The sequence below is a fragment of the Ostrinia nubilalis genome, chromosome 1, assembly GCF_963855985.1.
Source record: "Ostrinia nubilalis chromosome 1, ilOstNubi1.1, whole genome shotgun sequence".
Classification (NCBI taxonomy): domain Eukaryota; kingdom Metazoa; phylum Arthropoda; class Insecta; order Lepidoptera; family Crambidae; genus Ostrinia; species Ostrinia nubilalis.
In genome coordinates this window covers 19109963-19182051 of record NC_087088.1, presented here as the reverse complement: position 1 = coordinate 19182051, position 72089 = coordinate 19109963, and the positions used below count along the sequence as shown (strand labels likewise).

At 42.3% G+C, this 72089-nt stretch overlaps 1 protein-coding gene and 1 long non-coding RNA gene across 2 annotated transcripts; both read left to right on the top strand.

The window, feature by feature from the left end:
* Positions 1-19826: 19826 nt before the first annotated feature.
* On the top strand, positions 19827-25223 carry LOC135073199 (uncharacterized). The gene is made up of 4 exons (XM_063967323.1): positions 19827-19852; positions 20308-20444; positions 21114-21249; positions 24470-25223. The coding sequence occupies exons 1-4, from the start codon at positions 19827-19829 to the stop codon at positions 25221-25223; spliced, it is 1053 nt and encodes a 350-aa protein (XP_063823393.1).
* A 7162-nt stretch (positions 25224-32385) lies between these two features.
* LOC135076631 (uncharacterized) lies at positions 32386-36028 on the top strand. The gene is made up of 3 exons (XR_010258327.1): positions 32386-32460; positions 33637-33751; positions 34811-36028. It is a non-coding gene; the product is annotated as an uncharacterized LOC135076631 (long non-coding RNA).
* Positions 36029-72089: the final 36061 nt, after the last annotated feature.

Sequence of the window (72089 nt, the reverse complement as noted above, 5' to 3'; positions counted from 1 at the left end):
GGTGTTATTTGATGGCACGTCTATGACTACATCAAACATTTTTTTCTGAAGAGTGGCACGTTGAGACATAAAGGTTCGCCATCCCTGATCTATGCAGTAGGCCTAAGATGCGCGCCGTGATAACTTTTATCGACGTCAAATTCAAAATGTATGGGCAAAATCGACAAAATGGCGTGATAATTTGCTGATTTCTGTCCTATTTTTTGTGTGATTGTTTGTCTGTATATCAAAATTGTTTGTTTCCCTAATATAAATAAATAAAATAACCGCTTATCGCTGCGCGCATCTTAGGCCTACAGGATAGCTTACTGGCCGTTCGGGCGTTCATGGCCTGAGCATATTCTCAGCTGGCTTCTAAGCCAGGCGGTAGACGGACTGTCCTGCAGATCAATTTTGACACCACTGTCCCGCCCTCGGCGCGGGACCCACCGGGTGAGACTACGTGGGTCGAGACCCAGTTAACGACTGATGAGCGGGTGGTTTGGATGCCAAAGAAGCGTGCAGGTAGTCAATCGTTTGGGTTATGATTGGGTTGAGGTTGCGTAGGGCTGGCACGATTCTGGCTGGCCTCAGTGTCATGACAGTCTGTCGTGGTGGTAGCGGGCTAAGTGGTGGAGGTATTCTCTGCTTCGGTCAGCAGGATTAGCAATTTATTGCAAATAAAGAATAAGCGCTTTTACCCACTAGCGGTTAACCGCGTGGCTAGCCGCTTTTCCCGTTTAATATGAAGTGAGTACAATCATAAGCGGTTGCATATTAAACTGGAAAAGCGGCTAGCCCGCGGTTAACCGCTAGTGCGTTTGTAACCTTAGATTACAATTACAACTAGGTTACATGTCGTTATAATATATCGCACGTTCATAATCAAACCGTCACTATACGAAATTGGGAGAAATTGAGTTAACAACGCCATCTATCAGCGCTCCGCGAAAAGTGCATGCTGTAAAAATCCCACGCTTAAAGCTCAAATAGTTCGGCAGATATCACTAGTGTCGTTATGGAGTTTAATGGGAAAACCGGCATTTGTTGTGAGTAACAGTGACACGTTTTTAGTAGTGACGGCATCTGAACGGGCACGCCGTGATAGTTATGTAAACTCTGTGTTGAAAAACGTCATTTTTAGCATAAAGACGCTTTTACTCCAAACCATAAGATAAGTCACAATAAAGTAATACGAAAAACGCCTTAAAACAAAAAGTGACAATATTTCTCTTACATTTTTAAAAAGATTTTTCATCACTTCGTAGAATATTGTGTTTATCCAAATAGTGAAATATTAAAACAACAAGAAAGATTTTTAAATGATTAAGTAGTTATAATTTTATCTAACAAAAATGCCACCAGTCAATCCAAACACTAGTAAAATCAAAGATATTATCAAGGTAATTACTACTTTATCTAGCGTTTGTGGACTATGAAAAAGCCTTGGATTCGATCGAAATCCGAGCAGTGCTACAGTCTCTCCAACGGTGCCAAATTGACTATAGATACATCGAAGTGTTGAAAGGCTTGTACGAAAACGCCACAATGTCGGTTCGTCTCCAGGATCAGGACTCGAAACTCATCCAGTTGCAGCAAGGGGTGAGACAGGGAGATGTCATATCTCCGATACTGTCCCTGGAAGATGTTTTCAAGCTTCTGAACTGGAGCGGATTCAGCATAAATATCAACGAGTACATAATCCACCTTCGATTTGCGGACGATGTCGTAATCATGGCTGAAACTGTGGAAGATCTAGGCATAATGCTCGATGGCCTAAGTAGAGCCTCTCAACAAGTGGGCCTGACGAATGAGTATGAAAATGAATATGGACAAGACAAAAAACATGTCAAATGTCCATGTAGTATCCACTTATCTGGAGACTCTACACTCGAAAGTTTACTGACCTGGGACAAACAGTCCAGTTACGTAGGTCCAACTTCGAGAAAGAGGTCAATCGTCAATCCAACTTGGCTGGGCAGCGTTCGGGAAGCTTCGTGATATTCTAACGTCCGAAATACCGCAGTGCCTCAAGACAAAAGTTTGATCAGTGTGTGTTGCCAGTGATATTTTATGAATCTGTGAGGTCACCCAAAAGGTGATGGAGCGTGCGATGCTTAGTTAGTTTCCCTACGTGATTGAATCAGAAATGAGGAGATCCACAGGAGAACCAAAGTGACCGACATAACCCGCAGAATCGCTAAAATCAAGTGGCAGTGGGCGGGGCACATAGCTCGCAGAGGTAATGGCCGCTGGATAATGATCCAGAATTTAAACCTACTTCTCTGAGCCTTTTTCCCATGAAAAATCACTATCTAGTTCGTCAAGTTCATCGAGGTCATCAAGTTCTTGTTGTTTAAAGGCTGCCTGAACAAGAGAGTACCTTATTTTCTAAGGAGTTGATTTATGTGATGTAATTTTATAGTAATTTCATGTGTGTAACGTATTTATTTCTGATCGAGAATTAACATTTATTACTGTTACCATTGGTACCACTTAATCCAAATTATTAAGTTTTAAGTTCATTAAAATTACTGATTTTTCTATGTTCGTTTTATTTAATAATAATCAATTTTTAATTTTTCATCGTCAAATTTATATGAAAATAGTGACATTTCTACCGGAATTAATAATACAACATTAACACGTTTTTAATTGAAAACTGTCACTGTTTCAATTTTAGTGTAAAAGTGACACTATTTTTAGAGAAAAAATTAAATATTAAATAAACCATTATGATAATTTGAAAGATAATTATATTTCCGTAAAAGCCAAATAAGCCACTACTGGTCTTTAACAAAAAACAAAACATTTAATAGCATTTTGCTCATTTTGCAAAGGTTTTAAAATTTGAGCATTTCAAATGCTTTTCCTGAAAAATCGACTTTTTTGTATAGTGACAGTTTGATTATGAACGTGCGATATGAGACCAACCAGTGTGCCCTTCTTCAAGCGCCCGCGACGATCTGGTCGTTCGGGCGGCGCGTGCGCGGCGCGGCGGGTCGCAGCGTGCGGCTGCGCTGCGGCGCCGCGGGCCCGGCTCCCGCGCGCGCGTGGGCCCGCCGCCGGCCCGCGCCGCCTCTGACTGCCGACCCCAGGTTCCACGTCGACGGGGAATACCTGGTCATATTCGGTGAGTTATTGTTGGCGGCTTTTACCCGTGGTCCCCCCAACATGTCCCCCTGGTGGGTCCACGGGTAATCTGGGGGCACGGCACACAGTGGTCCCGATTTAATAAAACATGGACATTGATGCTAGAAGCACGAAATTTTTTTTGATGGTTACTGCTATGATAACTAAGAAGGCAAAAAAATATTACAATCCTACGACGTCTATTTCGTAGTAAAAAAAAATATATACATATTTTTTGTATGGAAGAAATTACGTTTCTGTCAGTTTTTCGAAATTCTTAAACGATGTCAAGATGCCGATCACACATGTTATAAAACAAGTGATTCTGAGTATTTCATGCGAAGATACTTGTCACTTATCTCTGCGTACTTTTGAGTTATCGAGGGTTGAAAAATCGATTTTTTTATATTAAATATTTCCACGAAAAATTGCCAGAATTACAGTATGGTGTATAAGGGACACCTTTGATGACACATAACAACGACTCGCACTCGCGCGCGCTCGTATGCATCAACTTTTACTAAAATAAAATAAAAATTTAAGGGAAATACTTAATACAACGTTGTATGTATAGGTCCGCTGGCCGTCAAAAAGTAGCTTATACGAGAGGTTGCCCAATTTACAATATGTCCATCATTGATAACTCACACAAATATCGTCTCTCTCTGAAGGATAACAAGTTTTTGTTGTTTCCAGAAGCTCTTGATTGGATGGAAGCCCATAAATACTCTCTGAAGCGAGAATGAATCTCAAATTGCGATATTGCCATTTTGACAAATTACATGATGTAACTAGCGCTAACGTTTGTCTTCAGGTAGACACAGTTTCAAGTTAAAAGATTGTCTACTATTTCACACTGTTCTTCGTTTTGGAACAGTTCTTTGATTATAGGTAGTCGCTAATTTCATTTTGTTAGACTCTTTCAGTTTATCACATAAAGCGTAAACTAATTCCTACTCAGAATGATCTAAAAGTGTTAGAGAGCGCCTCTTCTTCTGCAGAAGAAGAATTTTGCATAAATCTTCAAAAGGTTTTTTATTTATACTAGAAGACGATGGTTGCACATCTACTTCCGCAGTCTCATCAACTGGAGCGTCTTCCTCGGTGTTAACGTTGTCTATGCGTTGTGTTAACTCGGTAAAAAACATTGTTTAAATCTATATTTTTACATTTCGGCCAGACCATTTCAGACTAAAATGACGAACGTACCTATTGGCATTGAATTGTCTTCCGAAGATTTGAGTAATTATCAGATCATTAAGTCGTAATTTTACAAGCAATATATCAAAGATATGGTCTGCTTCCAGCAGAGCCCAAAAGACATTTTTGCACCAGAATTCGCATTGGCTAGACTCTGAAATTGTCTGGCCGAATTGTAAAAATATAGATTTAAACAATGTTTTTTACCGAGTTAACACAACGCGTAGACAACGTTAATACCGAGGAAGACGCTCCAGTTGATGAGACTGCGGAAGTAGATGTGCAACCATCGACTTTTAGTATAAATAAAAAACCTTTTGAAGATTTATGCAAAATTCTTCTTCTGCAGAAGAAGCGGCGCTCTCTAACACTTTTAGATCATTCTGAGGAGGAATTAGTTTACGCTTTATGTGCTAAACTGAAAGAGTCTAACAAAACGAAATTAGCGACTACCTATAAATCAAAGAACTGTTCCAAAACGAAGAACAGTGTGAAATAGTAGACAATCTTTTAACTTAAAACTGTGTCTACCTGAAGATAAACGTTAGCGCTAGTTACATCATGTAATTTGTCAAAATGGCAATATCGCAATTTGAGATTCATTCTCGCTTCAGAGAGTATTTATGGGCTTCCATCCAATCAAGAGCTTCTGGAAACAACAAAAACTTGTTATCCTTCAGAGAGAGACGATATTTGTGTGAGTTATCAATGATGGACATATTGTAAATTGGGCAACCTCTCGTATAAGCTACTTTTTGACGGCCAGCGGACCTATACATACAACGTTGTATTAAGTATTTCCCTTAAATTTTTATTTTATTTTAGTAAAAGTTGATGCATACGAGCGAGTGCGAGTCGTTGTTATGTGTCATCAAAGGTGTCCCTTATACACCATATTGTAATTCTGGCAATTTTTCGTGGAAATATTTAATATAAAAAGATCGATTTTTCGACCCTCGATAACTCAAAAGTACGCAGAGATAAGTGACAAGTATCTTCGCATGAAATACTCAGAATCACTTGTTTTATAACATGTGTGATCGGCATCTTGACATCGTTTAAGAATTTCGAAAAATTGACAGAAACGTAATTTCTTCCATACAAAAAATATGTATATATTTTTTTTTACTACGAAATAGACGTCGTAGGATTGTAATATTTTTTTGCCTTATTAGTTATCATAGCAGTGACCATCAAAAAAATTTTCGTGCTTCTAGCATCAATGTCCATGTTTTATTAAATCGGGACCACTGTGCGGCAGTGCCCCCACCAAGTCGAGCAAAAAAGCGGCACGGCCGTACCATCCATTTCTCGAAGCAATTCAGGCCATTTTCGACCGCCTGTAACTTCGTTGTGGATAAAACTAGAAGGCTGAATTTTCATTAGCTATGCAGGCATTGTAAAGACACGGTATATTTAAAATTTCATTCAATTTGAACCAGTAGTTTAAGAATTATAACGGGTCAAAGTTACTTAATTTTGTCACTCACTGACTGACTCACTGACTCACTGACTCACCGATCATCAAAACTCTAAGGCACTTCTAGCAGACCTAGAAGCTTCAAATTTGGAATATAAGTAGTGTTTGGTGTATGAATCAAGGAAAAACTAAAATATTTGGGGGCACGGTAGTGCAACCGCCAAGTCGAGTAAAATTTTTCAATTTCGGTCCAGTTTTCTAGATACATAACTGCTGTCTACAAAATACAAAAAGAAATGATATTTGGGGGCACGGTAGTGCAACCGCCAAGTCGAGTAAAATTTTTCAATTTCGGTCCAGTTTTCTAGATACATAACTGCTGTCTACAAAATACAAAAAGAAATGAGATCCCATCAAAAACAATACTTGTCAAAAAAACCAAGTCTCGCAACTCAGTTGTTCTACGGTAAAAAGTTGTGAGATCCATGTAATACCAAGTCCAGGCCAGGAAATCTTTAACGTTTTACATAAATATATTGACTTGGCCATCGCATGAAAACACGTGTAAATTAAATTATTTAGTGCGATGGCCAAGTCAATAATTTATGTAAAACGTTAAAGATTTCCTGGCCTGGACTTGGTATTACATGGATCTCACAACTTTTTACCGTAGAACAACTGAGTTGCGAGACTTGGTTTTTTTGACAAGTATTGTTTTTGATGGGATTTTTTTTACCCGTTGTCCCACCGTTCTAGAACATTGTTTGCCAGTGGGTCTACGGGTAATTTATTTTAACCATGGTCCCACCGCACTAAGTGGCAAACATTGCATGTCTGCCACTTAGTGCGGTGCAGGTATCTATAATATTATAAAAAAATCTATAATTAATTTTAGAAATTTTATTCTCAAATAAATATTAACTTAGGAATTAAGTCTTATAAATCTATGGATTTTTTATAATATTATAAATACCTAGGTGACAAGCAATGTTTGCCACTTAGTGCGGTGGGACCATGGTTAAAATAAATTACCCGTAGACCCACTAGCAAACACTGTTCAGAACGGTGGGACAACGGGTAAAAAAAATTACCCGTGGACCCACCAGGGGGACATGTTGGGGGGACCACGGGTAAAAGCCGATTGTTGGTGGTCGGATGATTTTATTGTACTTGCCCCAGTTATCCTTTAACTTCGTGACCTCAAAGATCGCTGTTCTAAACCCATATTAGCGCCATCTATATTATTATAAAACAAATGTTTGTAAAGCGCCATCTTTAATACATCTTGCTTTATAAGAACTAACAGTACAGTGAACAGTTTACGAAATGGTTTATATAGGGAATCATAGATGGCGCTGCGCACGTCCGTCCGTGCTGTGCACGAGTACGACCATTTTTACAGTCTCTCAAACCAATGTACAAGCAACATCTTCAGCGTGTAACAATACAACTTTACCAAACCGGCTCCAAAATTTTTCTACTAAACAATCGCCATGACTCCATTTCTAAATTTATCCCCTGTTACATAATTTACTGTTCACTTTTGGATTTTGCAAACGTGACTGATTGTTTTCTAATGTACTTAAACATCGTTATTAACTTTTAGCGAGTAAAACCAACTAGTGAATCAACGTTTTCACTGAGCGATTTAGAAGAGATTGAGTGTTTATCACAACATTGGCGTATCAACGATAGCAGCGAGTTAAAGAACGATAGAACTCGTCGACGGGATCCTGACAGTGAGATAGCAGATAGCAGCAGCAGAACACATCCTGAGGCGGCCACCCATCCTCGACGGCCGACACCACATCGCCAGGCTGTACATCGAGTGCGTGCATCGCGTCGGGCGTAACCAAGGAATAAAGGCCACCATCAACCGGTGCCGACAGAGATTCCACATACTGGGACTTCGGACGACGGCGCGCAGTATCTTTCACAGACGTGCACCGCGTCGCAGAAGATGGCCGCCGCCTAATTCACCGACCAGTGACCATCCCGGCGGTCGACTCGCTCGCCAGCGCGCCTACACGAGATTACTTCGGGCTGTCGCTCACCAGAGGAGGGCAACCGAGATGACCAACGGTCAACGATCACCGGGGGTCACGGTATTGCTGAGTGGGGTCCCATTGCGATGGGCATCGCTGTGCGACAGGGTAGCACTGCTCAGTTTACTTTCTCTTTCATTGTATGTTTTATGTGTTACCTCTGTCTTGTTTGCTTTTTTTTATTTCTCTTTTGTCTTTTGTGATGTCCATGGCAATAAATGTTTATTTATTTCCTTTCATTCTTTCAACGTGGCGCCATTCACTTGTCTGACGGCGAGAGCGGTGCACCTCGAAACGGCAGCATCAGACAGGAGAGGAAGCGGCCAAGAGAAGAAAAACCTGGCGCTTCATTCCTCCAGGAGCTCCATTCATAAGCGTGACCTCGTGAGGCTCGTCAAAACGGCCCTGGCGGCCGTGATGGCCAGTCGATCGATATCGGAAGAGACCCTCGTCACCTTGCTCACCGAGGTGGAGATGACAGTCAACAGCTGATCGCTCACGCAAACAAATCAAATCAAATAAGTTTATTTGCAGAACAAAATGTCATGATAATACAGGTATACAGTATCTGAGTATTCTTCGTCGACCCTGAAGACCCCGAAACGCTGACCCCCAACCACTTCTTCCTGTTCCAGCCTTCGAACCATCTCGCCGCGAGCTGGCGGACGGAGCAGAGACTGTGGACATGTTCTCTGTGAGGATGCAGGAGTGCTCACCCGAGCTTCAGCACCGGCGAGAGCCCCACGGCAGCCTCTGGGAAGGACAGTGGCTCCGTACCCCGGCCCTGATGACGTCGTACGAGCAGAGGCCGTGCAGACCGGAGGCGGCGTTGCTGAGAACCGAGAAGCTGACCGAGGTGACCGCCGCTTGCAGCTCCACAAGGCGACGGCGGAACCTGCCGAACGGAGTGATGCGGCGCGGCTTCGAGACTTCACCACGAAACACCGAACGGTTGATAATGATGTAATAATTGTTAATAGTTAATCTGTTTTGTTTGTAAATATATTATGATATGATTGTAAATAATACCAGGATATTATAATTAATAAAGATTACTTACATAGAGAGAGATAAGGAAAATAAAATTGATAGGGTAATAGAATATTGTAAAATAATTGTATTCGCTCGTTGTTTATTTTTATGACTGTTATTATTTTATTGTTCGTTTGTATTACTCTGTTTTTTTGTAAATAAAATATTGTTGGTTGCTGGCTATTAATTATGGCGCATCCACACAATACCAACCCGGTGGCCAGGACGGCACACTGGCAAGGCATTTAGAAAGCCGGCGGCATGTGTGGACACGCCATTAGAAAGAGATAGTACACACAGCAGGGTACTCACCTGCCATGTAGCATGTATCGTATCCAACCTTGAAGTGAGTACGGTTCGTCCACGGTCATCGCGTATCTAGCTGCGAGATCCCGGACCCGCAGTGCTCGAGAATCTCTTCTTCGTGCTCGCAGTGATACCGCCACTCGGCGGGTCGTTGCGAACCATGCGCGAGCGGCTCGTGGTGGAGTCGTGCTGTAGGTACTCACTTGATACAGTATCTGATGCATTACATGCTACACGGCTAGATGACTACCCTGTTCTCCATACGGAGGACAAGGACTAGTTCCTGGTGGCAGGACTACGTGGCGTGGTACACTGCCATCTAGTGCCTGGTGGCAGGACTACGTGGCGTGGTACAGCGCCATCTAGTACCTGGTGGCAGGACTACGTGGCGAGGTACAGCGCCATCTAGTACCTGATGGCAGGACTACGTGGCGTAGTACAACGTCATCTGGTGGCAGGACTACATGGTACAGCGCAATCTAGTGCCTGGTGGCAGGACTACGTGGCGTGGTACAGCGCCATCTAGTACCTGGTGGCAGGACTACGTGGCGAGGTACAGCGCCATCTAGTACCTGATGGCAGGACTACGTGACGTGGTACAGCTCCACCTAGTGCCTGGTGGCAGTACTACGTGGCGTAGTACAGCGCCTGGTGACGTGGTACAGCGCCATCTAGTGGCAGGACTACGTGGCGTGGTACAACGTCATCTAGTGCCTAGTGGCAGGACTACGTGGTACAGCGCCATCTAGTGCCTGGTAGCAGGACTACTTGACGTGGTACTAGTGTCTGGTGGCAGGACTACTTGGCGTGGTACAACGTCATCTAGTGCCTGGTGGCAGGACTACGTGGCGTGGTACAGCGCCATCTAGTGCCTAGTGGCAGGACTACGTGAACGTAGCGTACCAGAATACGTAACTTATTACCATTACCAGGCAAGGTAGCGACCTTACCTTACCAAGTTATGTAGCGTACCAGACTACATAACTTATTACCATTACCTAGTAAGGTAGCGACCTTACCAAGTTATGTAGCGTAGTAGACTACATAACTTATTACCATTACCGGGTAAGGTAGCGACCTTACCTTACCATTACCAAGTTATGTAGCGTACCAGACTACATAACTTATTACCATTACCAGGCAAGGTAGCGACCTTACCTTACCAAGTTATGTAGCGTACCAGACTACATAACTTATTACCATTACCTAGTAAGGTAGCGACCTTACCAAGTTATGTAGCGTAGTAGACTACATAACTTATTACCATTACCGGGTAAGGTAGCGACCTTACCTTACCATTACCAAGTTATGTAGCGTACCAGACTACATAACTTATTACCATTACCAGGCAAGGTAGCGACCTTACCATTACCAAGTTATGTAGCGTAGCAGACTACATAACTTATTACCATTACCTAGTAAGGTAGCGACCTTACCTTACCAAGTTATGTAGCGTAGTAGACTACATAACTTATTACCATTACCGGGTAAGGTAGCGACCTTACCTTACCATTACCAAGTTATGTAGCGTACCAGACTACATAACTTATTACCATTACTGGGTAAGGTAGCGACCTTACCATTACCAAGTTATGTAGCGTACCAGACTACATAACTCCTTACCTTACTAAGTTATGTAGCTTACCAGACTACATAACTTATTACCAGGTAAGGTAGCGACCTTACCTTATCATTACCAAGTTATGTAGCGTACCAGACTACATAACTTATTACCATTACCAGGCAAGGATGCGACCTTACCTTACCAAGTTATGTAGCGTAGCAGACTACATAACTTATTACCATTACCAGGCAAGGTAGCGACCTTACCTTACCATTACCAAATTATGTAGCGTACCAGACTACATAACTTCTTACCTTACCATTACTAAGTTATGTAGCATAGCAGACTACATAACTTATTACCATTACCAAGTTATGTAGCTTACCAGACTACATAACTTATTACCATTACCAGGTAAGGTAGCGATCTTACCTCATCATTACCAGGTAAGGTGGCGACCTTACCTTACCATTACCAAGTTATGTAGCCTACCAAACTACATAACTTCTTACCATTACCGGGTAAGGTAGCGACCTTACCTTACCAAGTTATGTAGCGTACCAGACTACATAACTTATTACCATTACCAGGCAAGGTAGCGACCATACCTTACCATTACCAAGTTATGTAGCTAACCAAACCACACAACTTATTACCATTACCAAGTTATGTAGCGTACCAGACTACATAACTTATTACCATTACCAAGTTATGTAGCGAACCAAACTACATAACTTCTTACCTCACCATTACCAAGTTATGTAGCGTAGCAGACTACATAACTTATTACCATTACCGGGTAAGGTAGCGACCTTACCTTACCATTACCAAGTTATGTAGCGTACCAGACTACATAACTCCTTACCTTACCAAGTTATGTAGCTTACCAGACTACATAACTTATTACCAGGTAAGGTAGCGACCTTACCTTATCATTACCAAGTTATGTAGCGTAGCAGACTACATAACTTATTACCATTACCGGGTAAGGTAGCGACCTTACCTTACCATTACCAAGTTATGTAGCGTACCAGACTACATAACTCCTTACCTTACCAAGTTATGTAGCTTACCAGACTACATAACTTATTACCAGGTAAGGTAGCGACCTTACCTTATCATTACCAAGTTATGTAGCGTACCAGACTACATAACTTCTTACCTTACCATTACTAAGTTATGTAGCATAGCAGACTACATAACTTATTACCATTACCAAGTTATGTAGCTTACCAGACTACATAACTTATTACCATTACCAAGTAAGGTAGCGATCTTACCTCATCATTACCAGGTAAGGTGGCGACCTTACCTTACCATTACCAAGTTATGTAACCTACCAAACTACATAACTTCTTACCTTACCATTACTAAGTTATGTAGCATAGCAGACTACATAACTTATTACCATTACCAAGTTATGTAGCTTACCAGACTACATAACTTATTACCATTACCAGGTAAGGTAGCGATCTTACCTCATCATTACCAGGTAAGGTGGCGACCTTACCTTACCATTACCAAGTTATGTAGCGTAGCAGACTACATAACTTATTACCATTACCGGGTAAGGTAGCGACCTTACCTTACCATGTAGCGTACCAGACTACATAACTTATTACCATTACCAGGCAAGGTAGCGACCATACCTTACCATTACCAAGTTATGTATCTTACCAAACCACATAACTTATTACCATTACCAAGTTATGTAGCGTACCAGACTACATAACTTATTACCATTACCAAGTTATGTAGCGAACCAAACTACATAACTTCTTACCTCACCATTACCAAGTTATGTAGCGTAGCAGACTACATAACTTATTACCATTACCAGGTAAGGTAGTGACCTTACCTTACCATTACCAAATTATGTAGCGTACCAGACTACATAACTTCTTACCTTACCATTACTAAGTTATGTAGCATAGCAGACTACATAACTTATTACCATTACCAAGTTATGTAGCTTACCAGACTACATAACTTATTACCATTACCAGGTAAGGTAGCGATCTTACCTCATCATTACCAGGTAAGGTGGCGACCTTACCTTACCATTACCAAGTTATGTAGCCTACCAAACTACATAACTTCTTACCTTACCATTACCAAGTTATGTAGCGTAGCAGACTACATAACTTATTACCATTACCGGGTAAGGTAGCGACCTTACCTGGTAAATAAAACATAGAATAATAAACCATTTTTTATTTATTTAAACGATTACAAGCTTAGAAATAAAAAAAATAAAAAAATAAGTTATGATTAAAATACATGCACATCATTAATGTACAGAAACAACTGAACAATATAAACCAACTGACATTTATAAAGTTGTTCAGTATACAAAATGTCAAAGAAACAATACAAAGTCAATATTATTTAACAGGAATAACAATAATTAATTACTTATATTACATAAATGAGTGACCAGTAGGTAGCAACTTTACTATTAAAAATAATTATGTAGCTAATCAACTAATTACCTATTACCATTACCAAATAAGATACCAACCACGCTATTCAACTATAAGATTACTTTAAGATAACCTTCCAGACCCTTACACTGCCTCCCGTCCGTACAGACATGCTTAAACTTGACCAGTAGGTACCAACTTTACTATTAAAAATAATTATGTAGCTAATCAGCTAATTACCTATTACCATTACCAAATAAGGTACCAACCACGCTATTCAACTATAAGATTACTTTAAGATAACCTTCCAGACCCTTACACTGCATCCCGTCCGTACAGACATGCTTAAACTTGCTTTCACTTACGTCACCAGAACTCGACCGCACCGTGTCAGACAACTACACGTGCACCGTCCGCAACCCGTACGGCTCCGAGCGCGCCACGTGGGAGGTGCTGGCGCTCAGCCCGCCCGCGCGCCCGCTGCTGCGCCTCGCACACGCGGCGCCCGCGCGCCTGGCGCTCGCCTGGGACGCGCCGGGCGCCGCCGTCAGCGGTGAGTGTCAGTCCCCGGGACACACGCGCGCCCGCTGCTGCGCCTCGCACACGCGGCGCCCGCGCGCCTGGCGCTCGCCTGGGACGCGCCGGGCGCCGCCGTCAGCGGTGAGTGTCAGTCCCCGGGACACACGCGCGCCCGCTGCTGCGCCTCGCACACGCGGCGCCCGCGCGCCTGGCGCTCGCCTGGGACGCGCCGGGCGCCGCCGTCAGCGGTGAGTGTCAGTCCCCGGGACACACGCGCGCCCGCTGCTGCGCCTCGCACACGCGGCGCCCGCGCGCCTGGCGCTCGCCTGGGACGCGCCGGGCGCCGCCGTCAGCGGTGAGTGTCAGTCCCCGGGACACACGCGCGCCCGCTGCTGCGCCTCGCACACGCGGCGCCCGCGCGCCTGGCGCTCGCCTGGGACGCGCCGGGCGCCGCCGTCAGCGGTGAGTGTCAGTCCCCGGGACACACGCGCGCCCGCTGCTGCGCCTCGCACACGCGGCGCCCGCGCGCCTGGCGCTCGCCTGGGACGCGCCGGGCGCCGCCGTCAGCGGTGAGTGTCAGTCCCCGGGACACACGCGCGCCCGCTGCTGCGCCTCGCACACGCGGCGCCCGCGCGCCTGGCGCTCGCCTGGGACGCGCCGGGCGCCGCCGTCAGCGGTGAGTGTCAGTCCCCGGGACACACGCGCGCCCGCTGCTGCGCCTCGCACACGCGGCGCCCGCGCGCCTGGCGCTCGCCTGGGACGCGCCGGGCGCCGCCGTCAGCGGTGAGTGTCAGTCCCCGGGACACACGCGCGCCCGCTGCTGCGCCTCGCACACGCGGCGCCCGCGCGCCTGGCGCTCGCCTGGGACGCGCCGGGCGCCGCCGTCAGCGGTGAGTGTCAGTCCCCGGGACACACGCGCGCCCGCTGCTGCGCCTCGCACACGCGGCGCCCGCGCGCCTGGCGCTCGCCTGGGACGCGCCGGGCGCCGCCGTCAGCGGTGAGTGTCAGTCCCCGGGACACACGCGCGCCCGCTGCTGCGCCTCGCACACGCGGCGCCCGCGCGCCTGGCGCTCGCCTGGGACGCGCCGGGCGCCGCCGTCAGCGGTGAGTGTCAGTCCCCGGGACACACGCGCGCCCGCTGCTGCGCCTCGCACACGCGGCGCCCGCGCGCCTGGCGCTCGCCTGGGACGCGCCGGGCGCCGCCGTCAGCGGTGAGTGTCAGTCCCCGGGACACACGCGCGCCCGCTGCTGCGCCTCGCACACGCGGCGCCCGCGCGCCTGGCGCTCGCCTGGGACGCGCCGGGCGCCGCCGTCAGCGGTGAGTGTCAGTCCCCGGGACACACGCGCGCCCGCTGCTGCGCCTCGCACACGCGGCGCCCGCGCGCCTGGCGCTCGCCTGGGACGCGCCGGGCGCCGCCGTCAGCGGTGAGTGTCAGTCCCCGGGACACACGCGCGCCCGCTGCTGCGCCTCGCACACGCGGCGCCCGCGCGCCTGGCGCTCGCCTGGGACGCGCCGGGCGCCGCCGTCAGCGGTGAGTGTCAGTCCCCGGGACACACGCGCGCCCGCTGCTGCGAGGCGGCACGTAGGAGATGGTAAAGCCCGGTCTCTGAGCACGTAGAATTTTGTCCAATGACCCCAAGCTACCCATCATTATCGCTCGCGCGTAATTATGTTGCTGTCGCGCTCGCACACTCACTGCGGGCGCCCGTCGCACAGTCGCGACAGTAATATAATTATGCGCGAGCGATAAGGATGGGTAGCTTGGGGTCAATGGACAAAATTCTACGTGCTCAGCGACCAGACTATAGCACCCACTCAATTCGGCCTCGCTTGTTATGCGCCGCTGGGGAGCCCCACTGTCAGTAGTGTGGCTTAGGGGGCGCCGCCTACAGCAGGGAGTAGCTCAGTAGTATCGGAGCGTGCCACGTAAGGGGTGGTGGCACTAACACACCCACAGAGAAGGCGCTGCTGTCAAGTGAGTTTCCGAGCGTGCCACGTAGGTGAAAGGCGCTACGGTACTGTAAGAAAGAAAACAAGGCATTAACGAGTCTTCTGAAGGAAAATTTGTATCTCCTGCTGTAAAATAGATATTCTTGTTCACAGGCTTTATATTGTTCGGTGCTTATACCCTAACCTTGTAAAAAGAAATGCTGTGTATACCTGTAATAGGCTAGTTTCTTAAAAAAATTTTTTAGTCCGTAATGTTTAATATCAAAAAATATTGGACACATTTTTATTTGTCAATCTAACAAATAATTACATAGTTATGGTGCGTTGAAGTTCCGCACGACGTCACAACGTGCGGCACTTTTATGCACGCATTGACGTCACGGGCCTCTTCTTATGAACTTTGGCGCGCTTTATCTCTTTAAATTTTCATTAGTTTGAAAAAGTGAAAAATACGTGTAGAGTATTTTTTGATAAGTTAACTGACGGACTAATTAAAACTCTTGCTTTTTGACCCAGGAAACATCCCTATTGAGGTCATATACGCATTTTTTAACCATGTTATAATGTATAAACTTTATATGACTTTGTTGGTGTACCTAACAAATAAATAACCAGGCTACACACTGGAGCATTCGCGCGTGGACTCGGCCGCGTGGTCGCAGACGCGGCTGCCGGGTGACGCGCGCTCGCACGCGCTGGAGCGGCTGGCGTGCGGGTCGGTGTACCGCGTGCGCCTCACCGCCTACAACGCGGTGGGCGCCTCGCCGCCGAGTGACGAGCTGATCGTCTCCACCAAGGGAGGGCGTAAGTAGCTTGACCTTTTCCTGAAACTAATTGTAATTTGCGTTAACAATGTGTGTAAAGAAAGAAAGATACATTTATTACAATGGACATCACACAAACACAGGCAATGAGGGCTATCGTTTTAGCGCTCACCAGTTAGCGCCACTGTAGAGTAAGGTCCTGTGACTTGCTAGTAGCGAAGACAGTGGCACCAACTGGTGAGCGCTGAAGTGGTAGGAGGACTATCGCATTTGCACTCATCAAGATGGCGCCACTGTACAGTAAGGTCCTGTCAATCGCCAGGGGTGCCAACTCTTAAGTATGAAAACGATAGCCCTCATTACATAGACATGACAGTGGCACATAATAATGGAAGAAAAAATAAATAAAAACAAAAGTAAACTGAACAGTGCCACCCATTCACCAAAAAGATGCCCACTGCAACGGGACCCCACTCAGCATATGCCGTGGCCCACATAATAATGGAAGAAAAAATAAATAAAAACAAGAGTAAACTGAGCAGTGCCACCCATTCACCAACAAGATGCCTACTGCAACGGGACACCACTCAGCATATGCCGTGGCCCACATAATAATGGAAGAAAAAATAAATAAAAACAAGAGTAAACTGAGCAGTGCCACCCATTCACCAACAAGATGCCCACTGCAACGGGACCCCACTCAGCATATGCCGTGGCCCACATAATAATGGAAGAAAAAATAAATAAAAACAAGAGTAAACTGAGCAGTGCCACCCATTCACCAACAAGATGCCTACTGCAACGGGACACCACTCAGCATATGCCGTGGCCCACATAATAATGGAAGAAAAAATAAATAATAACAAGAATAAACTGAACAGTGCCACCCATTCACCAAAAAGATGCCCACTGCAACGGGACCCCACTCAGCATATGCCGTGGCCCACGGCGACGAAGGCCACGGCGCTAGTTTTCAGTGTGCCCCATGCCATGTTACCATTGATGACTTATGGTTCGGAAACGTGGCCTTTCACTATAGACCTTATACAGAAGCTCAAAGTTGCACAGCGTGCTATGGAGAGGGCTATGCTCGGTGTTTCTTTACGAGATCGAATCAGAAATGAGGAGATCCGTAAAAGAAACTTAAGTCGCTGACAGAGCCCAACGGATTAGCAAGCTGAAATGGCAACGGGCAGGGCACATTGTATGCAGAACTGACGGCCGATGGGGCAGCAAGGTTCTGGAGTGGAGGCCGCGTACCGGAAAACGCAGCGTGGGACGTCCACCCACAAGGTGGACCGACGACATCATAAAGGTGACAAGAAGGCGCTGGACGCAGGCCGCTACCAACCGGGCAACATGGAAAGCATTGGGGGAGGCCTATGTTCAGCCGTGGACGTCCTATGGCTGAGATGATGATGATAAATAGTTATTTGCGACATTAACAACGATTGACGACATTAAATAAATAAATAAACATTATTTACTCCTCCATCAATCTGTTCTTTAAAATTGAAATTTTTGGAAATAATTTTTTTTTTTATTTTTTATTTTTAGCACCAAGAGCGGCGTCAGAGAAGGTGCTGATAACGACGAACAGTTCATGCGTGCATCTAAACTTATTGACGTGGGACAGCAACGGCTGTCCTCTGGGCCCCTTTACGGTGTCTGTGCGGGGGTTCGACGACTCTACGTGGACCACGAGGTCGGTTTAGATATTGTAATTTGATTAAAGACAATATAAGCTATTATATAAACAATCAAAAGCAGCCCATTTGATTTGTTACATGCATTTTTCAATATTTTTATTTTCTTGTAAAAAAAAATTCTGATAGTTTTTTCAGTGTTAAAAAGTTTCCTGGAATAATTAATTATATTCTTGTATAAAAATTTCCGAACGCCTTTTTTCTCTGTATTTCTTTTTAACACACGCAAAATTTCGTAGTTCATTTTACTTGGGGCAAAACTTCTTATTAATTTGTTGTGACCTCAGATCATAGAAAGAGAATAGATATGAAGTCGCGCGTAACTACAACGAGAACCAGTGTCCCCACATTTTCCCCACCACAGCTCCCACACACACATTCAACTGTGTAAAAACAAAGCGACTGAGAGTATACGACAACATGTGCAACCGGCTTAAAAGTGCTGTGATTGGCCAGAAGGCGTGCCTTATGGCCAATCAATGGCCGCGTGACGTGACGCACACTTTGAAAAAAGCAATTAGAGAGAAGAAAGATAAAATGGAGTCGATAAGATATCGATACTTTAAATCCTGGGGGCAAGGCTCGAAATTGGTTTAAAAAATGCTTGTATGAAAACCTTTTTATTATTATACGTTATTATTATGTTCTTTAACGATTTTTGCATAAAGGAGTCAGTTCCATTTTGTATGGACGAAAAACTCAGAATCAATTATTGGGACTAAATGAAGTTACCTTATATTAATTTACCCCAACCAAAGCTCAATGTCGTTATCGATGGAGTATAGATAAGTTATAGACTGACAAAGTTTGTATGAAAAGTCATGGGTTAAGTAGGTACTTGCGATTTTTACCAGTATTTACAATATTGGTAATATATTATTATTTACTTTAATAATAATAACAGGATCACTGTAATTATTATTAACTACTATCGCGCATTAACTTTTTAATTATGGCGAAATTCGTACCGCCTATGTTTATCAAAAATAATGCCTATATTAGGCTTTCAACTAGCTCTTATAGTAATTACATAGTTGACAGTTACTAATCCCTTCTACTATTGTTATTGTTTTTGTAAAAACTTAAAAATCGCAAGCATTTCATTCAAAATTAGAAAATAATAATTTACTTCTATTTATCGATAATAGGAAACCGTATTAGAACACGAGCCCTGCACTATGTTACGACCGGCACATGCGGCCGTACTGTGTATTTTCACGCGTCAGTGGTTATCGGAAGAAATAAAATACATTGCGCAGTAGTTACGCATGACATAAAGTGGTTGCTAACTAAATCGTCAATGTACAACGTGTTTGAATTTTTATCACCACTAATTTCGATATCGCAGTAAATGTCACGGCACTGAATTCGTTCGTAAAAATGTTTAGTTTTTTTTATTTATAAGCAAAATACTAATGGATTTGCAATACTTACATGTGGTAAATGACTTCATTGTTCCTGTAGTTCTTCGTTTCACTTATGTTATTGCACGTTACGACGCATTATCCAACAATATCGGAGAACATTTCCTCAGTACGACTGAATCGCGACTAACCTGGCGTCGCGGGCGATGTTCGTTTCTGGGCATATCGCGGAGACACGCGCCACGCCCCCGTTTCACATCTATTCCCTTCTATGATCTGAGGTTGTGACCCTGTTTGTAATTTTGTATCAGCTCAGACGGTCAGTGAGCATTAGTGCGATTCTAAAAATAACCTTACTGATAGGTAAAATTTCGTATCGACAAAAATAAACATACGAATAAGAAGTTTTGCCCCAAGTAAAATGAACGACTACGAATTTTTGCATGCGTTAAAAAGAAATACAGAGAAAAAAGGCGTTCGGAAATTTTTATACAAGAAAAATAAACATTACAGAAAATTTTTCTACAGTGAAATAACTCGATCGGATTTTTTTATACAAGAAAATGAAAATATTGGAAAATGCATCTAACAAATCGCTAAGTCATTGGAACTGGAATCGAGTTAAATGAGGGCTATCGTTTTAGCGCTCACCAGTTGGCGCCACTGTAGAGTAAGGTCCTGTCACTTGCTAGTAGCGAAGACAGTGGCGCCGACTGGTGAGCGCTAAAGTGGTAGGAGGACTATCACATTTGCACTCATCAAGATGGCGCCACTGTAGAGTAAGGTCCTGTCAATCGCCAGGGGTGCCAACTGTTAAGTATAAAAACGATAGCCCTCATTAGCAACGATCAGATTGAATCACCCCAAAATATCTGATAGTACCCACTGTATCCTCCCCTCAGGACTGTGCCGGCCGCGCTGCCGACAGACGTGTGCGGGTTGGCGCCGGGCGCGTGGCACCACTTGAAGGTGCAAGCCGCCAGCGCCGCCGGCGCCACGCTCGCCAACTACTACTTCGCCACGCTCACTGAGGAAGGAGGTTAGAGCTTGATTAGTGAGATTCTACAAATGTTAACTGACACCAATAACTCTGGTTCTACGAAATTGATACAAATTGAAATAATAAATGATATTATTATTATAAGAATTGGTAATCAGTATAAACAAAGAAGATGTTGCATAAAAGTCTCACTTGGGACTGCAACGAGAAGTATCTCAAAAAATCGCTAAAATTTATTATGAAATAATGATATACTTTCGATGATCATTCTTAGTGGTTAACGTGTTAAAAAATTGCTCTAAATATTACACATTCAAAGGCAAATCACCTGTAAGTAGTAGGTGTTGAAGAAATTTTTAAGTATAATATAAATAATCTTTGGACAATTTTGCACAGCGCCAGCTAGCCCCAAAGTAAGCAACTTAATGCTTGTGTTATGGGTGCTAGCTTTAACGGATATACTACTTATATACTTTTTTTTTAATATATAAATATTATACATAGTCACACCCACCCATAATAACCGGTAAGTATGACATCTTATCTTTTGATAATGTTTTTCTCAGCTGTCCAGCGTGGGGTAATTTTGTATGGACGTAGCAACATCTTATTTAATGGTGATTAATATTTGAGACATCAAAAAATTACACATCCCTCAACCTTTGTCTCCAGTTTTACAAACAAAGTACACTTAACTCGTAATTCCAGAGCGTATCCCGGCGCCGGCGCAGTTCCCGCCGCGTGTGGGCGCGGGCCCGGGCGGCGCGCGGGCGCTGCTGGCAGCGGCCGGCGCGGCGTTGCTGGCGGCGCTGCTGCTGCTGGCCGGCCTCGCCTACAGGAGGAGGTAGCGTAGAAAGGGGCCATCCATAAAGTACGTCACACGAATTTCATGATTTTTTGACCCCCCCTCCGTCCTTGTCACAGGTGGTCACATTTCTGAGACCCCCCCCCTGCCTAGTGTGACGTCACATGTTTTGCAATTTCACATCGAAAAATGATTAAATTAACAGCAGTTCCGAAATTAGTTTTATTTCCATTTAAATTAAGTACTTTTTTTATGAAATCAACATTATATCAAATATTTGAAACAATTGAAATGTGATGTCACGAAACTTAGGACCCCTCCCACCCCTTGTCACACCATGTCACACTTTGTCAACCCCCTCCCCCCCTCTTTACGTGTGACGTACTTTATGGATGACCCCAAATCAGAAATATTTATTTGCTTTTACATGGTTTTACAAGATATTATTATTACAATTAGCATGTCCACATGTTGACTTAATTAATCATGCAAATATTGGAAAAAAAAAATCTACTATACAGTGTGAGTCACGTTAAAGTGTACATATGAAAATAGATGAAACTAGACCTATTTTTATCGACAAAAAAGAGGTCAAAAATTTTTTGAGATTTTTTTTTTATTTTTTATAGAATTTTTTTTCTTCCAATTACTTATTGTAAAGAAAACGTAATAACTTTTAAACTAAGCGGTATATCCTGATAAAATAAAAACAGTAATAATGCTAAATAACAGGCAATACTAAAAAAATACATAAAATACACAAAAAAGGCCAACAAATAATAAAAAATGATACTTTTTGAAAAAAATCTGCTTAAAAATTCGTGTTTTTTTGGTTATTTGATAAATTTCTCCAAAAAATGCCCCTATAACAGGTGGTTTTTATTACTTTGTATTATTCTCTATCGTATTATCTTTGTAAAACCAAAAATCGCATGTCTCTATCCCTATTACAACATTTGCTATGATCGTTTGAACAAAGGCCTGCCACAACATTTTTCTCCGCTACAGTTAGAGACAATTTTAATTTTAACTAAAATGCTTATTTTACTTTGAAATCTTTTGTTTTTATTTGAAATCTAACTTGTCTTTATCAAAATAACAAATCTAGAGCCATTTTCAGTTTCGTTGTTAACGAAGCGTTGAATGGCGCGCCCGGAGAGGCTTAGTTCAAACGATCATTGCAAACGTTGTGATAGGGATAGAGACATGCGATTTTTGGTTCTACGAAGGTAATACGATAGAAAATAATACAAAGTAATAAAAACCACCGGTTATAGGGGCATTTTTTGGAGAAATTTATCAAATAACGAAAAAAACACGAATTTAAAAGCAGATTTTTTTTAAAAAGTTTAATTTTTTATTATTTGTTGGCCTTTTTTATGTATTTTATGTATTTTTTTAGTATTGCCTGTTATTTAGCATTATTACTGTTTTTATTTTATCAGGATATACCGCTTAGTTTAATAGTTATTACGTTTTCTTTACAATAAGTAATTGGAAGAAAAAAAATTCTATAAAAAATTAAAAAAAAATCTCAAAAATTTTTTGACTTCTTTTTTGTCGATAAAAATAGGTCTAGTTTCATCTATTTTCATATGTACACTTTAACGTGACTCACACTGTATAAAAATAAGTCGGGTTTTCCTCCCTGACGCTATAACTCCAGAACGCACGAACCGATTTCCATGGTTTTGCATTCGTTGGAAAGGTCTCGGGCTCCGTGAGGTTTATAGCAAAGAAAATTCGGGAAAAGGGGGTAAAACGGGATCCACGCGTACGAAGTCGCGGGCGGCCGCTAGTGTAAGTATAAAAGAACAATAATAAATTACAGCGTTTGAATGTCAGGATTATTATTACAATGGATTATATTAACATGCTTCGTCTGTCTGTCTGTCAGTCTGGAACGAAAACAGGGTTTATGCAGGGTGTGGAAACCATCTCAGGTGTGGTAAAGCCTGGTCCGTGAGCACGTCGAATTTTGTCCAATGACCCCAAGCTACCCATCCTTATCGCTCGCTTGAGGTCATTGGACAAAATTCTACGACCAGGCTTTAGTAAACATGAAATTTATTACAAGAAAAATACCATTTTCTGATTTCATGGACTTTTCCATGACATTTTTTTAATTTTTTTTTTATCAGTGTCGTGTATACTACCACCCTTGATATGGGGGCTGTTTTACAAAACCACACCCTGTATAAACAACTGGAGAGGATCGGTGGACGAAGCTGTGGATGAACAAAACAATCTTTTTCATCAATAATCCAAATCTTCTTTTTAAATCCTTCCATCATCTCTTTCACTCAGTTTAATAATTCCACGACTCCCGGTTGATCAGGCCGCTCGTCGGTGTCATTATTAAACGTTACATTCTTTCTGCTCTCTTCCATTCTTCTTTTGTCCTCTAGTCGTCAGGGGCCGTTCAAGTATTACGTAAGCACCAAGGGGGGGTGGGGGGGTCTCTGTTTTGCTTATTTTGAATGACATGGGGGGTAGGGGGGTATAGATGATGATTACGTCATCGTTAGTTATTTACGTTTTTTCGGGGATTCCCGCAAATAATACATATGCGTAGGCACTCGCTTTGAGAACTGATTAGGGGAACTACCGCAACATTAGGGAAATTACCGTGCGCTATTCACTTGTCTAATAATTTACTCTCGTGCCGACACTGCCCATTGAAATTTGAGAGTCGTAGTCCGCATATTAATTTATTATAATTATACGCGAGGCCGGCCTCCCGCGCGCGTGTTTTGTTTGGATACTAAACGTATTGTAAGCATTGAAAGTTATCATTAATTTGTGTTTATGTTGATGCATAATTGATGCAATTATGTTTGTTATGTTCTTTATTTCTGATTATATTTTTTTGTCCCTTACTCTATGTGTATCAGTTAAACCTAATATTTTCATGAATTTTCCTATTTTAAAAATTACAATATAAAAAAGATTTATAACTAAAAATGTTTACGTAAGCATAGGGGGAGGGGGTAAGTGCTTTGCTTACTTTTGATGACAAGGGGGGCGGGGGGGGGGTAAAAAATGGTAAGAAATCTGCTTACGTAATACTTGAACGGCCCCTCACAGCCAAAATTTGTTCTTTCACACCCTTTAACTCGCTTCGATATTATACACATAGAGGGTAAGCCCGCACTTTTAGCGGGGAGAGCCGCATTATACGGTAGCAGCAGAGCTAAATCTTTAGAAACATCCAAAATGCAAATACAAAATCATAAAAAACTACTTATCTCAATTCCAGCCCACCGACGTCGTGCCTCAGGAAGGGCTACGAGCAGGGCGACATCTCGGAAGAGGAGGACAAGTCGGTGGAGAAGCGCGACAACCGCCGCAACTGCCAGCAGGTGTACACCTCCTCGCCCAGCAAGCAGCCCGCCAGCGAGCAGGAGCGGCAGGGTGAGTCGTGCGACTGTGTTGTGTCGGTGGAGCGCGACAACCGCCGCAACTGCCAGCAGGTGTACACCTCCTCGCCCAGCAAGCAGCCCGCCAGCGAGCAGGAGCGGCAGGGTGAGTCGTGCGACTGTGTTGTGTCGGTGGAGCGCGACAACCGCCGCAACTGCCAGCAGGTGTACACCTCCTCGCCCAGCAAGCAGCCCGCCAGCGAGCAGGAGCGGCAGGGTGAGTCGTGCGACTGTGTTGTGTCGGTGGAGCGCGACAACCGCCGCAACTGCCAGCAGGTGTACACCTCCTCGCCCAGCAAGCAGCCCGCCAGCGAGCAGGAGCGGCAGGGTGAGTCGTGCGACTGTGTTGTGTCGGTGGAGCGCGACAACCGCCGCAACTGCCAGCAGGTGTACACCTCCTCGCCCAGCAAGCAGCCCGCCAGCGAGCAGGAGCGGCAGGGTGAGTCGTGCGACTGTGTTGTGTCGGTGGAGCGCGACAACCGCCGCAACTGCCAGCAGGTGTACACCTCCTCGCCCAGCAAGCAGCCCGCCAGCGAGCAGGAGCGGCAGGGTGAGATTCTTGATCTTATGATCTTGGCTGGAATACTGGAATAAGAAAAGAAGTCGGTTAATAAAAATAACACTGACAGTAGTTAATATAACAGCTCAGCTCAAGTAAATTATATCCTCCACAAAAACAACTTGACCTTCACAGGTAGTTTCCCTAGCTAGTATTGGCCTTAAAGGAGTATCCAAATAGTGGGTGAAGGAAGACAAGGAAATAGTCTTGAGTCTTGTATCCCCAAAGTTTTAAATAATGGAAGTGTATAGCCACTGATTGGACTTTATCAGCGACTAAGCTGTATATCCTGGCTCTACAGAGAGCAGAGTGTGGCTTAACATCAAATACCCTCACTAGTGAGCGCTTAAAAAAATGACATTAAATGTATGACGGATTGTACAGCGCCCCTAGCGGAAACGTTCATGAACTAAAATTTTCACACATTTTTAGCGCGCTCACTAGTGAGGACGTTTGATATAAACTCACACTCAGCCCTTATATGAACTGCTAGGGAGCGGAGCGGTTCCTCCGGACCGCATTACTCTAAAACGCTCCCTAGAAGTTCATACAGATTGGCCGTGCGGAGCGGGTCCGCACTGACAGTCCGCGTGACACTAAACCCCGCCTTAGAAGTTCAAACGTAAACGCAAGGTTGGCAAAATAGTGATGTATTGTAATAATTATGCTAAAGCCTGGTCCGTGAGCACGTAGAATCCCGTCCAATGACCCCAAGCTGCCCATCCTTGTCGCTCGCACGTAATTATGTTGCTGTCGCGCTCGCGCACTCACTGCGGGCGCGCGTCGCACAGTCGCGACAGCAATATAATTACGCGCGAGCGATAAGGATGGGTAGCTTGGGGTCATTGGACGGGTTTCTACGTGTTCACGGACCAGGCTTTACTGATGTTACCTCCCAGAGATGTACGAGATCAGCCCGTACGCGACGTTCAGCATGTCGGGCGGCGCGAGCGGCGGCGCGGGCGCGGAGCTGGGCTCGCCGCCCGCGCCCGCGCCGCCCGCGCTGCGCTCCTTCGCGCACAAGCACCGCCACCAAGACAACACAGGTACAATATACACAACGCTGGAAATACAGAATATTTAATGTGATTTGAGGTGATCTATCCAGTGGCGGCGTAGCAAGTTCTAAGGCACCCCCTGGTACCCCAAGGATTTTGGGGATACTACCGTTATTGATGTTGACATAGACCGCAGATTTGCCATGCAGATGCGCCAGTGAGTACTAATCTGCGCGACTTGTGTCACCCCCTGATGCTTGGCACCCGGGGCGGACCGCCCCCACCGCCCTCCCCTTACGCCGCTAGTGGATCTATCACCCAGGGATTACCCTAGTTTAGACACCAGCCTCTCGCAAAGGTTCTGTTATTGTAAATAAGAAAGAAAGAAAGAAACATTTATTACTAGCTTTCCGCCCGCGGCTTCCCCCTCGTGGAATTTTGTCTGTCACAGAAAAACAATATCGCGCGCGTATTTGCTCACCGTTTAGACCTACCCTGGACTACGACAAACATTTTAAAACCAAAATCGGCTCTATCGGCCCAGCCGTTCTCGAGTTTTAATCAGACTAACGAACATCAATTCATTTTTATTTATATAGAAGATATAATTCTTTGTTACCTTTATGAAGATAAACATTGATTTATTATTTAAGGATGGTGTAACTACCAAAAAATATATTTAATGTCAAAATTGAACGAGTTTTAAGAGTGATTTCGCACTATGTCTGATTCGCATTTGATCGGAAGCCATCAAAATCTGATCTAGAAAACAACTAAAGAAATAGCGGAAATGGAAACAAGCGCATAAACTACCTCTACCATACAAATAGTTATGAGTACTACGGACCATATTGTTACAGATTCCGATCAGACGTAATGCAAAACTGCTCTTAGTTTTTGTACGTCACAATCTCACTTATTGGGACTATTATTATGGCCTCTTAAACTGACAAGTAAGGAAAATTCATTGAAGATAGTATTACTATGCTGTTGCTCACCTTAATTGATTGAATATTATTGTATCCCGCAGATGAATACACGCTATCGCGCGCCATGACGCTGATGGTGCGGCGCGCGGAGTCCGACTCCGACTCCAGCGGCTCGCCGTGCGCCGAGTGCACCTCCAGCGCGTCCTACAGGATGCCGGTGCTGCCCTCCAAAGGTACGTGCGCCAGGCAGGACGCCTGTCGCGCGCCATGACGCTGATGGTGCGGCGCGCGGAGTCCGACTCCGACTCCAGCGGCTCGCCGTGCGCCGAGTGCACCTCCAGCGCGTCCTACAGGATGCCGGTGCTGCCCTCCAAAGGTACGTGCGCCAGGCAGGACGCCTGTCGCGCGCCATGACGCTGATGGTGCGGCGCGCGGAGTCCGACTCCGACTCCAGCGGCTCGCCGTGCGCCGAGTGCACCTCCAGCGCGTCCTACAGGATGCCGGTGCTGCCCTCCAAAGGTACGTGCGCCAGGCAGGACGCCTGTCGCGCGCCATGACGCTGATGGTGCGGCGCGCGGAGTCCGACTCCGACTCCAGCGGCTCGCCGTGCGCCGAGTGCACCTCCAGCGCGTCCTACAGGATGCCGGTGCTGCCCTCCAAAGGTACGTGCGCCAGGCAGGACGCCTGTCGCGCGCCATGACGCTGATGGTGCCGCGCGGAGTCCGACTCCGACTCCAGCGGCTCGCCGTGCGCCGAGTGCACCTCCAGCGCGTCCTACAGGATGCCGGTGCTGCCCTCCAAAGGTACGTGCGCCAGGCAGGACGCCTGTCGCGCGCCATGACGCTGATGGTGCGGCGCGCGGAGTCCGACTCCGACTCCAGCGGCTCGCCGTGCGCCGAGTGCACCTCCAGCGCGTCCTACAGGATGCCGGTGCTGCCCTCCAAAGGTACGTGCGCCAGGCAGGACGCCTGTCGCGCGCCATGACGCTGATGGTGCGGCGCGCGGAGTCCGACTCCGACTCCAGCGGCTCGCCGTGCGCCGAGTGCACCTCCAGCGCGTCCTACAGGATGCCGGTGCTGCCCTCCAAAGGTACGTGCGCCAGGCAGGACGCCTGTCGCGCGCCATGACGCTGATGGTGCCGCGCGGAGTCCGACTCCGACTCCAGCGGCTCGCCGTGCGCCGAGTGCACCTCCAGCGCGTCCTACAGGATGCCGGTGCTGCCCTCCAAAGGTACGTGCGCCAGGCAGGACGCCTGTCGCGCGCCATGACGCTGATGGTGCGGCGCGCGGAGTCCGACTCCGACTCCAGCGGCTCGCCGTGCGCCGAGTGCACCTCCAGCGCGTCCTACAGGATGCCGGTGCTGCCCTCCAAAGGTACGTGCGCCAGGCAGGACGCCTGTCGCGCGCCATGACGCTGATGGTGCGGCGCGCGGAGTCCGACTCCGACTCCAGCGGCTCGCCGTGCGCCGAGTGCACCTCCAGCGCGTCCTACAGGATGCCGGTGCTGCCCTCCAAAGGTACGTGCGCCAGGCAGGACGCCTGTCGCGCGCCATGACGCTGATGGTGCCGCGCGGAGTCCGACTCCGACTCCAGCGGCTCGCCGTGCGCCGAGTGCACCTCCAGCGCGTCCTACAGGATGCCGGTGCTGCCCTCCAAAGGTACGTGCGCCAGGCAGGACGCCTGTCGCGCGCCATGACGCTGATGGTGCCGCGCGGAGTCCGACTCCGACTCCAGCGGCTCGCCGTGCGCCGAGTGCACCTCCAGCGCGTCCTACAGGATGCCGGTGCTGCCCTCCAAAGGTACGTGCGCCAGGCAGGACGCCTGTCGCGCGCCATGACGCTGATGGTGCGGCGCGCGGAGTCCGACTCCGACTCCAGCGGCTCGCCGTGCGCCGAGTGCACCTCCAGCGCGTCCTACAGGATGCCGGTGCTGCCCTCCAAAGGTACGTGCGCCAGGCAGGACGCCTGTCGCGCGCCATGACGCTGATGGTGCCGCGCGGAGTCCGACTCCGACTCCAGCGGCTCGCCGTGCGCCGAGTGCACCTCCAGCGCGTCCTACAGGATGCCGGTGCTGCCCTCCAAAGGTACGTGCGCCAGGCAGGACGCCTGTCGCGCGCCATGACGCTGATGGTGCGGCGCGCGGAGTCCGACTCCGACTCCAGCGGCTCGCCGTGCGCCGAGTGCACCTCCAGCGCGTCCTACAGGATGCCGGTGCTGCCCTCCAAAGGTACGTGCGCCAGGCAGGACGCCTGTCGCGCGCCATGACGCTGATGGTGCCGCGCGGAGTCCGACTCCGACTCCAGCGGCTCGCCGTGCGCCGAGTGCACCTCCAGCGCGTCCTACAGGATGCCGGTGCTGCCCTCCAAAGGTACGTGCGCCAGGCAGGACGCCTGTCGCGCGCCATGACGCTGATGGTGCGGCGCGCGGAGTCCGACTCCGACTCCAGCGGCTCGCCGTGCGCCGAGTGCACCTCCAGCGCGTCCTACAGGATGCCGGTGCTGCCCTCCAAAGGTACGTGCGCCAGGCAGGACGCCTGTCGCGCGCCATGACGCTGATGGTGCGGCGCGCGGAGTCCGACTCCGACTCCAGCGGCTCGCCGTGCGCCGAGTGCACCTCCAGCGCGTCCTACAGGATGCCGGTGCTGCCCTCCAAAGGTACGTGCGCCAGGCAGGACGCCTGTCGCGCGCCATGACGCTGATGGTGCGGCGCGCGGAGTCCGACTCCGACTCCAGCGGCTCGCCGTGCGCCGAGTGCACCTCCAGCGCGTCCTACAGGATGCCGGTGCTGCCCTCCAAAGGTACGTGCGCCAGGCAGGACGCCTGTCGCGCGCCATGACGCTGATGGTGCGGCGCGCGGAGTCCGACTCCGACTCCAGCGGCTCGCCGTGCGCCGAGTGCACCTCCAGCGCGTCCTACAGGATGCCGGTGCTGCCCTCCAAAGGTACGTGCGCCAGGCAGGACGCCTGTCGCGCGCCATGACGCTGATGGTGCCGCGCGGAGTCCGACTCCGACTCCAGCGGCTCGCCGTGCGCCGAGTGCACCTCCAGCGCGTCCTACAGGATGCCGGTGCTGCCCTCCAAAGGTACGTGCGCCAGGCAGGACGCCTGTCGCGCGCCATGACGCTGATGGTGCGGCGCGCGGAGTCCGACTCCGACTCCAGCGGCTCGCCGTGCGCCGAGTGCACCTCCAGCGCGTCCTACAGGATGCCGGTGCTGCCCTCCAAAGGTACGTGCGCCAGGCAGGACGCCTGTCGCGCGCCATGACGCTGATGGTGCGGCGCGCGGAGTCCGACTCCAGCGGCTCGCCGTGCGCCGAGTGCACCTCCAGCGCGTCCTACAGGATGCCGGTGCTGCCCTCCAAAGGTACGTGCGCCAGGCAGGACGCCTGTCGCGCGCCATGACGCTGATGGTGCGGCGCGCGGAGTCCGACTCCGACTCCAGCGGCTCGCCGTGCGCCGAGTGCACCTCCAGCGCGTCCTACAGGATGCCGGTGCTGCCCTCCAAAGGTACGTGCGCCAGGCAGGACGCCTGTCGCGCGCCATGACGCTGATGGTGCGGCGCGCGGAGTCCGACTCCGACTCCAGCGGCTCGCCGTGCGCCGAGTGCACCTCCAGCGCGTCCTACAGGATGCCGGTGCTGCCCTCCAAAGGTACGTGCGCCAGGCAGGACGCCTGTCGCGCGCCATGACGCTGATGGTGCGGCGCGCGGAGTCCGACTCCGACTCCAGCGGCTCGCCGTGCGCCGAGTGCACCTCCAGCGCGTCCTACAGGATGCCGGTGCTGCCCTCCAAAGGTACGTGCGCCAGGCAGGACGCCTGTCGCGCGCCATGACGCTGATGGTGCCGCGCGGAGTCCGACTCCGACTCCAGCGGCTCGCCGTGCGCCGAGTGCACCTCCAGCGCGTCCTACAGGATGCCGGTGCTGCCCTCCAAAGGTACGTGCGCCAGGCAGGACGCCTGTCGCGCGCCATGACGCTGATGGTGCCGCGCGGAGTCCGACTCCGACTCCAGCGGCTCGCCGTGCGCCGAGTGCACCTCCAGCGCGTCCTACAGGATGCCGGTGCTGCCCTCCAAAGGTACGTGCGCCAGGCAGGACGCCTGTCGCGCGCCATGACGCTGATGGTGCCGCGCGGAGTCCGACTCCGACTCCAGCGGCTCGCCGTGCGCCGAGTGCACCTCCAGCGCGTCCTACAGGATGCCGGTGCTGCCCTCCAAAGGTACGTGCGCCAGGCAGGACGCCTGTCGCGCGCCATGACGCTGATGGTGCGGCGCGCGGAGTCCGACTCCGACTCCAGCGGCTCGCCGTGCGCCGAGTGCACCTCCAGCGCGTCCTACAGGATGCCGGTGCTGCCCTCCAAAGGTACGTGCGCCAGGCAGGACGCCTGTCGCGCGCCATGACGCTGATGGTGCGGCGCGCGGAGTCCGACTCCGACTCCAGCGGCTCGCCGTGCGCCGAGTGCACCTCCAGCGCGTCCTACAGGATGCCGGTGCTGCCCTCCAAAGGTACGTGCGCCAGGCAGGACGCCTGTCGCGCGCCATGACGCTGATGGTGCCGCGCGGAGTCCGACTCCGACTCCAGCGGCTCGCCGTGCGCCGAGTGCACCTCCAGCGCGTCCTACAGGATGCCGGTGCTGCCCTCCAAAGGTACGTGCGCCAGGCAGGACGCCTGTCGCGCGCCATGACGCTGATGGTGCCGCGCGGAGTCCGACTCCGACTCCAGCGGCTCGCCGTGCGCCGAGTGCACCTCCAGCGCGTCCTACAGGATGCCGGTGCTGCCCTCCAAAGGTACGTGCGCCAGGCAGGACGCCTGTCGCGCGCCATGACGCTGATGGTGCGGCGCGCGGAGTCCGACTCCGACTCCAGCGGCTCGCCGTGCGCCGAGTGCACCTCCAGCGCGTCCTACAGGATGCCGGTGCTGCCCTCCAAAGGTACGTGCGCCAGGCAGGACGCCTGTCGCGCGCCATGACGCTGATGGTGCCGCGCGGAGTCCGACTCCGACTCCAGCGGCTCGCCGTGCGCCGAGTGCACCTCCAGCGCGTCCTACAGGATGCCGGTGCTGCCCTCCAAAGGTACGTGCGCCAGGCAGGACGCCTGTCGCGCGCCATGACGCTGATGGTGCCGCGCGGAGTCCGACTCCGACTCCAGCGGCTCGCCGTGCGCCGAGTGCACCTCCAGCGCGTCCTACAGGATGCCGGTGCTGCCCTCCAAAGGTACGTGCGCCAGGCAGGACGCCTGTCGCGCGCCATGACGCTGATGGTGCCGCGCGGAGTCCGACTCCGACTCCAGCGGCTCGCCGTGCGCCGAGTGCACCTCCAGCGCGTCCTACAGGATGCCGGTGCTGCCCTCCAAAGGTACGTGCGCCAGGCAGGACGCCTGTCGCGCGCCATGACGCTGATGGTGCATCCCATGGCAATATACTACTTACTTTTCCGTCAGCATGTAACACTCCTGTTAAACTATATCAATCATAGGGCAAGTTTTGGTCACGAGTATAACTTTGCAACAAAGTGCTAGTGTTCCAGAGGATATTATGTGCATCAAATTAAACAAAGTTTATTAAAAAGTAGTGTTACTTAGTACTTACAAGTTGCAGAATTCCAAAAACTCCCAAGCATTCAGTGGGGTAACGTTATCCGAAGTTTCGAATGTTGCCATCCCTCTTGCGCAAAGCGAGATGCCAACATAACTGGTGGAGACTGATAAGACCTGAAACTGCGTAAACAGCGTTTCAGAGTCTACTACAGGTCTACCTGTAGTTAATTTTTTAAACGACCAAACTTAGTCAGCGGACACAAAACTGGCGACGGGCCGAGCAACGAGCGGGGCGGCGCGACGCGGCGCGTGGCGATGCATACAACAACATGACGGCAAGGGGGCGTCCATTAATTACGTGAGACAATTTTGGCTATTTTTAACCCCCCCGCCCCCCTTGGTGAGATTTCATGAGATTTTGCCAGACCCCCTCCCCCACCCCCTAATCTCACGTGAGATTTTCCAAAATGTCTATTTGCAATGTAAATGAGATAATCCATGCTTCGAAAATAATAGATTTTATAAAAAAACTCGACTTGCGTAAAAAAAATTACTGAAATGATAAAACAAAACAATTTAGGCCCAGTTTTTTTACTTTTAGTACAATTTTTAACTATTAGTTTACATTTTGTTAATATTTAAGCATTGGTAGCAAACTGCGGATCTAAAAACTGGACCTGTGTTCCCAAATGCAGACGGAGGATTTACTGTTTGTTGTGGAAAAAAATTACGTGAAATTTCTCAACACCCCCCCTCTCCCCTACGTGAGATTAAGTGAGGTTTTTCTGGACCCCCTCCCCCCCTAAAAGTCTCACGTAATTAATGGACGCCCCCTAATATGGTGACGCGCACAAAACGGCCGGGGCGAAGCGAGGCGTTCGCAATACTACTCCTCATCGTCGCGTCGCGTCGCCCATCGCTCGGCCGTTGCCAGTTTCGTGCCCGCAGACTTAGTAGTTATTACCCGATCCTTCTGTAATGATGTGTTGTCGCAGAGGAGGTGTTCCGCGCGGTGACGGACTCGAGCGCGGAGTCTGCGTGCGCGGAGGCCCGGCGGCCGGACAAGGCGCGCCGCCGCCCGCGCAGACACCACACGCCCACCAACGCCAGGTGAAGCAAACACACCTCAAACTAACTATACATTTACTAGCGGCCGCCCGCGACTTCGTACGCGTGGATCCTGTTTTACCCCCTTTTCCCGAATTTTCTTTGCTATAAACCTCACGGAGCGCGAGACCTTTCCAACGAATGCAAAACCGTGGAAATCGGTTCGTGCGTTCTGGAGTTATAGCGTCAGGGAGGAAAACCCGACTTATTTTTATATAGTAGAAGATTGCGATATTAGGGCCATTTCCTACGGCAATCCTCTGTCATGCATACACACTGAGGGTTTTCGCGATTGAAAAATCCGCCAGATGGCAATACGTAGACGCGAGGTCCAAATGCTGCACAATTGGTTATTTTTGACATGACATTGACAGATATGTCGAAATCCGCGTATGTCTGATGGACCTCGCGTCTACGTATTGCCATCTGGCGGATTTTTCAATCGCAAAAACCCTCCTTAATAGGGTATTTTAATTCCAATGTACCCATCTTTTTTTTTTTGCGGGACACGGAATCCTACAGAAATGTGTCCGTGGGAAAAAGCCCTTAATATAGTGCGCACTTATACATCTAAATATGCAGTTCTATAGGTAATAAAATTCGTCGTCTCCAGTAAACATTTATCAGTTATTATTACCTATATTGTAGATTTGTAAAAAAGTTTACACAATGGCAAAAGTCAAATTGGAACAAACCTGCGCATGGGAACTTCTTGACGATTTCGTCGTTATCGACAAAACAAACTCTGTGAAAGACACTTCATAAAATTAAATCTGAATTAAATATTTGTTACAATTTTTGCTAAGAGGAAAAACCAATTTTCCTACTACTGCTGGCACCTATCGGAGGGTTAAGCTTACTCCGTGTCCTGACACCGCGCGGCCACAAAATAAAGGACTTTTCATCTGCGTTGTAAATTGTATAACGCTCCACAGATGGCGACACTAGTTACAAAAATTTTTAGAAATGGATGATAAAGCCTCAATAATTAGAAAGATTACAACAAAATACTCGCTATACTTAATTAAAAAAAAATCTAAAATATTTTCATTTTGTTTCCAGATATCAACAGCGGCAAGAGCAAGAGAGAAGAGATTTCACGATACACGTATAAAAACTATGACAATAAAGACTGCTAAAAGCAAAATAATGAACTATTAAAAATGTTACTTAGATAAATTTTATCGTTTTATGAGAAGAGACTGCATGGCGCAGCGTACCAAACAATGAAACGAATGGGTGGATTAATAGTTGTGAAAAAAGATTTCTCATTTAACCATTTACACAAAAAAATATTATCATTATTACATTAATTAATACTTTTGAGCTAATAAATGCTCCTATTCGTTTCCACTGTTTCCTACACTGAGGCGTGCAGTCTAAAAATGTTTGTAAATATTTTTATGGGTTTTGTACATTCGGAGAAACGTCGCGGCCTATTTATAAAAAATGAAATTGAGACAAAATTCTTACTGAAAATATTCCACATTCATTCGACAGCTACTCAACTAGAAATACCGATAGGTACGTTGACACACTCGACTATGAAAGGTCTCGTATTTACTTCTTATTTTAAAGCTCGTTTCAACTTTCAAGTTACTTTATCTATTAGCTCAAAAGGTCTAATTTAAAGACGATACGAGAACCAAAGCAGTCTGCAGAATTGCTAAAACTTAAGTGGGGCTTAACAATGGACGAGGCACATACCTCATAGATCTCCTACGTGAAATGGAGATCAGTGGGGAATAGGTAAAAAAGCAAAAGATTCAAGTCATCAAAATTGCAAATAAAAATATTTTTGCTAATTTGAAATAGTTAAAAAATATGATGGCATTTTAAGGGTTGTTGTTTTAGCTTGATAAAGTTAGCTACTACGTGACCTGTTATAGTCGAGTCAAAAATTTACTAAAATAATGAACAAAATAGATTCAGCCCATTATCTACAATTTCCAATAAATACCGATTCATATCTGATAATGTAAAAAGTTTACTAGGATATAAGAGACTGGTGGTTTTATTATAAATAATTTATAACTACTTGTCTTGTTATACAGAATGATTTGTTAATCTCATTTTATGAAATTAATGCTAAAATAATTGTCAGTATACCTACTAAACACATTTGTTTACATTGTTATACTCTTTGTATAATACTTATTATTATAAATACCAACATGGAACTATCATTTATTCACAACGGTATTTTGTTATTAACTATCACTTCCTGCGAGTTTGCTAAATTTTGTAAATATACGATAAGGAAATAAAAATTAACTAATATTTATGTATTTTATTCACCCCTCATTATTATTGCTTGTGTTACGAGTGGGTTCATCACAATCCCGGATCACGAGTAATTATTACTAGATAACTGCACAAGAAATACGTAGGTACTATGTAATAACGCCCTAATGCACAAGTGGTTTAGTGAATATCCATGAGACTTGGATTCGATGCCCAGTCAAGTTAGTAAAATACTAATAGCAGCCGTGGTTGTCTACTTCTCAGAATGCATTATATTCTACGTTTTCCTCATTGATTTTTGTATGCAAAAACTTAGTTGTGTCACAAGTTTACAACTTAGCTATTGTCAATAGAGAAGTTGAATTTTCTATTATTTATGTCTCTGCATATCATCGATTCCAGGAGTGATTATCTTATGTAAGGAAGAATATACATAGAATAGAACACCGCAACGCCAACCATCTAAGTCTACCTAAAACCTCCATAAACAAAAAAAGCTATGAAACCATGGGGGGGTTTGGCCTGCTCCGGTACCCTCACTCACTCGGCGTGACAACAATTAGTATTGCTTCACGCCGGTTTCCTGTGAGGCCATGGTATCACTCCGGTCGAGCCGGCCCATTCGTGTCGAAGCATGGCTCTCCCACGGAGAATTAAATAGATTAAGTATCCATTGCCTAAACTTAAAAGATTGTACCACAGCTAGTAATAGAAAGGTTTAAAGATGGTTATTGCCTAAATCGATGCAATAGATAAAATCTGGTCAAATGGAATCTTCTGTATCCTTTGGCAAGCGCCAGAACTTCAGCCAGCTCCCTGGCGGCCGGCCAGCACTACAGGCTACATACAGTGAGTTCCGGAGGTAATTGCCTGAGCGCATTTAGATAATAACTCAAAAATACGTTTCTTAAAGACATCATCGAAATGAACTCTAAAATAACTGGAGAAAACGTAACGTCATAAAAATGCAATTAGACGCTTTCAAAAGCTCCTAAAGTGTTACGAGTAATGGTTAGTAGATAGGTATGAAAATCCCTGTAGTTTCAGGCTCTGCAATAATTAATAAATAAACTGTTTTAAAATAAGTTAATCTAGTTATAAATTTTAAGCAAGTGGCATTCTCAGAATTATAATAATACGGTGAAAAGGCTTTTTGAGATCTCATAAAAAAACGAATTTGTTTTAGTCCTAATTAACTACAGATAGATCTACAGGGTGGAATTTTGTAATGCCACCTGAAGAAAACATTCCTTTATTTTTGAAAAGAAATAAAACTGCATTCAAAGAAGCTTGCTACACCGCACCGGGAAACAAACCAATTAAAAATGTTAAAAAATGTACATCCTGTATTTTTATTGCATCGATTCTTCACAAAAAATCTTAAATTATTGTAATTATTTACAGAAAATTGTATGGTATAGTTATTTAATTTTTAGCGTTAAGAGTCGCATCTTAAACTAATTATAATTTTAACCCTATACTTGGCAACGACGGTTTTGGTTAATATTTGTGATTTACATTATAAATATTGGATTTATGAGGAGTAAAAATCATGTAAAAAATACGAAAAAAAATCTTAGATATGTAGTTTTGGAAATATAGTATGTATCTTTAAGTGCACATTGCCAGCTTTGTAGCAAATTAAGACATGGTTTATTTGTTAGTAGAAATTAGTTATTTAAATGAAAATTACTATAAAACCTTAAGCTATTCCTTATTTGAAAAATAAAAAATAAATATCTTTTACAAAAAACTGAAAACAAAGTAAAAAAAACACTTCAAAGTCTGTAACGCCTTGCAAGTATAGCTGCATTTGGATGTATGAGAACCACTCCATCAGCGTCGTTGGTGTACCTCCTGAACCTCAGACCCCTCTTACCATCCAGGAGAAGCAAATGCAGATAGAACACATGGGAATCTTGCAAGACCATTAAAGAAATACGAGGGGTATTGATGCCAACTGGTACCGAACTGTGTTCACGTCTTTGATTGAAGATAATTAGATATCCAACTTACAGTGGAAACGCAAGATAGTGGAAATGGATATCTGGCTGGAACTCTCAGGGAAACTATGCAGCAGTCGAACTGGCTAAAATTCTTCAATCACCAGCTCTATAACCAGAAGCATGAAGCAGCCTGGACAGGCTGCTCGCTTTTTGGGGTGATTTGGGTTGGTTGGAGTAGGAAGATAACCACCCAAGAGAACCAGGAGGCTAAGTGCAGCTTCTAATTCATCAGCTGAAGTGTCACCGCTTCTGACTTTTGACCTGGTTCGAGATTTTTGAACCATAACCAGCATTTTGCGCGCCTGATTTTGTTGCTGCAGCACTAAGTTGTCCAAAAAACAACGATTCTTTAGTAAATGAATTAAAACTCATATCAGTATATTATAATTTACAGCTTTAAATATTACTAATAACATATCCCTTTTTTATGCGATAAAATCTATGAAAAAATCATAAAATAAAGTCAACGAGAACCTGGCAATGTGTCTTTAAAGATACATTCAAAATTGAAAGTAAATTATTACGTATCTGACAATGTGCATTTAGGGATACATTCGGACAATCCGCATCGTACAAGAATAATTATACAAGTTTTGGGATGAAAAAACAGCACTATCATCAAGAAACATTTATTTACTATCCATATTACTACAAATAATCACCAATATTCTTTTAAAAAAACACCGAAAATAATAAAATTTATCAGCCGGTGCGTAGACGCCTGTCAAAGGTCTGACATTTTGCATATTACTGTCAAATCTGTGCAGCCTGTAGGGATTCTATACTGTGTAACACAATCTGTAGTATTTGGGCTAACGTTATATAAAAAAAACATTTGAAAATAGTTTTTGGTTTCTCCCCCATATTTTTGTTTTGGTCAACGTATCTTTAAATTCACAATGCCAAGAAAAGGGTTAAAATTGTATGGTATGGTGGTAAATTTTCGAAAATTTTTCGAGTCTGAATGCAGTTCTTTTTTTTTATAAAGGAATGTTCTTTGAGTAAAATCGTCTATCTACAGTATTAAGGGTACTTTCCCATCCAGGTAGCATTACAAAATTCCACCCTGTATAAATAAATCTTCTAACGCTATATTGAACAAAGGACAATGACCAAAAGTGGTCCAAATGTCCACCACTAATGAGACCTATATTGGCTTATAGTCCATTAAATAGAGATTAACTTTCAGTATGGGACGAAAAAAAAATAAGCTGTCAGTAAAAAGTTATGACCGTATGAAAAATTGTAGTAGTTTACGCGCTAATCTCAGGAACTACTGGTCCGATTTGAAAAATTATTTTTGTTATGGATAGCCCATTTATCAAGGATGGTTTTAGGTTATATAACATCATCCTACAACCAATAGGTGCGGAGCAGCGACCACCCGACCATAATTCCAATATTGTTGTCTTTCTTCTGAGCTTATTTTTTTTTTCTTTTAGCGAATATCTAACACGGCACACTAAACGACATGACATATCATGCATAGATTAGTCCAAAATGTGCGATGGATAGAATGATATCAAGAACATTTTTCGGTTGAAAAGGTAAAAAACATGACTTTTCATTCAGTCATAACTTTTTACTGACAGCATATTTTTGATTGCGGTTTGGTTATAATGAATCAGTATTTAGTAGACTATTTGACTATATAGGTCTCGTTAGTGGTGGACATTTGGACCACACTCCATACATTTTTGGTCATTGTCCTTTGCCATTAGTATATCTAGATTCTAGACTAGCCCCAGTAATTGGGCGACCGCAGACGGATCGCCGCCCGATGGCGCCCGTCACACGCCCGCTGCAGGGCTGACACCACGAATGACAGTGACATACCACCACTTAGTACCTCTATTCATGTATTATAGCCAGGATCTACGCTTACCACTGAGTGTCTACATGAAATAAATCAATAAAGACCATAATATTATGTAGTTATTATAATTATGAAGAAACGCTTGAGGAAAAACGAACAAAAAGTAAGTAATGGGCAATAATAAAATCAATCAAATAATGAAAATGAAACTGATCAGCAAGTATGTGACACTTTCAGCACCAAGAGGTAGTATAGACGGGCATAATAATTTACTGGAGCAGTTTCATCGAATGTCATAACGAAAACGCTACAAATGTAAAAAATTAAAATAATTTGTACTTTGTACCTGTACGTACTTTGTACTTGGTACTTGTACTTGGTACTTGTACTTGGTACTTGTACTTGGTACTTGTACTTGGTACTTGTACTTGGTACTTGTACTTGGTACTTGGTACTTGGTACTTGTACTTGGTACCACTTATAAACGTCAAAATGTAAATAATAAAAAAAGAAAAGGTAGCCCTTATGGGGCACTTTACATGTCTCCTTATCTTTTGGGCCCTACCAGCGCTTCGAGACAAACTAATATGGCAAGGAGAAGAAGCGCCGGAACAAACTCAAGTTGAAAAGTTTAATTGAAAATTTGAAATACTAGTTTTCGAAAATAATTTTAGCTAGTTATTACGTTGTGTCACCCCTAACGCCAGCCATTGTGTGGCATCCTAACAAATGGTTAGTGGAATCGTTTACAGAATGGTTAAATTATTTTGTCCCACTACATACTGGTAGTTACTATTGGCCATGATAACTCAGGGTAAAAACCTACAACTTCTACTTTAATTTTATTTGAAAAGAGAAATGTTTATTAAATTTAGTAACAAGTAAAAATTTAAACAATAATTTATCTTACAAAAACAAAGTAAATCTTGTGTTGAGAAGTAAATTTGATTCTCGAAGAAGTCCGAAATCTGAGTGCAAGCGATAAATCAATTTAGCGCGCGAAAAACTTTTGGCCGTTAAATTATCCGCACATTAGTTTTTTATCGAAGTCACGGGCGCGGGCGCGCGCACAGCGGGTAAGTCCAATTTAAAACTGAAAGATGTGTTACTCGTAATACCTACCAAGACTTAGTAATCCAGCTAGTAATCCAACATTTTCTAAGTTCAAAGTATGTTCTAAAAGACTTCGAAATGTTTCTACATCCTGCACCATCTTTTCTACATTACAGAAAAAAGCAAAAAACAACTTGAAGTCCAACCTCCTCGTACTAAATGACTTCGAAACTTTTCTAAGTTGTGCACCACCTTTGCTACATTCGATAGAAAAAGTGAAAAAAATTAGACCGTACTCTATTGTGCTAAGACTTCGAAATTATTCAAAGTTCTGAACTACCTTTTATACACTACAGAAAAAAGTAAAAAAACATTCGAAGTCCAATCTCCTTTTACTAAATGACTTCGAAATTTTACTACGCGGCTACTGACACTCCTGAACCACCTTTGCTACGTTCGAAAGAAAAAGCGAAAAATTTTAACGTTTTATTTGGTACTTGCACCTGGTACTTGCACTTGGTACTTGCACTTGGTACTTGCACTTGGTACTTGCACTTGGTACTTGTACTTGGTACTTGTACTTGGTACTTGTACTTGGTACTTGTACTTGGTACTTGTACTTGGTACTTGTACTTGGTACTTGTACTTGGTACTTGTACTTGGTACTTGTACTTGGTACTTGTACTTGGTACTTGTACTTGGTACTTGTACTTGGTACTTGTACTTGGTACTTGTACTTGGTACACAGGGTTGGCATGTTTAATACAACATGTTTTAAAACATGTTAAAAACACTGTTTAAAACCAATTTCAAATTAAAGTGTTTTTATAGTGTTTACATAGATTTAAAACAAGTGTTGAACAATGTTTAAAACATTAATATAAATGAATGGAAATAAAGATAAATGAATGTTTTGTGACTATTATACAGGGTGTTAGGTAAACGGTCATAAGTATAATAATATGAGCCGACACTAGTCCATGTTAACATTTGCAATATTATTATGGTACCTATGGTGAAGTCAGAAAATTGATATCATCATTTATATTATTTAATTTTCGTGATTTTATAAATTTTATTTTATACAGGGTGTCCCGTAATGTAACGTCAAGCCGGAACTGGGTGTTGAGGCAAGTTGTGCTGGTTATCAGAAAAATATAAAAAAAAATCTATGTGGCATATTTTAAAAATAATAGGCATTTAAAAAAAAACAAAAAATTCTACTCCAGGTGACGGTCCTTTTACTCGTGTTGCCACAAATCTTCACTTTTTCCACATTTTTTTTTGTTATGTAACCCTGAATAATGCTTTTCTAAATTGTTATCAAAATTACAAAACCAGCTGCTCCAACTTGGATGAAAAAAATACATTATTCCCAAAAAAAAATATCAAAATAAAAATTTTGCCTAGTTTAAACTGACTGTACTGAAAAAAAATTGTACTACGCGAGTGTGGCAAGTGACGTCATAATTTGGCGCATTTAGTAAGGATTCAAAAACACTGTAAAATCTTGCTGTAATTGTCGACAATTTTTGTTTATTGGAAATAATCGCGTTTTTAACTTTATCTACCTTGGTTAAAAATATTATTCTAATGTGCCCAAAATTCAAGTTTCTGGTTTAAGTGAGGTGGAGAAGCCATTTTAAAAGGTATGAGCGGGACGGAGAGGGCCATCTTACCAAGCAGGGATGTTATGGATATCCGTAACCGAAACTATCGGATATCCGAAATAAAAAAATGTCCATAACCGTAACCGAAACTGATTCAAAAGTTACGGATAGTTTCGGATAAATGCCAAACTGCAAAACTCTATGAAATTTGAAGTATACACGCCGCAGCTGCAATGCCGCGCTGCCGATTTCATAGTTTTGCAGTTTGCGGTTGCAGTTTGCGGTCTGCGGCCCGTCTTGGAATTGTACCTTAAATCTTAATATTTGTTACCAACTTGTCTGGCATTCGCTGGCACCATCTAATATGCCAGCCTGTTTTACCTTTATCATACATAGGTGTCGTCTTAGTTGGTACATAAAGTAGCTATGTGGGTCACGCTCACGCAGCATCTTGCTATTTGTATTATACCTACATTTTTGAAATTCTAATAATTCCGTAACCGAAATTATCCGAGACTTTCGGATAATCTGAAATGATTTTATATCCGTGACCGTAACCGAAACCGGTATAATTTATTCTAATATCCGTAACCGTATCCATAACCGAAACTTCATATCCTTGTTATCCCTGTTACCAAGTACAAGTGCAGGCAGAGCAGGTAGTAAAGGCGCGCGCGCACGGGTGACTTTTGTCACAGTATGTCAACTACTAATTACTGTTATGGTGACAAAAGTTTCTGTGACTGACTGTACGGTAGTCAGTCACAGAAACTTGAATTTTGGGCACATTAGAATAATAATTTTTAACCAAGGTAAATAAAGTTAAAAACGGGACTATTTCCAAAAAACCAAAAATTGTCGACAATTACAGCAAAAAATTACCAAGTGTTATACCATTTTGGAATCCTTACTAAATGCGCCAAATTATGACGTCACTTGTTACACTCGCGTAGTACATTTTTTTTTCAGTACAGTCAGTTTAAACTAGGCAAAATTTTTATTTTGAAATTTTTTTTGAGAATAATGTATTTTTTTCTTCCAAGCTGGAGCAGCTGGTTTTGTAATTTTGATAACAATTTAGAGAAGCATTATTCAGGGTTAAATACCAAAAAAAAAATTTGGAAAAAGTGAAGATTTGTGGCAACACGAGCAAAAGGACCGTCACCTGGAGTAGAATTTTTTGATTTTTTTTAAATGCCTATTATTTTTAAAATATGCCACATAGATTTTTTTTTATATTTTTCTGATAACCAGCACAACTTGCCTCAACACCCAGTTCCGGCTTGACGTTACATTACGGGACACCCTGTATAACATATGGTACTTGTACCCTTCAGAGTTTAAAAGTTTAATTGAAAATTTGAAATGCAAGTTTTTCGAAAATAATTTTTGCTAGTTATAACGTTTTGACACCCCTAAACGCCAGCCATTGTGTGGCATCATAACAAATGGTTAGTGGAATCGATTACAGAATGGTTAAATTATTTTGTCCCACTACATACGGGTAAAGTTACTATTGGCCACGATACGATAACTCAGGGTAAAAACCTACAACTTCTACTTTAATTTTATTTCAAAAGAGAAATGTTTATTAAATTTAGTAACAAGTAAAAATTTAAACATAATTTATCTTACAAAAACAAAGTAAATCTTATGTTGAGAAGTAAATTTTATTCTCGAAAGAGTCCGAAATCAGAGTGCAAGCGATAAATCAATTTAGCGCGCGAAAAACTTTCGGCCGTTAAATTATCCGCACATTAGTTTTTTATCGTAGTCACGGGCGCGGGCGCGCGCACAGCGGGCAAGTCCAACTTATAACTGAAAGATGTGTTACTTGTAATACCTACAAAGACTTCGTAATCCAGCTAGTAATCCAACATTTTCGAAGTTCAAACTATGTTCTAAAAGACTTCGAAATGTTTCTAAATCCTTCACCACCTATGCTCCACTACAGAAAAAAGTGAAAAAAAAAATTTTGAAGTCCAATCTCCTTGTACTAAATGACTTCGAAATTTTTCTAAGTCCTGCACTGCATCATCCTTGCTACATTCAATAGAAAAAAGTGAAAAAATTTATGTCAAACTCGATTTTACTAAACGACTTCGAAATTTTACTACGTCCTGAAACTCATCCTTAAAATAATTTGTACTTGGTACTTGTACTTGGTACTTGTACTTGGTACTTGTACTTGTACTTGGTACTTGTACTTGGTACTTGTACTTGGTACTTGTACTTGGTACTTGTACTTGGTACTTGTACTTGGTACTTGTACTTGGTACTTGTACTTGGTACTTGTACTTGGTACTTGTACTTGGTACTTGTACTTGGTACTTGTACTTGGTACTTGTACTTGGTACTTGTACTTGGTACTTGTACTTGGTACTTGTACTTGGTACTTGGTACTTGGTACTTGGTACTTGGTACTTGTACTTGGTACTTGTACTTGGTACTTGTACTTGGTACTTGTACTTGGTACTTGTACTTGGTACTTGTACTTGGTACTTGTACTTGGTACTTGGTACTTGTACTTGGTACTTGTACTTGGTACTTGTACTTGGTACTTGTACTTGGTACTTGTACTTGGTACTTGTACTTGGTACTTGTACTTGGTACTTGTACTTGGTACTTGTACTTGGTACTTGTACTTGTACTTGGTATTTGTAAAAAGAAATATATCTATTAGTACCAAGTAAACCATAATAATTTATTTTACAAAACCAAACTAAATCTAGTGTTGAGAAGTTTTGATAGTCGAAATCGAAAGAGTCCGAAATCTAATCCAACATTTTCTAAAATTCAAACTGTTTCTAAAAGTCTTCTTTTTTGCTACACTATAGAAAAAAGTAATAAAAAAATTTTAAGTCCAATCTCCTTGTACTAAATGAGTTCAAAATTTTTCTAAGTCCTGCACCATCCTACTTTCGATAGAAAAAGTGAAAAATTTTCAAAGGCCAAACTCTATTGCTAAATAACAAAGAACTTCAAAAAAAATTTAAGACCTGCAACACCTTTGCTACATTCGATAGAAACAGTGAAAAAATTTAATTTAAAGTCTCTATTGTGCTAAAAGACTTCGAAATATTTCTAAATCCTGCACCACCTTTGCTACACTCAATAGAAAAAGTGAAAATTTTTCAAAGGCCAAACTCCATTGTACTAAATAACAAAGAACTTCAAAAATGTTTCTAAGTCCTGCACCACCTTTGCTACATTCGATAGAAAGAGAAAAAATTTAAGTCCCTACAACTCTATTGTGCTAAATGACTTGGAAATTATTCTAAGTCCTGAATACCTTTAATACACTACAAAAGAAAGTAAAAAAAATGCGGAGTCCAAACTCATTTTATTCTAAACGACTTCGAAATTATTTTAAGTCCTGCACCACCTTAGCTACATTCGATAGAAAAAAGTGAAAATAAAGTCCAAACTCAATAAACGACTTCTAAATTATTCTAAGTCCTGCACAACCTTTGCTAAACTTAATAGAAAAATGTAAGAAATTTTCTAAGTCCAAGCTCCATACTAAATGACTTCAAATTTTTTTAAGTCCTCAGTTTCCAGTCCCTAAGCGGTTAATGTGTTTGGAAATTCGGCTAAGTATGTCCTGTTCACCTAAGCATGTCTAGCTCGATGTTCCCTCGTCAGTCCTGTCTCTCCTGTCAATAGAAGTCTACTATATCACCAAGTTTCCGCTGCTGCTGAGGCGCCGCCCATCAGCAGGCGTGCCCCAGGCGCCGCGGGCAGCCGAGATTTACAGCCCAGTCGGGAACACGCTTTACGAATGTTTGACTTGCCGCCATATCGCTACATACGCGTTATACGACCAAGAGATACCGTGCTTTATACGAGTAGTGCGATGACGCAATGAAATTAAACCTCACATTAAAACAGTGACGACACAGTAAGTACCCTCAAAAAAAAAAAAAAACAATATTTTAAAAATTAGACAGTTGAAATAAAAACTGACTTACCCATTTCCTTCTGGTCGCGAAAAACGCGAACTCAGCTAAAGAAGGTACCTACCTGGAAAACAAAAAAAAAAGTTTAAATGAAGGTAGGCAAGATATAAAAAAGTATCTAGGGAAAAAATAATTGAATGAAATAAATGGTCCGTTTTTTCTAAGATATCTTTCAATCAAGCTCATAGAATTTAATTTGAAATAAATCTATTACAGCAGCAAAATCTACTTGCGTAGGTAGGTACCTACCTCACTATGAAAAAAAAAATTGTAGGTAGGATGAGTTTATCGGAATAGTTGCTTATCTCACATTAATAAGAGCATGTAGTATAATTCAAACAAATTACGCATACCTACCTTTCAAAAGAATCCCTCGTGAGCCACTATGAATGCTGAGTTGACTGCCACGCCCGCACTGTGACATGGCGATATCTGTAACAAATACGTTTCCTTTAGCTGCACGTTCACCACAATAAATGTCTCCATAAATCTCTCGCCATCGAATAGCGATAAAAAGAGCAGATTTTATTTACTTGACGGACTCAGACGCCCCGGCGACAACGCGGGCGTCACTCTGCCAACCTACCTACATTTTGCCGTTCTATGAAAAAGAAAATGTTAAATCATACAATAAGCACAAATACTGATCATTGTGAATTGAGACACACTTGTTAGAAAAACCAAATAAAAATACTGGCCACGCCTAAATTAAGTACTGCATAAGCTGCTAAACAAAAATGGCGGAAAGGAAAAAAAAATTTGCAGGAAATTCCAGCCCTGTATTACTCGTAGATATATCGGATTGTATTTCTGTGGTTTAGATGCCTACACAATTACTTACATAAAATAAAATATTAAAGACAGAAATGAAAATTAAAGCAATAATGAACACTTACCAAAATATCTTCGACTAGGCGTTGTCCTCCGTGCTTTAGACATACTCTCTAATCTGTGCCTCCGTGCGTCTGCGGATGCAAGGTGAAAGTGAACGATTTCAATCGCGTCATCGCGTGATATATCACGTGATCAGAACTAACTTCCGTCGGAAAAAGATGTGAAATAAGCAAGCTTTAAAATATTTTTTAAATCCTCTAAAATAAGAGATTTAACATAAATACTCACTTTTAAACGTATTATTAAATATTTATTGTAATTAACGTAATTACTAATAGATGGACTGATTTATTATTTACTTTTTCAAAATAATAAGCCAGTCAATGACCATCGCTCCTCTACCATAAAATATTTTTATAAAACTTCAATAATATAAGTGTAACATAATTACTCAACTTTAAATGTATTATTATTTAATAATTGTAATTAACGTCACTACTATAAAATTGTATGATTTATCATTTACTTTTCAAAATAAAAAGCCAGTCAATGATCATCTCTCCTGTACCATAAAATATTTTTATAAAACCCCAATCCAGACGGTTTAAGTTTAACATAATTACTCAACATTAAACGTATTATTAAAATGAAATAATAATTACAATTCACGTAATTACTATAAATGGACTGATTTATCATTTACTTTTTCAAAATAAAAAGCCAGTCAATGACCATCGCTCCTCTACCATAAAATATTTTTATAAAACCTTAAAACCCCAATAATATAAGTGTAACATAATAATTACTCAACTTTAAACGTATTATTAAATAATAATTGTAATTAACGTAACTACTTTAAAATTGTATGACTTAACATTTACTTTTTCAAAATAAAAAGCCAGTCAATGACCATCGCTCCTCTACCATAAAATATTTTTATAAAACCCCAATAATACAAGTCTAACATAATTAGTCAACTTTAAACGTATTTTTAAATAATAATTGTAATTAACGTAACTACTTTAAAATTGTATGACTTAACATTTACTTTTTCAAAATAAAAAGCCAGTCAATGACCATCGCTCCTCTACCATAAAATATTTTTATAAAAGCCCTTTAATATAAGTGTAACATAATTACTCAACTTTAAACGTATTATTAAATAATAATTGTAATTAACTTAACTACTATAAAATTGTATGATTTATCATTTACTTTTTCAAATTAAAAAGACAGTGAATGACTCAGATTAACAGATTTAAACAAAAAAAACATTCGGAGGCGTTTGGCGAAAAATAGCGTTAGCTAGAGCTAGTAAGTAAAATTGCGTCCTTTTAGCGGTAAGTGCTATCACTGTAAAAAATGTATAGGAAACGTCACTTTTGAAGTTTAGCAAACGTTTCCTAGCCGAAAACATGTTAAAGTTTCCAGCGGTTGCCATGGCAATCGCCATTTTGTTAACAATTTCTAACAAGTGCTATTTTCCGCCAAACGCAGCCATCATGTCCGAGGAATAAAAAAAAGCTTTCGCCACTTTCGCCTGCGCACTTTTCGAACGCGCAAAATTCAAAATTCGAATCACTTGAAACTTTATGGTTTTTTCCTTGCGCGTTTGTGTGCCAGTGACGTATGAAAAATATAATAGTGTTATTTAATCTGTATGACTGGCACCACACTGAACACCTAATCGCGAATGAAAATTCGTATCTTCATTTTACCAGTAAAATGTAATAGGTACATCAATAAAATAATTTAGACTAAAAGACTTAGAACAAATTAAACACAGTCACAGAACCTAACAGTGCAATATAAAAAAATAATTGGCCGTATGGTATGTATACCCAAAGCCGTAAAACTTCTATTAAAAAAAACACTGAACACCTGATGTGAATGTAATTAATTTGTATTAAATTAACTATTGGAATAGTGCAGTGTTTATTATTAAGTTAATGAAGTTTGCGTGTATTGGGTAGTGCAATTAGAATTACGTGCAGACACTGAGTTGCAAAGTTTCGAAGGAAAACATTGTACAGTAAGTACTACATTGTACGGTACGACAGATTTGGAAAAGATTTTCGAACTACTACTTTTATGTGTACTTATCCATCGCATTTGGCGGCAGGTCTATCTATTTTGGAGGAGAGTTGAGAAACCGCTGCAGCGCTGCGAAGTGCAAACTTATTATAATTTACTGCTCCTGCGAATATTAGTTGATCAAGAATTTTGGTTCTTGGAGTAGCTTCATATGTAAGTACATACCTATTGTTTTATTTAATACATTAATTTATGTGGAAAATTGTCACCATCAGTAGGAATCTACCTCGCAGACTACAGACTTTTAGTCGGCCGATAGTTAGACCCGATTCTAATTGTATATGAATCGGCCGATGTAATGTGCGCACTTTCATACATGGACCCATTTATGCAAACAAGAACCAACCCACAGCAAGGTGGTTTCGAGAAAACGAGACTTTTGTAAACAAATGTTGCAAAATGCGTACATAATATATTAATGAATGATTACTTGTTAATCTTATGTGGGATACTGCAGCCTATCTAGGAATATCAGATTTATAAATTTTATAAAGTTATAATATAAAGTAAATCGTTAAAAACCGGTTGGTTCTTTCTTGCAAAAACATATTTTGTTGCTTAGTTCCTTCTTGCAAAACGGATGTAAGATTTCTTGTTGAGATATTTGGTAAATAACACGGCCCCTAGTCCCCGGCGGCCCCCCTATCCTGGGAGGTGCTAAGAATCACCGGATAATACCAGGCTACCAACTCCGAAGACCTCTGGCCAATCTTTAACACTCGCACACTGTGGACTGACATGAGGCTCGCCGAACTCGAGGGAGAACTGAGCAGGTTGCGGTGGGATATCGTAGGATTATGTGAAGTCCGAAGAGAGGGGGAGGACACCATAATCCTCAAATCTGGAAATCTGCTCTATTTCCGGGAGGGCGACCAGCAGTCCTAGGGTGGTGTCGGGTTTATCGTCCACAAGTCCCTTGTCAACAACGTGGTCCAGATCGAGAGTGTTTCGGCGAGGGTAGCGTACCTTATACTCAGAATCACCAAACGGTATTGGCTGAAGGTCATACAGGTATACGCACCGACCACGGAACAGCCCGACGACGAAGTGGAGAATATGTACATATGAGGATCTTTTCAGAGCCATACATAGCATCCGGTCCCATTTTACCGTTATGATGGGGGACTTCAACGCGAAGCTGGGTAAACGAACCGATAATGAGCTGAAAGTGGAGCTATTTGGGTACGGAGAGAGGAACGCAGGTGGCCGACTGCTGGCTGGCTTTATGGAGTGGGAGAGCCTCTTTATGATGAACTCCTTCCTCAGGAAGCCAAAGCAAACAAAGTTGACATGGCGGCATCCTAATGGCGCTATAAAAAATGAGATCGACTTCATCTTGTTGACGAAGAAGCATAATATATTCAATGATGTCTCTGTGATCAACTCGGTCAAAACAGGAAGTGATCACCGAATGGTAAGAGGCACATTAAATATCAGACCCAAGCTCGAGAGGCGTCGACTGATGAAGTCTACGCTCCGCCCAGCGCCCTTCCAACTAAAACCCGAAAGCTTTCAGCTCGAGTTGCAAAATCGTTTCGAATGCCTAGGAGACTGTGAAAATGTGGACGAATACAATGACAGGTTTGTAAAAATTGTCCAAATGACCAGTAGTGTGGACAATTGGGTCTAAGTTCTTTAAAACCCGTCGTTTAAAAGGAACCAAAAAGATCTCTGACCTCACCAATAAACTTACGGAAGAGAGACGAAACTTGGTTCTGCAGTCCTCTGAAGATGCTGCTCAGTATCGGCGTCTTAACAGACAGAACTCCAAATCTTTGACTCGCGACCTACGCCAATAGTCCATACTGATTAACAGCCCGACCCAACACTGACTGACAAAAGTCTGTGGTCTGCAGCTAGGCTAATTCTATGTTTTATGGATCGCGTCAGAACACACGTAAAATAACTAAAGGTGCCGCGACACGTCACTTTCTGTGTACATACGTAGGTAGCTATTTCAATGAAATACTTTCAGACGACGTGTCGACGAATGGTTTTTTATAGAAATACATTGAAACTAGTAGTGTCGCGACGACACGTCGTCTGCTTCTGCTGCGTGCAGTCGGCTACGAACTTGCACCTTAAAAAGGGTAATTTACATTATGCGGGAAATTACCCAAGCCAAGTCAATGTGAACACAAACCGACAGTGGGGTGGGGAACAGGGGATGAAAATCATTCATTTTTCATCCCCACCCCACTGTCGGTTCAGTTTCAAACCAACGCATGTAACCGGCGTGCACGATGGCGATGGCGATGGCGATCAGACCTAAACACATTGATAACATATTTCTTGTAGCTCGAGTGGAATTGATCTACGAATATGTAGGTAACTACTTAACGTGTTTCTTTTTATTCAAATTAAACCATCGGACGTCGCAGCGCCACATATCACTATAGGAGTAAAGTTAGGTTAGTAAGCCCTGCTCAGGGAAATGTAGCAAATAACTAATATTGTATAAATTTTGAAACAAAGACTTGGCAAACGGGTCAATGGATATTGAGCCAAGTTTTATTACATCATCTCCTTACTTTTATCATATCGGGGGTCATCGGACGATAATGCCGCGAGTGGGGCGCTCGTGAAATTTTATAATCCTCGCGATGGGCTCCATTTTTGATGCGGCGCCCGAGGCCTGAGAGGCAGCACTTCACTTCTTACATCATGGTACTGAGCTTTAAGGGTTCCGTAAGCGGTTGCGATGTCAATGCCGATACATGCCATCTTTCCGTAAAACGTCTTTTGTTTTTTTTATATTTTCCTCTTTATCTATCTAATTTTCCCGTATTTGAAAAACATGTTGGCGTTATTAATATTTTATAAGATTTTAAACATCCTGCGCCTTTATGCTGTCGTCCGGTCCACCTTGTGTGTGGATGCTGCGTTTTCCAGTACTTACGTGGCCTCCACTCCAGAACCTTGCTGCCTCATCTCAAGCCGTCAGTTATGCAAAGGCTATGAGCCCTGCCCATTGCCATCCATCCATCCATCGGGCTAAGTATGTCAGCGACTTTCGTTCGTTTACGGATCTCTTCATTTCTGATTCAATCTCGTAAAGAAACTCTATTTTAATAATTATTAATTAATACATATTTACAAGAAACAATTAGTAGCGAAATATAATGATACATTTCCGCCACGAATCGACTATGATAGACTGTAACTTTACGTGCCGGTAATGTATTAAATAACCGAAGAAAAATTGCTATTGCTAATGCAAAAGTTACAAATGATAGCGAAATAACGAGCAAGTTTGTTCAGTAACAGCAGTAATTAATAAAAACCATTGCTTCTTGCTAATAGGGAAGTTGCGAACGCTACGATAACAGTTTCAAAGTTTCGCCTAATGACTTTGATTGGTAGCAGTTCATTAACTGAAACAAAAATAAATTTCGTTTCGCTAGTGAAATTAATATTCTCTTTACAACAGTCGATATTCTACATTATGTACCTACTTACTACTTTATAATATTTATTTATCTACTTCATTATTTGTTTAGACGATTCTTCAAACTTTATAGGTAGGTACAAACTAGTATATTCAGGGAAGAAAGTCGTACCTATAGGTGTACCAGAATCTCATGGCAAACAAAAATATTGGAAAAGTGTGTTTTTCATATGGCAATTGTCTATGGTTTAATTGTCACCTGTCAAAGAAAATTATGAAATCTGTCAGCCGCTGCAATAATTTTGTAATCTCTTCTTGACTATTTGTTATTTTTGTGAAAAATTCGAAAAAGCTCAAGCAAGTCATATTGTTTACAATTTGAATTGTAAAATAAGGCATAATTCAAAGTCAATCTTTGATTCTAAAGCGCGTCGTCGAGTTGACAGTAAGTTGGACTGAAATGTTTTGATACATTTAGTTTATTACCCAACTGCGTCAGAAGGAGGGTTATGTTTTTTTATATTATTCTTACTTAATAGCTGCTTTATCGGGGTTTTCAGGTATATCTTACAAATTGGTGCAGAGAAATGGTCAAAATGTTATGACCATGTAAAGAAAATTGAAAAAGATTTCATCAAGCAAGATTGAATAATGGAGAAGTTTCCAATTTTTTTTCTTTTAAATAAACTTGAAATAAATATAAGTAAAACTAATAATAATTGTAAAAGAATCGTGAAAATATATCTACCAATAAATAAGTTACAGGGCCCTAAAGTTGCGCATAACTATTCACGCCATTTTGATCGGTGTATTCACGACAGTCATTCGGAGTACAAACAGTAAATCACCCCTGATCCAGTGCTGTTGACAGATCCATTTTTTTTTTTAAATCTAGCAGTTTTTAATTTTTCAGCTAGGGTCAGTGGCGGCGTAGCATGGGTTGGCACCCGGGGCGATCACCCCCCCCCCCCCCCCCGTCATAAGTCCTAAGGCACCCCCTGCCCCCCAGGATTTTGGGGTTACCTACCGATTCGAAGATTGAAAGACAATCGCACCCCCCGTATCATGAGATAGACCGCAGACTTGTCATGCATATGCGCTAATCAGTATAAATTTGCGCGACTTGTGTCACCCCCTGAGGCTTGGCACCCGGGGCGGACCGTTTATTCCAATTTCCCCAGTATTGCTCTCAACAAAGTTTATTTTCCCTATTTGCCATGAGATTCTGGTACACCTATACCTATTTCAGATTTTGTAACGTTTCATCTCATAGGTATTCAGCATTCGATCTGTCAACGACATCACAGGAAAAAGAACGTAAATTTTTCATGCAAGAGAAATGTAACACAACATACCTACGTGCGTGACCCAGTCGCTGGAGTCTTTGTATCAAAGGCGCGCGGACGCTTATTCTAATTCACCGCACGCCCTTACAAGTGGACCCATTTATGCAAACAAGAACCAACCCACAGCAGGGTGGTTTCGAGAAAACGAGACTTTTGTAAACAAATGTTGCAAAATGCGTACATAATATATTAATGAATGATTACTTGTTAATCTTATGTGGGATACTGCAGCCTATCTAGGAATATCAGATTTATAAATTTTATAAAGTTATAATATAAAGTAAATCGTTAAAAACCGGTTGGTTCTTTCTTGCAAAAACATATTTTGTTGCTTAGTTCCTTCTTGCAAAACGGATGTAAGATTTCTTGTTGTGATATTTCTAAAAATTAAAGTCATTCTATATAAAATATAGTTTTTAATGCCATTTATTAGATAGTGAATCATTATCTTTCATTTAATATGAAAATTATACGATGGAATCACGAACCCTTAAAACTAAAATCACTATTATTATCGTCTTCTACCTCAAAATTGATAGGCCCGGTAAAACCGTCGATATCGTCTTCTATGTTGCTACTTTTCAGGGTTTTGAAGAAATCGTGTGTGTTGTTTTGGCATAAGATGCAGAATAATTTTAACATTCTGTTAGTTTAGCCTCAGATATAGCTTTTCTTGTAGGCTAAAGTGAATCCATATCACTTTTGGTTATCACGGCCCTGCTTCTGATATTTTTCTGTACATTAACTTCTTTTGCCGTGTGGGGACGGCCATAAATAATAGGTACTCGTCCCCACCGCCAACAGGAGTCGTGTCGTAAGAGGCGACAAAAAGCCCTGCAGCGTCCACAAGTTCCTTGTCAACAACGTGGTCCAGATCGAGAGTGTTTCGGCGAGGGTAGCGTACCTTATACTCAAAATCACCAAACGGTATTGGCTGAAGGTCATACAGGTATACGCACCGACCACGGAACAGCCCGACGACGAAGTGGAGAATATGTACATAAATGAGGATCTTTTCAGAGCCATACATAGCTCCCGGTCCCATTTTACCGTTATGATGCGGGACTTCAACGCGAAGCTGGGTAAACGAACCGATAATGAGCTGAAAGTGGAGCTATTTGGGTACGGAGAGAGGAACGCAGGTGGCCGACTGCTGGCTGGCTTTATGGAGTGGGAGAGCCTCTTTATGGTGAACTCCTTCCTCAGGAAGCCAAAGCAGACAAAGTTGACATGGCTGCATCCTAATGGCGCTATAAAAATGAGATTGACTTCATCTTGTTGACGAAGAAGCATATATTCAATGATGTCTCTGTGATCAACTCGGTCAAAACAGGAAGTGATCACCGAATGGTAAGAGGCACATTGAATATCAGACCCAAGACTGATGAAGTCTACGCTCCGCCCAGCGCCCTTCCAACTAAAACCCGAAAGCTTTCAGCTCGAGTTGAAAAATCGTTTCGAATGCCTAGGAGACTGTGAAAATGTGGACGAATACAATGACAGGTTTGTAAAAATTATCCAAACGACCAGTAGTGTGGACAATTGGGTCTAAGTTCTTTAAAACCCGTCGTTAAAAAGGAACCAAAAAGATCTCTGACCTCACCAATAAACTTATGGAAGAGAGACGAAACTTGGTTCTGCAGTCCTCTGAAGATGCTGCTCAGTATCGGCGTCTTAACAGACAGATCTCCAAATCTTTGACTCGCGACCTACGCCAATTTAATACAGACAGTATAAAAGAAGCGATTGAGCGTAACAAGAGCTCTAAAGTATTCGCAAGAGATCTGCCTGTTGGATCTGCAAGGCGAAGACCGAGGATGGCAGAGACATCTCGTTGGGGTCTGAGTTATTGGAAGAGGTTGAGAAGTTCTACGGACGGAAGATACGGAACGTACAGAAGTTGTACGTACACCTGTCACAAATCTAGCCGAAGACCCAAGAGCTAGATTGACCCGACACTATACCGAAGATATCCCGGCTGTACGAGATTAGAATGGCTCTCAAACAGCTGAAAAACAACAAGGCACAGGATGATGCTGATGATGGAATCACGGCTGAGCTTCTGAAAGGAACGCCGGTACTAAAGGCTCTTCAGAAGCTGTTTTATTCCGTCATCCTCGAGGGAAAAACGCCTACGGCATGGCACGGAAGTGTGGTGATACTCTTCTTCAAAAAAGGCGACAAAACTTTTTTGAAGGATTATAGACCCATCTCACTTCTGAGCCATGTCTACAAGCTGTTTTCGAGAGTCATCACGAATCGTCTCATTCATGATCTGTCAACGTCGTTATTTCGTTTCGAAGAACAGGCTAAGGTCGTAGATCATACTGCCTCGTCTCATCTCTTTATTTTTTCTTGAGTAGAGTTTTAAAATGCATAAATTTATTATTCAAATCATTTTATGTTAAAGGTACCAACGCAACGATAAGAACGGATTTTTTATTTTTAAATAAAGCTTAATTTTAACACTATTAAGAACTATGCTACATGGAACTTTTATTTTCGTGTAAATACTGCGGAAATTTGCGAGACTAAGAACTATGCTATATGGTTCCTTCAAGACTAACCTAATTTGCATTATTCAAACAAGAACAAAACTCTTTGGTTCTGTTTATTTATAAAAAAAATTGTAACTATTTTTGCTAAATGGAACCAACCAACATTGGTTCTGGTTTGCATAATTAGTTTAATTAAGTGTTTAGGTACCATGCTGTTTAGTTCTTTATAGTTTTTTAAAAGTTGGCCAAAGCGGGTTGGTTCCGCAAGTGACAGTGCTGTATCTCTGTTGTTAGTCGTTGTAAAGGAACCAAATTTTTTTACAAGATAGAATGCGTTATTTGAGCGCCATCTATGTACTTAACTCAATTTCACTCAAACTGTGGGTTGGTTCCCGTTTGCATAAATGGGTCCAAGTGTCCTTTACCTTACCCAAGCCCAAACTTCAAAAGCCCGCCGCATTCTTAAAAAAAACTTTTCTTGGACATCCCCAATTAAAACTACACCTTAGATCCTTGCTTTAAAGTTAGAATCAGAATTTCAGTGTGCAAAATAGCGGTTGACAGGCGACGCATGCGCGATGGCGTCGTCGGCCATTTTCAGGAAACCAATACAAACAAACAGGCCGTGTGTACACACAGGCTCCTGTCAGTCGAATAGTAGGAAGGATGCGGGTGTGCGCGTGCGTGGCGCTGCGACTGTCTGAGTGGGATGCTGGGTTGGGCCGGGTTCACATTGGAGACAATATTTTCAGCTTTGCATTGTACTTACCTATTGATAACTGGATTAATGACTGCAAAAATTTATTCTCAAAACTGAGCAGTTTATTCTATGGAGACCAATCGGAATTATAAACTTCATCAATTATTATTTATGATACAATTCGGAAGAAATTGGGAAATGGATCAATTTTGTACACAATTTCGCAAATGTTAGGTAGGTAAAACGTTTACTTCAAGCCATTATCTATGTTACGGTCAAAGTGATAAATGTGAAAATTATGAATAATCGCCGGTTATTATGAATAATTACCGCATGATTTGGTTAATGTGATTAATATGAGGTCATTTATGTGTGTATAAAACTAAATAGGCGGCTTAGGGGTGGCCCAAGGGCCACCCCCGCCGCACCATAACCTATTTTTCACTTTAAATCAAAACATTATGTTATAGGCATCATGAAAAAGTAATATTATGCAAGAAACATTCCAAACTCATTATGCCAAATTATATTAATATATGATATCAAAACGTTCAAAAGTTTGGCTGTACACGAGCACGTACACAAGATGTTGTTCTCTTTTAAGAAATTTGTTAGTACTAAGGTTGAATTATTAAATAATCACTGTTAAATGTGATTAATTTATCACTTTTACCGCGACTGTCGGTAATTATTCATAATAACCGGTTATTATTAATAATTTTCAATTTATCACATTAACCGTAATATCTATACTTATAATAAATCTGTAGAGAGGTCAATTCTGTACATGGAATATATTTTCAAAATAACTATCAGGGGGTGATTAGTGATCGATCGATACTGATGCCAACAATGCAATCAGTAAAATTTTTGTCTGTCTGTCTGTCTGTCTGTCTGTCTGTCTGTCTGTCCGTCTGTATGTTCCTTATAGAAACAAAAACTACTCGACGGATTTTAACGAAACTTGGTACAATTATTCTTCGTACGCCTGGGCAGGTTATAGTATACTTAGTAATTCCCACGGGAACGGGAATTAGCGGGAAAATCCTTTTGTATGGTAAATCTAAACCGCTTAAGTTAGACACTTGAAATTTGGCATGCAGGTATCTTAGTAAACTTTAAGCTTAGTTACAACAGGATATTGCAAAATTCCCACGGGAACGGGAGTTAGCGGGAAAATCCTTTTGTATGAAAAAATCTAAACAGCGTAAGATAGATGAAAGGGGTAGAACCGGATCCACGCGTACGAAGTCGCGGGCGGCCGCTAGTCATTAATAAGGTTTTGTAGTGTAGGTATGTTAATTGTTAATAATGTCGATGTAAATGTTGTATACCTACCTACAATAATTTATTACCTTTACAAATGAACAAATATTTCACAAGAAATAATATTTCTAAGTAAGCGGTCAAATGAATCAATAGTTAGGCAATGATATTATATAATATCATTGTAGTTAGGTATTTGTTGTTATAAAAAAATGGCATGTAACAAAGCGGAAACTATGTCGTTCTGTAACGCGTTATCATAAAACACCCACAAAATCGACGACAATCAATTCGGAGCAGAAGAAATCGTCGATCACTAGTTATTTCTGAGCCTTCGCCAAAACAAATGGGCCAATCCAAGTGGAAGTGCGTCAACAAATTCGACCTTACCGCGCGGTCCAAAACTGCCAAACGCATCCCCTGAAACATTTACGCGATTTATTGTAGTGGCAGTGTGTGTGAACGCGGCCCTAGGTGTGACCTGACCTGGCGTGAGACTAGCACAGATTTAGTCAGCCTCGCGCCGCCACTGTCGGCGGGTGTCCGCGCGTCCGCAATCTTCCATCCCTCTCCCACAAACCCAAACTATCCATCGTGCGAAAGAAACGTGCAAAATAGGTATGTAATTAGAACCGTGCGGCTCGCAGGGTTAAAGTCTTCTGGAGTGTTGTGTTAATTAATACGCGCGTTGGTGGAGGGTTGTTTATGTCGTGCGCGGCTGTCCCCTGGGCCCTGTCAGCTGATGAGCCGGAATTGTTTGAGGTCCCCTGTAATAGCGCTGGGCAACTGGCGAGGGATTAGCCTGCAAGTTGAAGTTGTGGCTTAAACAATCAAAGACATTGTTTCTTTGTTGCAGTGTTCGGAAAGGGTTTCACAAGCGTAACTTGGGATTTAAACAAGCAAGTAAGTAAAAAAGTAATTTTCTCAATTTTAAGTTGTTACGTTTCTTGTATTTAGTATAGTTTATCCTAATAAATATTAATTAATTTTGCCCAATAATTTTTTTTTTATCTTAGATTCAAAAACATCAGATCTGATTTTAGTCATAATATTATTTGTATGGCTCAAATGATTTGCAAGTTGAAACAAACAACAAAATTTTGATGTAGGGATGTAGGTAGGTACATAATGTAACAAATAAAATCATCCCATAAACTAAATAAAGTTACCGACAAAAAAACAGGCTGAGTTGCACCACCTAACTTAACCGTAACTTTAACGATAAACAGTGCTTTTTATATGGAGTTTGACAGATTTTTTAAAGTTGTAAGTAGACCTGTATAACATGTAGGTACATTATTTGCTTATGCGCTTCTACAAGTCTACAAACATTTCATAACGGTTAGGTACAACTACATAACTACTTAGGTACAACCACCAATATGTGACGTCATTAAAGTCCCTTAACTTTCTACTTGTACCTACCTACTCTTGTTGAATGTAGAAGAGAAAACAGTTGTTGTGCTTAATTTTCCATTATAGGTACCTACAATATACTCGTATTTAAGCCCACGCTTTATTTTAATGATAAAGTTTGTTGTATACTTAAAACGCACTCACACTGAATTTGTGCTGAATTGTAAACCAGCTGCTATTCAACTTATTTTCATTTGACTATTTATAGGGATTTGGCTATTTTCGACCAAACAAGTGTAAATATTAATCTCAGAATAAATCGTCAGTTAATCGACATTTTTACATATTTCCCATACTAAAACTGTCAATGTGCCAGTTATACCACGAGTTATTCTCGGATAGAAGTTTGGTCGAATCGGCCCTCAGACGAATAACATAATTTCTCGTAGACACGAGCTGGAGCTGCTACGATCTTTCGTAGTTTGCTACAGCAAGCCAACCATCACTTAGCCAAGTAGTATTTGCCGTAGCATCGTAGTCACCATCTTAGCTCTCGCCAGTGTTCTTGCAGCAGTTATAACTTTGCACTTTTGCTACTGAAGAAATTTTCATTGTTAATGAGAAATAGCTACTAACTATTCCGTTCAGAGAGTTTTAGTAAGATGTTTCGCGTATTATGAACTACTGCACTAAAAAACTCTAACTACCTCTTTGTAGATTTCAGATATTTACGTTTCTTAAATCTATGTTTTATTTACTACTACAACTATACTGCTCATATTGAAATCAATAAGCAAAGCAAGCTTCAAGCCAAGACCAGTGACCCTCATCAAAGATTGTTACATTCAAAGTCAAAATTCATTTATTCAATTTAGGCTTTGCAGGCTCTATGAAAGTCAAATGAGCCCGCGTCCCGGAAAATAAACGGCAAGTAAACCGGGGAACGGGTTGCTTTACATAATTATATATTATTTGATAAAATAAATATGTAACTGTCTTATAAGACAGACGGCGTCTCGTGTGGAGTATGTTTCGTTAATTTAATTCGTTTCCTGTCAAGAAAATTCTCTAGCTTTGAGTTGAAAGATTCTTTCGAGTACAATTTCGTACATATCGAAAAACTTACTTTGTATTTGCGTTTGTATTTGAAACGGACAACAGTTTGTGTAGTCCGGTATCTACCAGCGCACTATGAACCAAAAGCCCAATCTAGCTGGACAAAAAGGGGTATCGAATATCTTACATTCATTTAGCAAAAACGATAGCTTGATAACCATAGGTAATGATTCAGTCATTATTTTTAGCAACTATCCTCTGATAATTTAGTAATTTTAAGACGAACTTGAACAAGTGAGTATTTTACGATCAAATTATTCACTTTCTTGAGGTTGATATATCAGTGTCTCCTGATTAATTCTAATACAATTGTGAAAATTTTTGTTATGGATCGTGAAGTAGAAGGTACATATTACATATTAAACCAAAAAAATATTCCTCATTCCTGACTGCGGCGCTGGGGGTGAAGTATTTTTTATTTTGTAAATAGTTTTAATAATTAGTAATTTTTAAATTTTAGTTCCTAAAGCCTATTAATTAATTAAGAAACATGTAGAAATAAAATGAAAATTCGTATTTTTTCACGTTTTTCTGTATTTGCGAGACCAGGAACTACATGTCCCCGGGCTGGATTTTTTATATGAAGTAGCCACATATGTGAGCTTCAAAAAATAGTAGGTTGTAGACAGCACACTGAAGCACAACTTTGATTTTTTTGCAGAAATCGTGGTAGCGGTGACTCGAAGCGAGTTTTATTACGAATGGTAAAAACACACAAAAACAATACAATTTCAGGACTATTCGATTATTTCTTAGCTAGAGAAGACTAAAAAGAGGATATGGAGTGTTGTTTAAGAAACATTATAAGGAATTTAGTCAGATTAGCTCAAAATTAGGCGAAAAATGGGTCAGGTTTGGTAAAATTCGGGACGATTTTGTGACAAGGCCGATTGGTGTTGAATGGCTGAATGGTGAAAACTTCAAATTGATACACGTATTTTGTATCCATCTACATCATCTTCAGAAAGTCAATCTAGTACTTCAAGTCCTGGTCGCCCAAAGATTGACTTCGTCCAAGCCGCGTTCAAAACAAAAGGAAGACGTAACGAGTTGACGATTTATTTAATTCCTGCAGTACCTACTGACGATTTGGTAATGGCCGGCAAGGTACTGTTATAGTTTTATTTAATTTCCATTATTTATTAACCAGCTGTGCTTGGGTCTTTGTATGTGTAAAAATAGTTTGATTAATACTTCCCGTTTTTGCAATTTTTCTTTACTGCTCCACCCCTATTGGTTGTAGGGTGTTATATCGACTAATGCCTTTCTTGATAAATGGGCTATCCAATACAAACACAATTTTTCAAATCGGGCTGTAGCTTAGTTCCTGAAATTAGCGCGTTTAACCAAATAAACAAGGTCTTCAGCTTTGTAATTTTCAGTATAGGAAGCCATCTTTAAAAGTACATAGGCTTAGGTTTAGCATTATACCTTAGTACTTTTACAGAACTAATGCAAAGATGTTAAAATATCAAGCACCAGAATAAAAAAACAATAATTTACCTTAACTAACAAGTCCAGTTTAACTAGACCTCCATACACGTACAAAATGTTTAATAGAGAGGGTCAGCTTATGCTGGTTTTTAGTTTTATCATTATTAAAAGCTTTCTGTTCATTTTTTTAACATATTATATCAAAGTAAGAGTTTTTAAGGCGTTTAGTACCTATTCCAAGCCTTAAATAATTTTGTCCAGCTAGATTGGCCTTTTGGTTCACAGTGCAGCGTGGTTTTAAGATTCCCTACAAGTATGATTGTCTTGCCTTTTGTGCTCTAACACAAAAGAGCAGGGTGGAGAATGAAATTGAGGCCAAAGGAAAGGGGTAGTATGTATGTAGTGTTATTGACATCACACGAAGAATCTATTGTTCTGTGTATCTAGAACCTGAGATATGCAAAGTTGTATTGTAGGTAGGTAGGTACGAGTTACCTAGATTCAATCAAGTTACATTCAACATCGATCAAAAATATTTGTTTAGGATTTCAGGTCAATTTTTGACTGATTTTTTATGTAGGATTTATATGGCTACATAAACCATCAAAGTAAAGCTATGTACGGTTCTCTTTTATTATTTAAGTTCACGTCTCTTGTTCGGGTTGCATAATTGATAGCTGAAGCTCCGGTGTGGTAACCCTTGGATATTAACCGATTTGTAATAAGGTTACGCCAAAATGAATCCTACTGAGGCGTGTTAGGGATTACCGCGAGTGCAGAACATTGGCTCTGCATTTGGAAGCCTCCTGCAAATTGGGGTAGAAAAGAAAAAGCCAGACTACGTCGAGTCGAGGGCCCTTGTCTAGACTAGGCTTGGTACAATTTCGATTTTTGCTTTGTTTCTCTGTTATTGTACTGTTGAAGCTTACGTGATTTTAACTGTACCTATAAGTTAATCCTCAAATGCATTAATTAGGTACAAATCATTGATCAATCAGATAATTTCCCAATACCATATTCTCCAAAATTCGGATAGCTGTGCATTGTGATGTGTTTTATCTGTTGTTTTTATATGAAACAATGTCAAAACGTAAGAATTATCGCCATAGCCGCGTAGCCACAACATAATTCATTTTGCATTAAGCTATCATGTCGTATAGATTCCTCCAATGAAGAAAGATCCATTTAGTAACAGCCTAATAATATTAACATTACATCCTCAATTTGTTACATGGCCTTACGATCCATTTACAGATTTCCTTACCCAGAATCAACCGATCCGTTCTGTTATGGACCTTATTCTTTGGACTTATGGGCGAAGGCATATTGGCCCTTAAGGAGGACCCAAGGAGGGATTGCTGGCCGAGCCTTAGAAACCGCAGCCCCTTATTAGTGGTCAGAATATTCTGCCGGGACTGAGTGATTTGTTAAGACACCCTTTGTGTTAGTCTTAGTGGACGAGGACGGAGGCCTAAGTGGGTATTGTAGATGACGTTGGTCCATTCATATTTTATTAGAATGTGCGTAGTAAGACTCTGCCTTATACTAGTTTACTATGAATAAAATTCAACACGCTTTAATAATTTTAAGTTTAACTAACATCGTTGTTATGGGGCAATAATTTAATTTGCCATTGTGGCTAAAGTAAAACTTAGTTTGTTTATACCTACACACATAATATTCACTTGCAACTTATTGTTTTTTCATTTAGGAAGTATTTTCAGAAATACGACTAGAACTAAAGAAATTCCAACGATTCTCCTTTCAAACGTAGCCAACCTTTGAATTCCTTGAAATCTTACTTTCAAAGGAAAAATCTGACTCTTGATAACGCTGGCTGCACAGCCGAGTCAGGAGCGCGAAATTTCGCGGAGGTTTTTTACATAATATCTCAGCGTGGAAAAGATTTCTAATGCGACCTCAAACGCTGGATGCAGCGATGTAAGCGATAATGCGAGGGTTCAATTGCGAGGTCAAGATATCTAACAAGTAACAACTAATCCAAGAAGTCTGTGTAATATCAAGAAAAGCGAGTGGAGCAGCTTAAATATTGCAAAAATTAGCTAGAACACGCAATTTTATTAATAAATATCAGGGGTAAAAAATATTTACTTTTAGAATTCTGGTTTGAAATAGAATTGGAATTAAAACTGGTCTTAACCTGTTACTAGCATGCTTAATTTTCCGTCTGTTGTGGGTTAGATAAGGAGTAGTAACATTTGAACAATTATACAAAGCTGTGTAGCACTTCACCTAAAGCCATTAAAATTCTAATTCTCCAAACAGTTTTCCATTTAACTAGTAACATTAAAGTCCCATTTTCCATAAATATAGTTGTTATGAACTGTCCTGTTCGGACCGCGTCATTACCAAGGATTACGCTTCCGCCACAGTGTCATACATCGTAATTATATTGAGCTGGTTCAGAAACATATTGCGCAACAAGATTTCAGTACTTTCTACTGTCTACGTCTCTCTCGCTCTAAACAGATCGAGTGAGAGAGATGGAAAAACTGAAACGGAATAAAAGTAGGTTTAGGAATAGCATCATGTTCCCAACGCCGCCTTCTTAATGGTGTATCGAGCCAATATGTATGAATATCATATTATACTCGTTCTTGATCATGATGCATATCATTATTCTGGATTGGTTACGACAATAGAACAGTAAACATTACACTTTCTAAGTCTTCTTTACATTACTGAGGCCGGTGTTGATTTTGATTTTGAGAACTTAGGTACTCAAAACTGTTGCTAGAATAACTAACTATTCTTCATAATTATTTTGCATAGCCTTAGTTTTTATTGACCCCCACTGAATTACTTCTCAGAGCTGCACACCAGTGCTCTCGTCACCACGCAGACTTCAAGTCGTAAAGCAAGTTAGAGTAAAATTAAGACGCGCCCTTATCCTGCGCTCGCCATTTATCAACGCTTCTTCCAAAACTCGTCACTAAGATTTATGCCCTTTTACTTTATTTTCCAGCTTAGAAGTTATATTCTAAAAGAAAGCGTATAATATTATGGTTGTACCAGTATACTCTCGTAAACTGAACAACGGATACTTACTGTTTACTGGCTGTAGTAAAAACACGTTCATTTCTTTTATTTTTTCAGTATTTCTCTCATGTATACTTGTATGCTCGTAAAGTTATAACGAAAGTCTAATAAGGACCGCATGTTTGATGGTATTGTCCATATAGTGTTTAGATGGATTATGGTTTCCTTTTTCTTCTTTGTCCGCATACCTACTCGTAAAGTTATGGGATAAAGTAAATAATATGTTTTATCCACACACTGGTGACACTTCTTTGGTAGCGTTCTATAAACTGAGCACATGTCTCAGACTGGGTCGTAGGCTCTTGAGTAAATTATAAAAGCAAAAATATTAACTAATGAAGAAGCTTCCGAAAGTGGTTTTGCCACATCAGATAGACACAATATTTTTTTACTATGTTTGATACAGTTCTACGCAGTAAGTACCTAGCTACCTTTTTTTTCGGGGAAAAAATGAATTAAATTGCATACCTACCCTGCGGACCTTTTTTTTGTTTTTTTTTTTTTTGCGTCAGGAAAATGTATTGAAATGCATACCCACCGGTCCGGGGGTTCCGGTGGGTTATGTGGGGATCTCCCTGTCAGAAGGGCAGGGCCTACCCACTAAAAACCTGACGGGTCCCTCGGGTTGCGCTTAGTGGAGTAGCACGTAAGGCGCCGTTAAGTCGTTCACGTGCGTACCCCCACGCTTTGGCCGCAGCCTCACTCAAACTGTCGCCCTTAGAAGGGCAACTCTCTCCGAAGCGCGCGGGGACTCCGCGCGCACTTCGGGCCTCAATGTTAGGAGGCAGACGCCCCCGCGTCTACCTCCATGAGGCTCGCCGTCGTGCCGGCTCGCTGCGCCGGCTTCGGCTTTTGCGCCGGCTGAGGGCAATCTTTTGCCCCCAGCATGTGCTCCACGGCCTTACCAGCTGCTGCACACAACAAGCAGTGGGGAACCTGGGCCGGGCACACCTTGGCCTTATGGCCCTCTTAACCGCAGCGGAAACAGAGTCCACTGCGGTCAATGCCAGCGGCGCACTTAAAGGCCGTGTGGCCAGTGCCTCAACAGGCGACACACCTTGACGGCCTCGGTTTCAACAGCGTTACCTGTACCGAGGCCCATCCGATTAATAGCCGGCGACAACCTACCCTGCGGACCTAACCTAACTGTAAAAGAAGTCCACATGCCATCGACATTGTGTCAAGTGGCTAAAATAAAAAACTATTAACCCAGTATTCATAGTAGCGCCCTCCTGACAAAGTCGTACCTGAGACGGTTCAGTGTTGGACAACTATAAGATCACCATATTATGTACAATAGTGCCCTGCGCTTCAGATCACGCGCTGCGCGTTTGGCATGGATTCCCACAAACATTACCAGTCTTTAACCACAAGAACAAGAGTGAGGCGAAAGAAGATGCGCCTTATCCGCTGCCCGCGCGGTCATTTATCACCGCCCAGTCAGTTTTAAAACTCACGGAGATTTATGCCGCGAAGACTCACAAAGGAAACGAATTTAATTGTTTTCGCTGGATTATCTTTTGGAGGTTACGTTTTCGGGTTAGTGGATTAATTGTTTAACCCTCGCTTTTATTGTTAGCTTTGAATTTTAAAGAGAGAAATGTAAAATCTTATTTAACTAAACGAAATTCGATTTTAATATAAAAATAAACAGAAGACGCCCAAAACTGAAAAGATCGGTACGAAATGAAAGAGCAGAGTGGGTTACAACATCTGAAGCTATTAATTTTATTTTACAGCTTTAGTAGGAAATTAATTTGATACAATGTGATTCAAGATAATGCATGATAAAAGTTTTGTTTACTCGTACCTCTATGAGCCAAGGCAAATTGGCAAATCAAACTTCACCTTTACATAATATGATTTACTCAAATCAACAACAAATTAAAGGACAGTCTCCGCATCCACTTCAGGCCAGTAGTTAACTTAATTGCATAATCGTTACATAATATCTATAATTGCAATCGAATGCTCGAGCCTATCGGCATAATTAATCGATGATTGACCAATTTAATTAAGGTCAGATGGATCTTCCGCGAACGATACAGACACTGTTTGTGGTGAGCGCGTTTAATCAATAGTAGCAACTTGATGCATATCTGCCAGAACCGGCATTTCATTTGTATTGCCCTACCTAGAAACACTCACTGTATTAAAATATTTTTGTTCGAAAACTATAATTTGTTATTTCCTTGAATTTGGCCATTAGTTAATAAAATATTTTCTTTTTCATTTATAAGAAGAAAAACTATGATATAGCAGGTAGGTATACCATAGTGATAGAGTAAGTCTTTGATTAATTGACTTTTAATGCAGAATGTAGACAAGAAAAGCTTTTGTTCTCGTTTAGTTTATATTCAAAGATCATTTATTCACTGAGACAAGGTAATTCAGTACATGTTAAAAGAGATTCAGCGCAGCTTATCTCACCAGCGAAGTTAGTGTGATAATTTAGGTTCACTATTCTATAAATAAATGTTCATGGTTTTGTTTCAGTTAGTGCCTCTACAAACGGCGGGAGGGCGCGCCCGAGCAATGTGACCCGCCCTCACCGTCACCATGGGCTCCTGGCTCACCTCTGCCCTCATCATCCTCTTTGCCATGGGTAAGCCCCCTTTCATTAAATAACATTTCATTAGGGTTCAAGAGAAAATCGTCCACGTCATTTAACAACAAAAATGAAACAGTTAACAAAGTAAACACAAGTTCATCATCATCATCATCATTTCAGCCATAGGATGTCCACTCCCCCAATGCTCTCCACGTTGATCGATTGGTAGCGGCCTGCGTCCAGCGCTTCCCTGCTACCTTTACTGTTACTAAACACAAGTTATACTTACTTATTTTTTTAAATAATGTTCACCTTTGTGCGTTGACATATGACGACCCGTACTCTATTATGACATCGTCAACGATGAACCAGGTCGACTATTGTCTGACCACTGCCTAGGGCAAGGAGTGACCCACTCTGTTTCAAGGACCGTCCTCCACAGTCAAAAGACGGTACAGAAATCCCAAAAAGAATTAGGGAGAAGTAGGTCGTGCTGGTTTTTCCTATCTAGTGTCATACTCTTAAAATACTTCTTAATTTATGTTTAAGCAAGCAGTACTTGAGAAAGTACAAGAAGTTTATGCTTGCATTATCTGTTCTGTCATCTAATCATTTTGTGTTGAATTTAACGCTAAGTATCAATTTATTTGTGTTGTGACGTTGCCTAGTCAATTTATAACTCTACCTCTGCTTCGAGATAATGTCACCACCGTCAATCACCGTCGTCAACCTATCTTCCAAAAAATATTACCTAGAGTTATCAAGTGTACCTATCTTCTTCGTTAGTTTATCTTTACACCGCGTTTGATAATCAATTGCACTTTTTATCTATATCGGGCTAACCTCCGTATGCAGCTTACTGTATGTTAGTGCATTATAAAGCTCCCGAGGCGCGGGCCGCTGTTGGACGATACGCAAGATGACCGTCGGAAAGGGTAAAGAATTGTGTACTTTGAGAAGGCAAATAATATGAAATGGGACAAACTTTACTGATGTTGTTTGGTTATCCTGGTGTTTTGTATTATACGGGGCACAATTTTATTATTGTAAGTTTTCTTTTATATTTCTTTCAACTCACGAAGGGAGTGAGCTTTACTTGTGTGTGTACTTGCTTTACATGTAATGTTTGCGATAATATAATGTCTATCAAAACTTTTGAAAAATGAACAGTAGCGAGCCACCACACATGTAAAGCTCACTCGCCTTCGTGAATTGCAACAACTATACATGGAACTATCAACTAAATCTGCAAATAGGAACACGATCAAATAGAATTTAATTAAATACTATCTGTGAATTGGCTAATTATTAATTAATTCGTGATTGTCAAAGGCTATTGTATCCCGTGCCTTAATGATTAATTAAAAGTTAATAGTATCAGCGCTCTTGAAATCCATGGTAAATAAACAAACAGATTAGTAACTTTGACAAAATTTTAGCAAAGTTTCTAATTGTTTCTATTCCTGATCGGGCACAAAGCAGGCTACAACTTAGAATAAATACGCTCCTGATCCAAATTAACCAGTCCGTCCTGTTATATTAGGTCATGAAAATATCAGACCGTGCCTTTATTCTAATGATTACTGGAATTACTGAAAGTCTATTATTTTAATATTTCGTAGGTACGATCTGAGAGAGCCAAGGACTCATAAAGATCAAAGTAGATTTTGAAACATGTATGCTTATTTAGTTCTACTAATTAAGGTTTAGAAGAAAAGCTCGATTTAATATTACATTCTAAGTATTTTGTAGAAAGGAAAATTATGGTTTGGGTAGGTAATTTTTTCAGCTACTAGGTACTCGCGTTTTTAAGTCATATCTGAAAAGTAAAAACTTGTAAAAACTAACCTAAAAGGGTCTCCAAGGGCTCGGTTTGTGGGCTGATACACACACTGCTACTTGAATGTGACATGACTATAGGGTTGAATGAAGTGTTTGTTCTGTCTCCACTGTGCCAAAGCCGCGCAAGTTCAATACCATTCGCCGATATGATCTGTTTTGTTTCGATACGTCGAGCAGACGAGCACACAGCCTTTGTTTCTGTTGCTAAGAAGATTCCTTTGTTGTAACATATCTGCTTCTTGGAAAATAATACAGATTATTTCCCAATATTTGTGTGGAGGAAAACCGGCGTATCATTTCGATGTTTAAGGAAAATGAATTAAAGCTTAGACAAATTGAATGAATATCATTTTTATGTTGCGTGTAATTTATTTAGTTATAAAAAACATTTTCTGTGATTGGTTCACATAACCAGGAAGCTAGAGATGGATTGAGTCTGTGCTTGAGAGAGAGATAGATAGAGACTGAAATTTTTATATTACAGTCAGGCATTGTCGCACTTAGTAAGTTTCGTAAATTCTTTAAAAATTAATATTAGCTGTATCTCACCCCTCTGACTTCATTATTAACTAGACCTGTGTGATAAATTTATGGCTTTAATCACTCAATGTTTTGGGTTACCTGATACGTGGTGACAAGAATCGGAAAGATGAGGTGTTAAGATTATGTAAGATTTACATTTTAAACTGAGTTTCTACCGCCACTTCTAATCAGCACCAGCAGCCCATATGTTGTCCCGAAGTCGCGATATTTGGGACCTCGCTTATACACGACACGTCCCAAATATCGACTTCATTCAGTACTATAACCGGACCGTAACTATAACGATAACCGGTGCTTTTTGTATGGAGTTTGACAGATTTTTGACGTTTGTTAAAGTAAGATGGTGCAACCCAGCCTAAGCTTATAGAGACGTCAACGCCACACTAGCATTTTCTCATAGCAACTCAGCTTTATTGACTCTCTCGGCTGAATCATTTTTCATATCTAAAATCCCCCCATACAAATTCGCATTAAACCCGTAACAAAATCACGAGCATTATTCAAATCAGACGTCACATGAAACATTCCTCAATCCCAAATTAACTTCGTGTTTTATATTTCGAATAAAATATAGCAGTAAAACCGTGTACAGTCTTCGATATAGCATATAACTTCCTTATTTTCGTGACTATACGGTTCAGATTCTGTAATTTTTGTCGCTCGGCATGCTGGCCTCTGACTCCAATTTGCATGATAATTGACAGGACATCCGATGAAAAATCTCTACAGAGGACACCCTTTGTTGCGGGGTGTGTGGACATAAATTTAACGACACCCTGTATTAGTAAAGGCGGAGGATGATGCATGTGATAAGGGTTTTGGCACACTTTGTGTCATAAAAGGCGAGAAGATTGAGTTGACCAACCTATTTTGTAAGTAAATTACTTGGCTAACATATTCGAGACTGAAACTTGGCTTCCTTGCTGTTTCCTGGAACTGACTCGGATCGAATAACATTAGACTGTATTTCTAGTTCATCACTTTATACTGTGTAGAACGAGTATACTCGTAGTTCGAACTAAGAAAATTACAATTACATAACAGACTGTGAATTTAGTCGTCATAATGATTGTTTTGCGCGCGTTAATGTACTATAGTAAGTTCTTAAAATACTTTGTGCTAATGCATTTGACACGGGCATTCTGCCACAGAGTCGCGCGCGACCTATAAAGTTAATACCGAAAAGAAGTTTTTAATGTAGGAACACGCGCTGCATTCTGTTGACCCAAATATTTCCAAAAAATTGCAATCTGTGCTCTTCAAAGCGGCCAGACTCGTAACGCGATTACCGGCGCGATGCGGCTCCGTAACGAAACGCAAAAACACAACAAAAACGCTCGGATTTATCTGAGCAAATAAAACAAAAATGACATTATTCAATGTGTATATCTCTACATTCTACATGGTAGTACGCCAGCAGTTTTTTTTTTTTTTTTTTTGACAATTTCACACTTCGCCAGCTAGCCCCAAAGTAAGCAACTTAATGCTTGTGTTATGGGTGCTAGCTTAACGGATATACTACTTATATACTTTTTTTTTTAAATACATACATATTATACATAGTAACACCCAGACCCGTCACAGAAATTAAAATTCATCATTTCAATTTCTGCCCGGCCGGGAAT

Coding starts and splice junctions, on each gene's coding strand:
- LOC135073199 (XM_063967323.1), top strand. CDS start 19,827: ATGAACGACTACGAATTTTTGCATGC. Junction 19,853..20,307: donor GACTACGAATTTTTGCATGC/GTTAAAAAGAAA, acceptor TCCTCCCCTCAG/GACTGTGCCGGCCGCGCTGC. Junction 20,445..21,113: donor CACGCTCACTGAGGAAGGAG/GTTAGAGCTTGA, acceptor TCGTAATTCCAG/AGCGTATCCCGGCGCCGGCG.